The sequence below is a fragment of the Loxodonta africana genome, chromosome 10 (assembly GCF_030014295.1).
Source record: "Loxodonta africana isolate mLoxAfr1 chromosome 10, mLoxAfr1.hap2, whole genome shotgun sequence".
In the NCBI taxonomy this organism is placed as follows: Eukaryota; Metazoa; Chordata; class Mammalia; order Proboscidea; family Elephantidae; genus Loxodonta; species Loxodonta africana.
In genome coordinates, this window is record NC_087351.1 from 118,931,653 (window position 1) to 118,992,600 (window position 60,948).

Sequence of the window (60,948 nt, forward strand, 5' to 3'; positions counted from 1 at the left end):
GTAAAACTTTTGCAATTATATGCTGTCCCGTGACCCAGTGGTTCCACTCCTCAGAGATTCTTTTCCTCAGAGAATGAAAACATAATACCAACAACAAAGTGTACGAGAATGTTTACAGAAGCTTTATTTATAACAGCAAAAAAACTGAAACGAATCCAAACACGCTTCAGCAGGAGAATTGGTAAATGGTGATAGGTTCATACAATGGAACACGACTCAGCAATAACAAGCACGAACTGCTGATATATGCCACAACGTAGATAAGTATGAAAAACATTAGATTAAGTTTAAAAAGCCAGACACAAAATCATGTATACTTCATAATTCCATTCACATGAAATTCAAGAACAGGCAAAATGAACCTGTGGTGTTAGAAGTCATAACGCTTCTTGCCTGTGTGGGGCAGGGACGCTCTTGCAAGTGGCAAGGTAACTTTCTGTAGTGAAGGAAATGTTTTATATTTTGATTGGAGTACTGATTACAAGGGTGCGTATGCTTGTCAAATCTCATCAAATTGTGCACTTAAAATATGTGCATTGAAATACTGTTCTCCACTACGAGAGACCAAGGATTCATGGGGATATGACCAGTCACTATGTGGGGCCGGAGGAAGTCCTTGAGCATAGAACAGCTTGTTTGACACAGTAAAGAAGTGCTCACAGAATGAAGCAGACATGTCAAAAGGACACAGAAGCCGGTTGTCCCAGTGGCCAAATCTGGGACAATCTGAGCTACAAAACAAATAATGAAAGAAACAGTTATATATGCTGATATAAATAATAATGTTTTATAAGGAATGAAACATTTACATCATCTCAGTGTACCTTCCCACAAAATTCTTACTAATTACAAAGGGGGAAAGAGCAACTTTCACCCTAATAAAGTGACCAAAGTGCAGATCATCGGTAAAGGGACAAACTGAAGGCTCGTGTCCCCCGATGGGATAAGCCAAGAAGAACACAGTATCATTTCTATGATATTCCTAACAACGATGCATATTTTGAAGCTAATAATGAGAAAACACCAGATCCAAATTGAGAAACCAAAAAAAACAAACCCAGTGCCGTCGAGTCGATTCTGACTCATAGCAACCCTACAGGACAGAGTAGAACTGCCCCATACAGTTTCCAAGGAGTGCCTGGTGGATTCGAACCGCTCACCCTTTGGTTAGCAGATGTAGCACTTAACCACTATGCCACCAGGGTTGAGAAACATTCTATAAATGACTGGACTTTGATCTTCAAAAATGTTAAGGACATGAAAGTCAAGGAACTGGCCCAGACAGGAGACTAAAGAGATACATCAACTAATTGTAATGTGTAATTCTGGACTGGGTCATTCGGCTATAAAGGACAGAATTAGAACAACGGGCAAAACTTGAATGAGATCTGAGCATTGGATGGAAGTAACATATCACTGTTTGCAGCAACAACAACAAAAAAACACAGTTGCCACAGAGTCATCCCCTACTCATGGTGACCCCACGTGTGTCAGAGTAGAACTGTGCTCCACAGGGTTTTCAATGGCTGGTTTTTTGCAAGGAAATCACCAGGATTTTCTTCCGAGGCGCCTCAGGGTGGACTCAAACCTCCAACTTTTTGGTAAGCGGCAGAGCACATTAACCATTTACACCATCCAGGGACTGTTTCTCTATTTTATTATTATTTTGTTCCCAAGGAATTAGCTCTTAGGTTTATTTATTAGATCTTTTGGTTTTAAAATCTATTAATTTTTGCTTTCATCTTTACTATCTGACCCTTTTTAAAGAAGTGTGCCCCTCATCCCCATTGCAGCCTGGGAGCCCACTTCAGTATCAGCATCTCCCCGTGTCACTTGAGGACAGTGCCTTGCGGCCCCAGGGTGCCCACGCTCTCTTCACCTGTGTATTTCTCAAGGCTTGGGTGGGGGGAGCATCCTCAGGATCTTTTGGGGGGACAGAGTTAGGAGATGAGCGTTCTTATTTCCTTAGGTTTGTGGACTCTTGCCTCTACACCACACCAACACATTTCCAGCATCTCATGCTCGTGCATTGCTGGTGATCGCTGAGCTCAGGTTTCACCAACCAACCAAGGAAAGGGTTAGAAATGCTTTCAGTTTGTTGAGCTAAAAAGCTGAATTCAGGATCTCTGGCAAATATATACGTCTCAATAGATTCAGTCCGATCTAAAACTTGTTCTTCCTTCCCTGGTCTAACATTTGCAGAAACCACACACACACACACACACACACACACACAATGTTTTCTATTTTTCTACATCCCCCCACACACCCCAATCTTCTAACAATATAAATGACAAATCTTGCAAACCTTTTGATGTGTAAGCCTTCTTTTCCCAACTTAGGTTTTGTGCTCGTGCCCCTGGGACATGCTGGGATCTGATTCTAATTAAAGGTTTGGAAGAGATGAAGGGTAATGGTGGCGGCAGAGTATGAAGAAAGTCGGCATCTGCTTGCAAACTAACCACTTCAGGTGAGGTCACAGCAAGGTCTGCACACGAGGCAGGAGCAGACTCAGCACACAGGGGAGGAGGGGCTCTTTCTGCTTGGCACAAGCATTCAGATGATCTAAAATTACCCACATGTCTCCCTCCATCCCAGCTCTTGAGATCCAACTCTTTCCCCATCGATGCTCTAAGTTTCACATAAGAGAGCTGGAGAGCGTGTAAATCTAGTCTAGGCTGTAATTCAGCAACCCTCAGAGCAACACTCTAGATCTGATTTTTAGACTTATCAAATCAAGTCTTAAGAAATACTTCTAGTGATTATAGAAATATTCTTGCTCTCTGACCATGCACTGAGCCCATAATTCTAAAGCCCTGATCACTCTCCAGTGCCACTAAAAGCAGCCAACCCACCCCACAGTCCTTGTGGTCTTCATGCCCACATGCTGTGCTGTTTGTCACCCAAATCCTACCTTCCATAGCTTCACTATAGATGAGCACAGGTGATCATTTAAGTAACAGTTCCAAGACTATGTGCCAGTGGCCCCCCAAGTTCCATCATCTAATAATGGTGCCTGTGTCCTCATGACCTTCAGGAGGTGTCGTATGAACTATCCCAGATTCTCACCCTTGAAGCTCTGTTGTGTGCCATCCCTTCTGGTACCAAATAGTGTATCAGTCAGGATTCAGTTGTAGATAACAAAAACAACTATCCTGGCGAATTTAAGCACAAAGGGATTGAATGCAGTGAATGAAGAGCACTGTGAGGGTCACAGGGACAGGCATGTGGTTGAGCCTCAGAAATGACCCTCAAAACTTCACTGTAGAATTGGCCTGCTATGGTTGATTGGGAATGACTACAAACTCTTTGCAGCTCCTCTACTCAGGAAGTGGCATCTATTTCACTGCCCCTTGAATATGGACTGGCCTGGTGACCAGCTTTGATCAAAAGGGTGCATCAGAATGGAAGTTGTACATGTTCTGAGCCTGGGTCTCAAGGGACCATGTAGCTTCTGCTCTTGCCCTGGTGGAAAGCTGACACCATGTGAACAAGCCTAGGTTAGTCTTAAGACACTGGAGAATTGAGGCACCCCAGCTAGACATGTGAGTGAGGCCATCGGGAACCAGCCAGAACCCAGTGAACCCACCAACGGACTGCAGAACCATTAGCTGAACACAGACGCATGAGTAAGGCCACCTAAGACCTGCAGAAAATTGCCCAGCTGAGCCCAGCCCAAAATGTCAACCCACGGAATCATGACCTAAATGAATGGCTGTTGTCTTAAGTCACTGAGCTTTGGGGTAATTTATTATACAGCAAAAAGATAACTGATACACCTCTGAAGGAAGCTGCCACCCCTACCACAATCAGGAAGTTGGGGAAACCAGAAGATGCTGCCCCTGCATTTGGGTTCAGAACCACACTGCCTTTGGCTCACTTACTTTGGATATGTCATCAGGAAAGACCATCACTAGAACAGGACATCGTGGTTGGTAAAGTAGAGGGTCACTGAAAACGAAGAAAGCCCTCAGTGAGATGGGTTGGCACGACAGCTGCAACAATGGACTCAAACATACCAACGATCATGAGGACGGTGAGAAAGCGGGCAACACTTCGTTCTGTTACACATAAGGTCGCCATGAGACGGAGCAAACTCCACGGCAACTAGCAACAACAAATGACAGCAAATTTGTGTCTAGGGATGAGGCTCTGAGGCCGCTGTCATGGCTGCCACAAAAAAGCCACACATCTTCATACCTGGGCTTGTCACTGCAAAACAAAGAAGCAGCAAAAGGCAGGCACCACTGCACTGGCCCTTCCAGTTTTCACCGAGTGTCTGTTGGAAAGGCCAGCCCTGGGAAGCCCACTGAAGTGGCTTATCCAAGCCACCTCCTCCATGCAGCACTGATAGACGCTAAACTAGTGTTTTCATCTCCACCAGCTCGGCTTGCGGGTCTCACATCTCCATTGCTCCCAAACTTGGGAGGAAAAGAAAGGGCATGGTTTGTGGTTCCCCTAAACTCCCACACAAGGCAAGGCACAAAACCTGAAAGGTGCAGAGAGAAAGGCTGATGAGGATGATACACAAAAAAATTTTAAACTTTTGATCAGCAAACGACACCACAGCTAACAACAAATTGGGAACTGCCTCTTGTAACATATATCCCAAAATGATGGACAGATTTGACCATTAACAAATGTAACTTCTATACTTGCAGCATACATAATGGATGAAGTGACAGATTTCGCCCTGTAAAAATTAAAAATATCTTGTAGCAAAAGATACCACAGACAAAGATAACTGGTAGAACCTGTTCCACCAGCTTGGGGTACAAACAAGGTCACACGTTCCTGTTCATCATACCAGCCCCATGCATTCATATCACAGGGATGCTAGTCCCTCTCTGGGAGCTTTCCATGGGGGTGGCCTCCTTGCAGAGCTGCTTGGCTGCCCCACCAACATTTCAAGAGTATTTACTCTTGACACGGTACATCCACACTAATAAACCCACCCCTCAGAAACACAGCAGAATGCTCAAGATGGTCAGAGGCTATACATCGTCGTTGGGTGCCATCGAGTTGGCTCCAGCTCCTGGAGACCTTATGTCTAACAGAACAAAACGATGGCTAGTTCTGTGCCATCTTCATGACTGTTGCTATGTCTGAGTCCATTGTTTCAGCCCCTGTGTCAGCCCATCTCATTGAAAGCCTCCCTTGCCTTCACTGACCTTCCACTTTATCAACCATGATACCTTTTTCTAGCGACTGATCCTTCCTGATGACCTGTTCCCTCCAGTGCAGCCACTGCAGAGTCTCCAGTTATCTGCAGTTGCCAAGGCTGCCGTGGTCACCAATACAGGAGTCCATGGTGTCTGCTGTGGGTATTGTCAGAATCAAAAGCAGAATAGCTTCTATCTTACTCCTGTATTCTAATTGCACACAAGTGCCTCCTGGTTCCAGAACCTAACTGGAACTCATTTGGCAAGGGAGTAGGGGAATGTAGTTTTTAGGCTTCTAGCCCCAGTGAGACAGGGAGAGCGTACAAGGACTGATATGGGGCTGAGTGCCCATAGACAGCATCTGATGTGAATCCTATGGGCATCCAGGCAGGAAGATCCTGTTAACCACAAGGAGGATGAGAAAGGCTGACCCAGGCTTCCCCACAGTCACATTCAATGCTGAGGACAGTGGGTGTATGAGTCTCTTAGAGCTGCTGTAACAAAGTACTACAAGGTGGGTGGTTTATAAGAACAGAAGTTTATTTTCTCACAGTTCTGGAGGCCAGGAGTCTGAAGATGTCAGCAGGGCCATGCTCTCTCCAAAGGCTATCAGGAAGATCGTTTTTTCTCTCTCCTGGCTTCTGGTGGCCTAAGGCGTTCCCCATCTTGCAGCTGCAGCATCGCTCCGCCTTCACATGGCCATCTTACTTCTAACTCTCTGTGTCTCCTCTCCTCTGTTATAGGACACCACTCAGATAGGACTAGAACCCACCCTACTCTAGTATGACCTCATGTTAACTGGTAGCCTCTGGAAAGACCTTATTTCCAAGCAAGCTCACGTATCGTTTTGGGGGGACATAATTCAATCTACGACAGTGGTGATCCGAGAATTTTATACTACTCTTTCAAATATGTAAGAATTTAGGTGTCAGGGCACCCATTAGAACTTATTTTAAACACACACATGTACACAAAAACTTGCTATTGAAATCTAAGAACAACAACAAAAAAATCCAAGTAAACCAGGGACAAGAAATCCTGGATTGTCCAACAGTTTCACTATACGTACCCTTAGGGTACAAGCAGAACAGGGATAACAAAAATAAAACTTTCTTAAGCTCAATTTGATATTTGATATTCATCCATTCATCCAAGAAATACATATTGACTGTCTACAACATTTCAGGCCCTGGTTTACATCTGGGACCAGAGCACTGAGAAAACACTCTGAGTCCCTTCCTCTACGGAGACAGACAATAAAGATGTGGGGACACGTGCTGCGGAGAAAACAAAGGAGGGCCAGGGAGGAGGGGTGCAGGGTGAAGGGGTGCAGGAACGGTGAGAGAAGGCTTGAAGGATGTCAGAGAGTCGGCAGATGCAGAGGCCTTGAGGCAGGCCTGTGTGTGGCTGTTCAAGGGGCTGGCATGGTGCCGGCGAGGCTGCAGCGGAGAAAACCAAGGATAGCAGAAGGGTAATGGGGAGCCCAGTTGTGTAAGACCATTGAGCAGCATCTCGGGGAAGGTGTCTGACTTCACCTAACCCCACAAGCGGGAGGGAGAACCAAGATCAGGAGCCCAAGGCTGCTACCTGTGAGGCAAAGGTCAGACGCGTGCCTCCTCTCCACCACCTTTACCAACTCTAACACCAATGGTTGCTCCCACAGCACTCTCTACTTCTCTGCTGGGTCCGATTACTCATTGCAATGGCCACACAGAACTCGCCGACCACACTCACGATTATGGGGTTCATTGGGGAGGTGGCAGTTACAATTCAGGCCCAGGAATACTCTAGATACAGTTCTTCCACCAGGACAGACTCTCGCCAGCCGCGCTTGCAGGCACGCCTCTCCTTGGACTTTAGTCTCTGCCCAAAGGCACTCAGCTTCCTCTCTCCATGGGCTGGGAAGCCCACCACACCATTTCCTGCTGCCGGGTCTCTGCTGGTGGGTCTTCTGCAGGGCTCTCCTTCCTTGGTAATTGGCTCTCCTCCGCTCTGAAATCGGCTCTTTTAAGGCAAAACTGCCCGGTCACCTTGGTAGAACGCAATTACCCTATCACACAGTCACCTGGGTGGGAGTTACAAGACCATGGCTAGAGAGGCCACACACAAAAGTAATTACTCCACCACAACCATGTAAGGACTTTGGCTTTTTATCTGAATAAGATGGAAAACCGTCAGAGGGTTTTAGTATTTCCAGAAAGAAGAAGGAGAGGAAGAGGAGGAAGCTGAGGAGAAGAAGGAGGGATGGGGAGGAGTAGGAAGAGGAGACGCATCAAGAGAGTAGACATCATGGAAGGGTCAAGCCTTGTCCAACCTCCTAGCTCTCGTTTTCCAGATTAGAAAGGATTCGTTTCTGAAACGCCACCTGAGGGAGGCCATCGCTGTCTCGCGCCAGTGCCACTGGCCCTGGGAATCGGGAAGTTCTACTGGAGAAGATCTGTGTTGAGTACCAGCTGTACTTAAATCATGAGGTTGAACCTATGAAACTGCTGATACTTGGCTGTTTTGACCTTAAAAAGACCATTCCATATGCTTCAATCTCGTAGGAAAAAGGCCACTGATCCGGCTGCAGAGGGGTCAGTGACAGACCAGAATGTGAATGGAATCAAGCTGAAAGGGCAAGAACAACGTGGCTGACGTCAGGCGGCGATGAGGACCAGGTGGGCAAGAGCGATTTCCTCGGCTCTCACTAGTCACCACACTGTCCCGTCCAAAGGTGAACCACAAAACAGTCCTGACTGCTCATGTTTGGAAAACAGGACAAACATCCCCTTTTAGAATGATGTTCAGTACCTTATAGACCGGAACTCAACACAGGCACTTTTTGACTAGCTAATACTCTGAGAAGTTGCCCATGAGGCCACACAAAAAAGGGTGAGACTCCTATGCTATGGCACTAGCCACAGGATGGAGCTGTGACGAGGAGCTGAGCCGTTTAGCCAGGCTAACCTGTCCCTCTGCCCAGGATTTCCAGGCTGTGTCGGGCGGTGTGAGGAGAGAATGCCCCAGTGTGGGATACGTTAGCAACCTTTTTGGGGGAGCAATCTGACAGCACTTACGCATAATGCTGGGGCCCTGGTGGTTCCATATTAAAGTTCTTGTGTTCCATGTGGGAGAACCAGCTTCGACTCCCAGCCAATGCACCTCACGCACAACCACCACCCGTCTGTCAGTGGAGGCTCGCGTGTTGCTGTGATGCTGAACAGCTTTCAAAAGAGCTTCCAGGTTAAGATGGACTAGGATGAAAGGCCTGGCATCCTCCTTCTGCAAATCAGCCAATGAGAACTTTATGGATCACAACAGCCCAGTCCCATTGTTCATGGGGCTGCCAGGAACTGGGGACCAACTGGACAGCAGCTAACGACAACCTTCAAAATGTTCTTACCCTATGGCCCAGTAATGGAGCATCTGGGAAAGCAAAGAGCAGATCCGTTTGGTGATTCAATCGGCACCTCCATGGTCAATGGAGCTTTGCCAGTTCTGTGAAAAAACTCAACGGGAACAAATAAGTGAATTTAGCAAGTGTCTTAGTCTCCTGGGGCTGTTATGGATTGAATTGTGTCTCCCCAAAATATGTGTTGAATTCCTGGCCTCTGTACCTGTGGAAGTGACCCCGTTTGGAAATAGGATTTTCTTTTGTTATGTGCGTGAGGTCATGCCTGTGTAGATTGGATCTTAAACATAATCACTTCTGAGTTATAAAAGGGCCAGAATAGGCAAAGGCACATACACACCTGTGCACACACACACACACGGCGGGGTTGGGGAGACAGATGCTCTCTGATGGCTGAGGCAGATGCATCCAAAAGCCCAGAAGCTCCAAGGACTACTGCTATGAGAAACTGAAATAGACCAAGAAGGAACTCTCTCTAGAGGCACACACTGAATTTGGACTTCTAGCTTTCTGAACTGTGAGAAAATACACTTCTGTTCTTTAGAGACAACCACTTGTGGTATTTTTGTTACAGCAGCCCTAGGTAACTAAGCCTGCCTTCCATCACCAGATAGTGCAAAGTAAGTGACTTTAAAAGAGAGAAACTCATTGCCTCACAGTTGTGGAGACTAGAAGTCCAAATCAGGGTATCCGCCATCTTGGTTCCTTTTGAGGGCTCTAAAGAAGACTCTGTCCCAGGCCTTCTCCTAGTTTCTGGTGGCTTCCAGCAGCCAGTGGCTTCCTCTGCTGCCTCTAAACGCATCACATGGCGTCTGTCTGCCCCTGTGTGTGTCTCTCCTTCTATAGGACTCAGAAGGGACAAGATTAGGACCTATTCTACTCTGGTATAACCTCGTATGATTTGACTGCTAACAAAAGAAAAACTCTATTTCCAAACAAGGTCACATTCACAGGGACAGGGATTAGGATTTCAACATATGTTTGGGGGGCACAATTCAAGCCATAACAGCAAGTTTCAGGATACAAGGTCATTAGACAAAAATCTATTGTATTTTTATATACTAGCAACAAACAATTGGAAATAGAAATTTTAAAAATACCATTTACCGAGGCATCATGTAATATGAAATTCTTGAATCAGCCTGACAACTACAAAGCTTTACTGAAAGAAAATTTAGAAGACCTAAATACGTGGAAAGATATACCACATTCATGGGCCCAAAGACTTGATTCTCTCCCCATTTTTCTGTATCTTCAACACAATCCCAATCGAAATTCCAGCAGGAATGGTACAGCTAGTCTGGAAATCAGTCAGACAGTTTCTTAAAAAGTTAAACATACGCTCACCGTATGAACTCCTGGGCATTTATCCCAGAGAAATGAAAACTTACGTTCATTAAAAAAAAACCAATACATGAATGTCCAAAGTGACTTTATTTGTAACAGCCGAAAACTGGAAATAACCCAAATGTCCTTCAAAGGGTGAAAGGTCAAACTCTGGCGCACCCATACAAAGCAATGCTACTCAGCAATAAAAAGTAATGAACTATTGATACACACAGCAACTTGGATGGATCTCAAGGGAATTTTGCTGAGTGAAGAAAGGCAATCTCAAAAGGTTACAGACTGTATGATTAAATTGCTATAACATTCTAGAAATGACAAAATTATAGAGATGGAAACAGATTACTGGTTGTTGGGGGTTAGGGAGGGGAGACTGTAAAAGGAGAGAACGCTCAGATCTTTGTGATGACATAACTGTTCTCGATCTTGATTGTGGTGGTGGCAATACAAACTTACACATGCAATAGCCTGTCATAGGCTTACACGCACGCGCGCGCACGCACAACAAACCCTTTGCTGACCAGTTGATTCCCACTCATGGCAATCCCATATGTCAGAGTAGAACTGAACTCCACAGGGTTTTCTTGGCTGCAATCTTTATGGAAGCGGATTGCCAGACCTTTCTTCCATGTCACCACTGTATGGGCCTGAACCACCGACCTTTAGGTTAGTAGTCAAGGGTGAACTGTTTGTACCACCCGGAGGCTTGTACTTACCCACAAAGACACATAAAAAAGAGTGCCTGAGAAATTAGGGGACTCTGACTAAGGTCTGTCGTTGTTGTTAGTCGCTGCCGCGTTTTCTCTGACTCAGGGTGACCTTGTGTATAACAGGAAAAGCATTGCCCAGTCCTATGCCGTCTTCACAGTGGTCGGTGTGTTTGAGTCCGTTATTGTGGGGATTGTGTCAATCCATCCCATTGAAGGCATCATGCCAACCAATGTCCTGGTTTTGATGATGTAACACAGAATGTAAGATGTCACCACCAGGGGAAGCAGGTGATGGGTACACAGGCCCTCCTTGCACTGCTTTTGCAAATTCTCATGAATTTATAATTATTTCAAAATAAAAAGTTGAAAAAAAAAAAAAGTCCCAGCAAGTTTTCTTTTTGGTAGAAACTGACAAGCTAATTCTAAAATTCATATGGAACTGCAAAGGACCTAGAATGGCCAAGACAACTTTGGAAAACAACGAAGTTGGGGCACTAACACCAGCTGATAGCAAGACTTGCTATAAAACTACAGTAACCAAGACAACGTGATACTGGCATGAAGATTTTTGATAAAGGTGTCAAGTTAATTCAGGTAAGAAGGATAATCTTTTTAACAAATGGTGCTGGAGCAATTGGATAGCCAGAAAAAAAAAAATGATCTTCAATCCATACCACCCATCATATACAAAAATTAACTCAAAATGGATCACAAATGTAAGGATGAAACCTAAAACTATAACATTTCTATTCAAAAACATGAGGAAATCTTTGTGACTTTGGGTTAGGCAAAGATTTTTTAGCTACCATATCAAAAGCATGATCCATAGACAAAAAAGTTAAATTGGACTGTATTAAAATGAAGAACTTCGACTCTTCAGAAGGCTGTTGAAAGAGTGAGAAGGCTATCCACAGGCTGGGAGAAAATATTTGCTAATCAAAGAACTTGTACCCAGAATATATTTTTAAAAATTTCTCAAAACTTAATAATAAGAAAGCAAACAACCCAATAAAAAATGGGCAAAAGGTTTGAACAGAAACTTCACTGAAGAAAATATAAAACCTCTGCTCCCATCAAGTCAATTCCAACTCACTGCAACCCTATAGGACAGAGTAGAACTGCCCCGGTGGGGTTTCCAAGGAGCACCTGGTGGATTCTAACTGCCGACTTTTTGGTTAGCAGCTGTAGCTCTTAACCACTGTGCCGCCAGGGTTTTATGGAGGGCAAATAAGCACATAAAAAGATGATCAACATCACTGGTCATTGTCGTTGTTGTTAGGTGCTGTCAAGTTGGCTCCAACTCATAGTGACCCCATGTGCAACAGAACGAAATACTGCCCAGTCCCGTGCCGTCATCATGATTGTTGTTATGCTTGAGCCCATTGTTTCAGCCCCTGTGTCAGTCCATCTCATGGAGGGTCTTCCTCTTTTTCACTGACCCTCTACTTTACCAAGCATGATGTCCTTCTCCAGGGACTGAGCCCTCCTGACAACATGTCCAAAATATATGAGACAGTCATTAGGAAAATATTAATTAAAATCACAATGAGCTATACCATTACACACCTAGTAGAATGTCTAAAATGTAAAAACCCGACTAGAACAAGGGCTGGAGAGGACATGGAGCAGCTGAAACCCTCAGGCTGCTAGGCACCGTTGTAGGCAAGTGTCGTCAATGGCGGAGCCTCATTGGAAGACAGCTGGGCAGGTTTTTTTTTTTTTTTTGCCCTAAGTGAAAGTTTACAGTTCAAGTTAGTTTCTTATACAAAAATTTATACACACATTGTTATGTGACCCTATAATGCAACAGCATGCCCCTCCTTCCCACCCCGAATTTCCTGTGTTCTTTTAGCCATCTCCTGTCCCCCTCTGTCCTCTCATCTCACCTCAGATAGGAGCTGCAGTTGGGCAGTTTTTAAAAGTTAACATAGAGTTCACGTGACTCAGCAATTATACTCCTAGTTATATATCCAAAAGAGAACTGAAAATATATGTCCACATAAATAGTTGAACATGAATGTTCATAGCACCTTTATTTGTAATAGCCAAAAACTGGAAACAATCTAAAGGTCCACCAACAAGCATGAATGGATAAACAAAACGCAGTATATCCATACAATGCACTACAACAGGGGTCAAGCTCAAGATGATGATGCCGAGTGAAAGAGGTCAAGCTGAAAGAGTATATATTGTAGGATTCCATTTATAATAAATTATAGATAATGTAAACTAATCTATGCAGGCAGAAAGCCAATCAGAGATTACCTGGGGACCAGGGTGAAGAACAGAGGAAGTGAGGGCAGGGATGATAGAGGGGCATGAGGAAGTTTTGAGGGTAACCAATATGGTCACTACCTCAATTTTTCTGATCATTTTCAAGTGTGTACATACATCAAAGGAGCCCTGGTGGTGCAGTGGCTAAGCGCTCAGCTGCCCACAGAAACGTCGGCAGTTCGAACCCACCAGCCGCTCTCTTCGGGAGAATAATGTGGAAAACCTATGGGGCAGTTCTACTCTGTCCTGTAGGGTCGCTTGAGTCAGAACCAGCTGGAAAGCAGTGGGTTATACATACATCAAAACACATCATATTGTATATTTTAAACAAATGCATGTACTGTTTGTCAAGGATCAGAATCAACCTGTGTGCAAAAAGCAAGGAACGTGCAAAGGCAACTAAACATTTATCCACGAGTGTACACATATTCTGCTCCTTAGGAGAAAACGCAGTTCTTAGGCAGAGACGTGAAGTGGAAACACCCGGGGCACTGGGGCACCTGCCCCTCAGAGGATAGCCACCGGTTTGAACACAGCTGTGTCCCAGCGCATCTCTGTGAATGTGACCATGAAGGAAATGGGTTTGTCTGCGTCCAAAAAGGTCTGCTTGAGCACAGAGTTGTCATCGAAGTCATCTGAAGACAGGGTATAAGGGTGGGACACCAGGCCTTGCAAAGTCACCGAGGGCCCAGATGAATCCCAGGTCATTTGAGAGAAGAAAGTAACTCGACAGTTTTAACATGGTTTTCTGCATTCCAGGTTTCATCGTCATATAAAAGCCTATCATGATCAAATATCCTCAGATGAAAAGCTACTTCAGTGAGTCTTTGGGTGGTTGTAAGAGCTTTATTGCTATATAATTCGCATACCATACAACTCACCATATTAATGTGTACAATTAATTGGTTTTTAGGATAGCCACAGAGTTGTTCCATTATCAGTACAATCAATTTTAGAACATTTTTATCACCCCAAAGAGAAATCCTGTGGCCATTAGCTGCCCCTCCCCTTCCCCCAGCCCCTAGTAACCACCAACCTGCTTTCTTGATGTTGTTAGCTGCTGTTGTGTTGATCCTCAACTCATGGTGACCTCATGCGTAGAGGAGCGAAACACTACCAGGTCCTGTGCCATCCCCCTGATGGGTTGTGCTCCATAGCGCTTTCATTGGCTGATCAGTAAGACAGGAACAGGCCTGCTGTCGGGTACCTGTCTCTCAAATGTGGGGAAACTGAGAGCCCACTGTCCTCAGCTCTGGGGCTTCAGCAAGATGGGCAGTCGCACCCCATCCCTGTCCCAGCGGTCACCTCTTTTCTGTCTAGGAGGACAGGTTGCAGAGACACAGGCAGAGCACACTCCCAGCTCTCTGCTCTCTCACCTCTTCAGCTCCTGCATCTCAAGGGCTCTGTCCTGGTCTCTTCTGTTTGCTCCGAGTCTTTTCTTGGCTGTTTTCCTCAGCTGGAGTGGGTGAGTGGCATACTCTCCAGACTCTCACACATCCTCAGACATCCCTCTTTCACTCTGCTGGGAACAGGGCTCCTGGATGCTGCTCTTTCTCTCTCAGAAGTCTGCAGCCACTCCTCTGTTGTCAAGAGCTTCTGGTGCTGTTGGTGAGAAGTCCAGCAACCGTGGGCCTTGGTCAGCATAGGACAAGGTGTGGGGCTTGTAGGGGTTTTAAAACACATTCATGAAAACTCCTCCTCCTGGAGGCAGAGCTTAGCTTCCTCCCCTCTTGAGTATGGGAAGTATATAGTGACTTGCTTCTAACAGAGCAGTGGAAGTGACGGAATGTGACTTCCAAGTGTAGGTCATAAAAGGTGTTGCGGCTTCGTGCTCTCTCATGGATCACTTGCTCTGGGGGAAGCCAGCCGCCGTGTTGTGAGGACACTCAAGCAGCCCCACGGAGAGGCCCACCCTGTGAGGAACTGAGGCCTCCTGCCAACAGCCATGTGAGTGAGCTTAGAAGTGGACACTCCGGTCCCATTAAGTCTTTAGATGATGCAGCCCTGGCAGATACCTTGACTGTAACCCCATGAGAGGCCCTGAGCCAGAATCACCCAGCTAAACTGCTCCTGAATTCCTGACCCTCAGAAACTGTGAAATGATAAATGCTTGTCATTTAAAGTCACTAATCTTGGAGTAAGGAGCCCTGGTGGCACAGTGGTTACATGCTCAGCTGTTAACTGAAAGGTCAGCATTTTGAACCCACCACCCACTCCATAGGAGAAAGATGTGGCAGTCTGCTTCTGTGAATATTACAACCTTGGAAGCCCTATGGGGCAATTCTACTCTGTCCTATAATGTCAGAGAGAGTTGAATTGACTCAACGGCAACGTTGTTTGTTTTTAAGCTTGTAGTAAATTGTTACATAGCCATAGATGACTATGCTAAATACTAATAAGAAGTCCAATGACCAATGTATTAGTCAGGATAGGAGAAGGTAGGCAGCAGTAACAAGCATCCCTATAATCTTCATGCTTTAACCCACAAAAAACGTTGACTTCTTGCTCACACCGAAGTCCACTGTGGGTTCAGGTGAATTTCCCAGATGCTGGCCTCCACGGGGTGCTCAGCTCCCCCAGGCCACCTCCATCTGGTGGCAGCCCAGCTCTCCACGTGCCCTAGCAAGGAAGAGAGTGGAGACCTGCACACTGGCTCTCTGATGCTTCCATCCATCATTCCTCCAGACCTCTCATTCTCAATTCGCCTGGCAAGTCTCCTTTCCTTCCATTTGCCTGGAAACATAAAATGGCCAGAAATAGCATCAGGCACCAGACAGGGCTCCCACATAAGCTGGTGCTTCCTTTAGAGAATAGGCTTTTCTACAAGCATTTTTGTAGGGCTTTCCCTTGTGCAAGAGCCCCAGGGCTCCTCCAGGACTCACTGGGGGAGGCGGGTTTCTCACCGTCCAGTGGGGGCTTGGTGTGCCTCTCAGACAGCAGCTGGGTCCTCACTGGGCCCAAGACAAGTTTCCTTCATTGTAAACTAGAGCTTCTCCTCCATCTGCTCCTTGTTCCCCTTCAGGTGGAATGTTCCCTCGGCCTCTACTCTTCCTCGTGACCGCCAAGGCACTAGCCTGGGCTTCTGCATGGCTACCTGTCCCTCCCATTCTGCTGCTGGATTGCTTGGCAGGGCATCAAGGTTTTGGCTACAGAAAGCCGTTCTGTCCCACACTTCCACTTCCTCCAGCGCCCTTTTCCTTAATTATTCTCTTTGTGGCCCACGGGGTGGGTGCCCTGGGGTCCTGACTGTGCCTCTCTCTGACTATCACCCCCCTTGCAGGGCTCCCTGTCCTGGGGGAGGGGGAGATGGTGGGAAGGAGCACTTCTTTGAGGGATTTGCCTTAAGGGAAAGGAGAGAAAGGGACAGCAGCTGGAGGAGGACGTATGGTCAGGAGAGGACCTTCTCTCTAGTTCTGTCCCTTCCGCCCATCTGTCTCTGTCTCTCCTCTGTTTATCTCTCCACACCCATCTGTGTGTCTGTCTCTCTCCTCTGTGTTTATTTATCTCTCCACCCCTGTCTCTCTATCTCTCCATGCCCCATCTGTCTATCTGTCTCTCTGTCTCTCCCCTCCCCCCTCTCACCTGGGAGAAAGAGAAGCAGCAGCTTGGAGGCTGATAGAAAAGTGGGTAACTCAGGTAAGGGCCATGGGACTGATGGCCGGTGGTCCCGAGTAACCGAGAGGACGTGGTCCTTTTGTGGAGGCTGGTCAGCCTTGCCAGAAGGGAGGGTGGGGGGATGTAGATCAGGTGGAGTCAGCATGGGGTTGGGGTAGAGGAATGTGGGCTCTCCTCTGGGTATGTCCGTTTTCTCGGGGAAGAGAAGGTCCTCAACTGGGGGAGACAGGAGGGGGGCTAGCCGGGGGTGGGCGGCTGACAACTGTCAGAGCCACTGTCTGCCGTGGTCCCAGAAGTGAAGTGTGATCATAACCGTGGTCATCCCACAGACTGGCACAGATGTGTGGGGGGTGAACGTAACCAAAGGAGAGGGTGGGGTGGAAGTGTAAGAGGGTCCTGGGGAGGCTCCAGGCGGCTATGGACAGGGGAGGCCATCTCTGCCAAGGAAGACTCCTCCCTGAGGTGAACCCCCCCTACACTGTCCTCCCACCCAGAGTTGGCTCCTGCCCAAGTCCTGAGCATCCTGAGAGGTAGCTGGACTCCATGCTCAGGCCCCTCACCCATCCGACACTGTCCACAGGGGCAGGAAGCAGCTGGCCCATCCCTCAGAGTGAGCTCACATGGCCCAGGGCTGCCCGAAGCGCAGACCTACCAGGGCTCCCAGCTCTGCTCACCTCACCTCCTCATGCAGGCCTCTTTCTTCCGAGAAATGCCCTCAACAAGCGCTGCACTCCCGAATCAACACCCTGCTAAACACTGTACCAGAACAAGTGGCCTACAGCACTGGGTCCTCCAACCCAGATGAGCCCCCCAGCAGCCATCTGCATTTCCAGGTTCCCCCACTGCTCCTCAGTGCCACTGGTTGTGTGTAGACCTCACTCCCACCTGCCTGGGGCCCCTCCCAGAAACGCCACCTCTTTGGTCATCATCTCCTGAGACCCGAATCTTCAACCCCTCCTTTGAGGGCTTCCAGGAGACCACCGAGAATATTGCAGGGCAGGTCTTGTCCTCCTTGGCCTGTTTCCCTGTATGTGTGGTGGTCTCCAAGCCCCTCGCAGCCAGATGCTTGGAGCCACAGCCCCACCCAGGGTCATCTTTACGGCCCCTGCCAGCCCAGCTCTTTGGAAGACGCAGGCCCAGGGCCTGGTGAGGAAGGGGCCAATCCAGCCAAGTTGCGGCAGCTGGAATGGGGCCTGCGGCTGCTGAGAAACCAACTTTGCCCACCTGCCACCCGGCCTGCAGGGGTTAATGGGCTGGCTGCTGCTGCTGAGCTCCTGTGGGGACTCTCCTCCCAGCTCCCCGGGGCCTGGTTTCTTCGGAGACACGGCAGGCAGAGCTGTCACCAAGCAGAGCAGCTGGCGCGGTCCCCGGGGCCAGCGCTGAGGAAGCAGTGAGCAGGATCTGGCAGGCAAACCAGTGAATCTGCCTGGTGGTCTCTGAGCTGCTCCCAAGCCCACAGCCCCCGTCCATCCAGGACACGGTCACAGGCCGGGTCAGCTCAGCCAACCTCAGTGCAGCCTCCATCCAGCCTCAGTCACTGCTCCCTGCCCAGACAACAAGGGTCACACCGGGAGCCAGAGGGGAGGGGAGCCGTCTCCCAGGGGGCGTGTACCTGCCCTGACTGTACCCGGCAGTGCTGTGGTCAGGTCCCTCTGCACCAGGCAGGAAAGCAGGTCATTGCTGGTCCTGGTTCACTCTCAGGGCCACATCAGCCTCACTCCCCTCCCAGTACACCCCGGCCAGACACCCACCTAGGGCCTCAGTGGTCTCCGAAGTTCCCTCTGCACTCAGATTCCCATCCCCAGAGCCACCCGGCCAACACCTGTTGGCCCCTCTAGCCGTCCCTTGCCAAACCGCCTCAACCCAAGCACGCCAGCCCTGCACTCCACCTCCATGGCAGCCCCTGCCCATGCCCTGACCACCTGCAGCACATCTGAAGCCCCCCAGCCCGCCCTGATAGCTGCAGGCCCCAAGCACCATCTTTTCTCACCTGAAGAGCATTCGGGTCCTAAACCCAACAAGGCGCCCTGAGACACTGCAGGCCCATAGGCCTCACCTGGCCTGCCCTAAGCCCACAGCTTGAAGCCTCTGTTCCCCCACCATCACACTCAGGGAGCGCAGGCTTGCTTGATGCTTTCCCAGGACTGTGGTGCAGCCCCCAACCTGCCATAGACCAGGCCCCACCGCACTCCTCGAGAGCCCCTAAACAGGAGGAAGAGACAAGCAGAGGGGCAGAGGTGGTGGCAGGGTTGTGGGGTGGGACAGGCTATCGGGAGGAGGCGCCTGCTGCCTTGCAGAGAGCAGGTGGGCTGGTGGGCATATGGCCAACGGGGGCCAAGGGCAGTGTCTGGTGGGCTGGCTGGTCAAGTGCCCAGATGCCAGGGTCTTGTGTCATTTTATGTCTGGGCACCAGCATGGATTCTTGCTGTACTCCACACAGCAAAAGGCAATGCAACATGTTTTGCCACCCAGGCCAGTGGCGTGGGTAGCAGTGGGTCACCCTCGCCTCATCTCGCCAGGACCTCTAAGAGCCCAGCAACCTCAGCAGGCGCCACCCGCTGGGGCACCGCAAGTGTCTTTTCCTTTTGCTGAACTTCCTAACTAAGCAGCTGCCCCTCTCCGGGGGCTAATTACCTGCCCACCCACCCAGGGGAGAACAGGCACTGTTGGGGGCAGGGTGGCAGGATGGCTCCTGGGGCCTGACCCTCGCCCAGGGCCCCCACAGTCAGTGGCCAGCAGGGTGAGTCCAGTCTGCAGGGCCTGAGCTGGTGTACTTGGCCACACTGAGCGTGCTGGTTGGGTCAGCAACTCTGGACCTGGGGAGGAGTCCCCTTGCCCAGGAGGGACGTGAGCAGGAGATGGGAGCCCAGAACGTGCCAGGCCCAGTCTTGACCACACACCTGGCTGTGAACACCAGCACCAGGCTGTCACTGAGAAGGTGTGGACAGCCCACCCCCCAGTTGGACACCAGGTTCAGGCAGTAATTCCCCCCTCAGCTGGGCCTGAGTCAGGGGCCCAGACTGCAGAAGGGAAGGTTGTGACTCTCGTGAGGCTGGACAGTAGGCTTAGGGGGAGCAGCCACACAGGTACACATCCATGTATACTCAGATATGTACACATTGTTCACATGCATGCATGCATGTGCACACACATCACACACATATACACAGACAACTGCACACTTGGTGCAAGGTACACACTGCAGGTGCCACTTGCTCCCACCTCCAACACTGGCCTCCCCTCTAAGCAAGGGCAGAGGCCCAGTTGTGTCCTGTGAGCCCCCAAAACCCCAGCCCCCCTGCGGGTAACAGATCTCTGGGGCTTTCCCCAGAATCTGGGAGACACGCTGGCATCCCCCAAGGGCAGGCAGGGGCAAGCGGTATCACACTTTCTACAGAATAGACTTAAGCATCTCGAGTCCTGCTTGCTGCACCTGCTTTCTCTGCTCCCCCCAAGCCTGACCCCGCTCTGATCAGCCTCAGGGCAGTCCTCATCAGGGCCACCGCCCCAGTCAGCTGCTGCCCTCTTCTATTTTTTCCTTCTTTTTGTCTCCCTGGGCTGCATTCTGGGTAATTTCTCCTGACCTTTCTTCTAGTTCACTAATTCTCTCTTCAGCAGTGTCTTCAAGAAGCTGCTAAACTTTTCCTTGAGTTTTTAGTTTATGGATTGTATGTTTTTCATTTCTAGAAGGTCTGCTTGGTTCTTTTTCAAATCTGCTAGGTTGTTATTAAAGTTTTCTATGGACCTGTCAGTATTTGCAAACCTGTCTTTTCCTTCTTGAAGTACAACAAGCAAACTGTGTCTGATAATTCCAGTGTAGATCTGATGCCTGTTCGGGTCCTTTTCTGAAGGTTCTTGCTCACGGTGCTCGTTTCCCTGTGTGCATGGTTGTTTTGGCTATGGTCTGCTCACTGACAAATTATTTCTGAGGATTATAGAGGCCTGGAATGAAAGCGATTTGCATTCTACCAGGCACTCACAGCCCCACGTGTTAGGCAAACACTATTTAAAAGTAAATTCAAGGCTTCAGGTTTTTATGGCCAACCCCATGGTGGGGGTGTAGCTGTGTGTCCACACAAATCTGGTGCAAACCATAACTTCTCAAGGGCAGACTTTTCCAGCTGATCTGCCTGGTGCAACCCCTGAGGGGCAAGGAGGGAGGAGAGTTTGCCTCTGGTTTCCCCCTACCTTGAGGTCACACACCTTTGGGGTCCAGCTAATTGTGTGAGGATCTGCTCTCAGCTCCTGCTTCTTTCTGTCCTCTCCATGATGGCGGAGCCGATGGGGGACACAGGCAGGCTTCCCCAAGATGGCTTGATAGGTGTTGCTGCAGTTGCAGCTCTCTCACACAGCTTTCTAGAGAATTGTAACAACAGAAATCGCTTCCTCCAACACCTCCGTCAGCACCCTCAAGGTAAGTGGTCCAGAATAGCCTCTTTGCTGTGACCAGCTGGTCAGCTCACCCAACTTTGCAAACTCACAGACCCAGTCACCGTGCCCAGGCTGCATGCATGTCTTTCTTCTCCTTTTCCTTAGAGATCCTGTTCTTGGCTTTGTTCCTCGACTCGGTCCACTGCCTGACCCCCTCGAATGAAGTGACAAGCTGCCTTAGAGTTCACCTTCAACACCTCAGCCCCAGAGGCCACCAAGCCAACAGGCCAGTTTGCCCCATCAGTAAGATGCAAAAGCGGCTCCCCCAGCGGCTTCCGGGGGCTGCTTGCCTCCATGCCTCTTCATTCACTCATGCTTTGGCCTGCTAATTCCTTAAAACTTTTGATATCTCATGGCTAAGCCCTGTTAATCTATTTTATACAGCTTTTTTTTAGGTGGTTTTAGTGGGAGGGTTGATGCACAGCACCCCCGCGCTCCCAGGAAAGCTTTTCCCGAGCTTCATCAGCCCCCACAAAACGGCCATGTGCTCGCCGACTCCGGTGTCAGCATGACCGCCCCACCCTCTCAGCACCTGGGCGTGGCTCAGCACTCCAGCACCACCCCGCCCCTACCGCAATTCCCAAGAAAAAGGAGCAGTGTCCAAGCAACGAGGGAGGCCAAAACATTTAAGTTATTAAATCAAATATACAGAGTGATTCATTTAATATGTACATATTTACAAAAATGCACTTTCACGAAGAGGGGTGGCCGGGGGCCGGCAGGTGGGCAGCGGCCTGGTGCCCGCGGCAGACGCTGACAGTCGCAAGGGAGAGTCTGTGTGAAGGCACTTGTCAGGAGCTTCAGTACTGCCGCTGCCCCGCAGGGGACAGAGCAGCAGGAAGGGCACTTCTGGAAGCACAGTTGAGGGGCCTCTGGAGCCAGCGTGCCTGGAGGAGGAAGCCACAGCAGCAGGCTCCAGGGCTCTGGCCGGAGAGGCGGCCGCACTGACCGCCACAGTGCCATGGACCGCCACAGGACCACCAACTGCCGCGGGACCACTGACCGACTGCCATGGGTCCCGCCAACCGCCACAGGGCCATGGCCCACCACAGGACCACCAACTGCCACGGGACCACTGACCGACTGCCATGGGTCCCGCCAACCGCCACAGGGCCATGGACCGCCACAGGACCACCAACTGCCACGGGACCACTGACGACTGCCATGGGTCCCGCCAACCGCCACAGGGCCACTGATGGCCACGGACCTCACCGGCTGCCACAGGCCTCACTGACAGCCGCGGACCTGGTCAACTGCCATGGGCCGCACTGGCCTTTTAGCCTGGAGCCACTGAGAAACCCAACTGAGGAATAAAAAGGAAGATTCTGTAAACAGTGTACAACCTCTGGTAGCAAACGTTATACGATTTGGTGAGAACACAGCCGCCCCCCCTGTGCTGCCACCCAGTGAGGGCAACACAGGGGAACTTTACAAAAATAGCAACTCTCCGAGAATACTCCGTTGCTTGCCACCCGACCATTACGAATAATTTATACAAGGTTAAAGAAACGTAGAAAATAAACATTTGTTTTTTGCTTTTTTTTTTTTTTTTTTTACACAAAATAAAGACGCTATGCGCACAGCCTCGCCTCCACGGCGCCTGGTGGCAGTGGTGGCCCTACTCCTTGTTGGCGAAGCGGGTATCATTGATGCTCCTGACTGCGCGGTTGTCCACTTTGGGGCCCGAGGCCCAGAGCACTGGCCGCCCTGGCGCTTGGCCTGGGTCTTTGGTGCATTTGTGTGAAAGGAACTTCTCTGCCTCCAGGGAGTCCTCCTCGCCTCGGCCCAGCTCCTCATCCTCCTCGTCCTCACCGCCCCCACGGCCTGCTGGCCCGGGCAGCGCCTCACCTGCCCTGCGCGACGGTGGCGTGAAGTTCTTGCACTGGTAAAGCACGTCCTTGTGGCCCCCACCGCCACCCAGGCCCCCACTGCCCGGCCGCTCGATAGGGTTGCGGATGGGGTTGAGTGGCGCCCACTGGTTGTTGGAGCTCTCCTCGCGCGGTAGGCGGCTCCTCTCCCGCTCTTTCCTGCGCTTTCGGGTCCACCACACACAGATGGTGATGCAGGCCAGCCACAGCACACTGAACACACTGCACAGCACAGGCACCAGCAGGTCTGCAGACAGGAAGGTGCGACTGAGGATGTGGCCTGGGTACCTGTGGCCCAGCACGTCCCCACGGCAGAGGCTGGGGCCTGGCTGGCTGTCAATGCCCCCTGGGGGAGTCCTGGCTTGTGGGGAGGCCTGGGAGGGACCCTTTACCAGCAGTACGGCAGGGTTCAGTGCCCCCAGCAGGATCCCAGCCCCAGCCAGGGTCCCAGGCCCCGCCTCGCTGGTGTACCTGTGGAGGAGCCGCCCACAATAGCTGTCTCCACCTTGACCTCAGTGACGGCCAGCAGCAGCGAGCTGTTCCCCCGATGCGTGATGGCAGCCACAATGGCGTGGGCTGCGCTCTGGATCAGGCTGCTGTCGGCCAGGTCCCGAGCTGGGCTGAAGGACTGCGGTAGGGCACAGTGCTGAGGGCTGCCACTGGCCACACCCAAGGCAGCCTGGTACCCGTGCTCACCCCGCACCCTGCTCGAGCACACCGTGCCCCCTGAGAGACTGCACTGGAGTTTGGTGGGGCTTGGGAGGAGCCTGGGGTCCAGCGGATGTCACCCCTCTTCGCCTCCTGCAGCACCTGCCTTCTGGGCCTCCTACTGCCTGCTCCATACCCCCCATCATGGCAGACAGGGATGGGATGACCCCCCACATGTTGGTTCCCCCACCCAAATGCAAGCCCAGTATTCTTCCCATCTGGCTATGTGGGCTGGTGTCAGTGAATGGACGCCTGCTGGGTACAGCCTGGGGCCTTGACTCTCACTGCCCCTCCTCCCCACTCCATCTGCCCGCATCATGCCACCACTGGGCACTCAATGCCCTGGAAACCCTGCCCAGCAGTACCACATGGAGAATGGACACCTATGTCTCCCTGGCTATGCCACTCCACCTCCCTAGAAGTACATAGAACAGGGCCCCAGGGACCACACAAGGCGCCACCCCAGGCACTGCCCCATCCACCTCAGCACTCACCATAGCCACCTCCACGGCGCTGGACCCCGAGGACTCCCGCTCACACAGCAGCACCAGCAGGCGGTCCCGGGCCACGGCTCTGGTGGCTGGCAGCGAGCGGATCCCGGCACAGATGGCACCCACAGTGGTACCCTGGGCAGAACCAGCAGGCCATGGAGAGTCCCGGGGACTCCACCCACAGCCAGCACCCACAGCCCACATGGCCTTGAACCCCAGAGGGCAGCGGCCAGGTGGGCCTGAGGTGCCGGACAGCCCCTCCTGCCCATGACGTCCTGGGCAGCGGCAGCACCAAGGCACCCAACCACAGGCATACGGCTGACTGGGCATGTGGGGGCAGGCAGGGGCCTCACTGTATCCTAAGCCCCGGGGGGTTGGAGGAATGTTTGACCCTGAAAGGAGTATCCAGGGTAGCAGAGCTGCAGGTCCACAGCCACCTCCAGCCCAGGACTGGCCAGGCAAACGGGAATCGTGGCCTGGGCCCTGCCACCCTCCTGGTGCCCTCTGCTGCCCCCACCCAGCACACTGGGTGACCCCACGTGCCCCTCACCTGCCCACCCACAAGCATCCCCCGACCTGGCCTGGTCTGACCCCCCAGTGTTGAGCCACCACCTAGCTGGCTGGGGGCAGCTGGAACCAGGTCTCAGGCAGCCTGAGAAGCTGTCCCAGAAAGGCCAGGAACCTCAGGACTCACCTGGGGCACCTGGTTGTGGTCGAAGTGAAGCGTGAGGCGGGCGCAGTTGTTGTCCAGGTGGCCAGAGCGCGGCAGGCAGAGCGTGCTGGGTGAGAGGGGCTCCTCAGTGCCACACTCCCCCCAGGCCGCGCAGGGTGGCTGTAGGCACTGGCCTGGGGCCTTCTGGCACTGCTGCCCTGGTGGGCACTGGGCACTCAGTGTATCGGGCTGGCTGGCCAACAGGCAGGGCTTCCACCCACACCACACCTGGAGCAGATGTGGCACACGAGGACATAGTACAAATACATGAACCACAAACACACACAGAGACACACATGCCATCAGGGTCAGTGATAGAGTCCTGTCCGCCTCTCCTCTCCCAGGGCCCCAGGGAGGCAGGCTGAACTTTCCACCTGAGCAGGGATGTCCCCCAGGAGGGTGCGAGGGAGTGGGAGAGCCAGAAAGGCCAGGCAGGAACCTCTGGAGTTTGAGCTGCCATCTGTCTGGCTGAGCCTTAGTTTCCCCACCCACAAACGAGGGTCAGGATTACGGATGACCAATGGACCTGTTGTCAGGGTTACCATAGGGTCAGGCTCAGGTTGAGGAGGCTCTCGCCAGGGCACCTGCCCTCCTGGGATCCAGAGTGGGTGGGGTGAGGGCAGAAGCCCCTCGCACCTTGCTGCAGTCCCGGTGGCCGTCCAGGCAGCGGCAGCTGTTACAGTCCTCCAGCCAGGAGCTCCCATGAGGGAAGGGTGTGCCCCGGGACCAGCAGGACCGCCCGAACCCGATCACTGCGAGAGGAACCCCGGGGGTGGGTGCCGACCCTGAAGACCAGGTCCCCACCCTGCACAGCCCTTGCCGGATGCAGCACCAGCACGGCCTCACCCGGCACAGCCCCCATCACCTGATGCGCATCCCCCCACCTGGCATGCGCCCCGCTGCTCTGCATGCCCTCCACCTAGCACACCCCACCACCTAACGCTCACCCCCCCCACCTGGCATGCGTCCCGCTGCTCTGCATGCTCTCCACCCAGCACACCCCCTCCCCAGCACAGCCCCCAACAGCCTACCTTCCTGGCACCGCAGGCCGGACCGGCCGGGTGGGCAGCTGCAGCGGTAGCCATTGATCTCATCCACACAAGTGGCCCCGTAGGCGCAGGGCGAGGACTGGCACTCATCGATATCTGTGGGAAAGCCTGGTACTCAGCAGCCCGCAAAGAGGCGGGGCCGCGCGCAGACCCAGGAAATGGATGGGGGCAGCAGGTGAGCCTGGTACAAGCCAGAGACCACTCGTGCCTTAGTCTACCAGGAGCCTGCCAGGCTGCGACTACCAGTCCATCTGCCCAAGCAGCTGAGCAGAGCCCTACAGTCCTGCACCTAAGGCCCTGGAGCGGGGCGGGCATTGGGCAGAGGCCTCAAGTGGCATCCCAGCTGTGGGATGAGGGGAGAAAAGGGCCCTGTTAGCTGGACAAACTGTAGGCTGACACCCTGCCCACCAGCTCTACAGCCATGGATGGGCCACAGCAGGCTGTATGCTCTAGCCCCTGTTGGCAGGACCCCCTTCTTCACTGCAGCAGACTGTGCTCTGGGGCCTGGCAGGGCAGACACGTGGGGAAACTGAGGCTTGGAAATCAAAGGGACCAGCCTGTGGCTGCACTGCTCCTCAGGAATGTGGACAGCGAGGCCCCCCAACCACGGAAGACCTGTCCACTCACTGATACGGCAATCAGGCCCCGCAAAGCCTGGTGCACACTCGCAGCGGAACCAGTTGATGCCATCAACGCAGATGCCGCCGTTGTAGCTGCCGGCGAGAGTATGGGTGTCAGTGGGGGCCGCTGTGCAGCCAGGCCCCTGGCCCCCCCAGCCTCCGGCAGCCACTCACCAAGGCAGTGGGTTGCAGTCATTGGTGTCTGGGTTCGAGAAGGGAGCAATAGAGAGCAGTCATTAAAGCCACCACCTGACCAGGCCCCATGGTGCCCAGGCCTGGGGGCCAGCACCCCTCAAAGAGTCCCAGACTCCTGTACCATCAATGCAAGCCTGGCGCAACCAGGCTATAGGGTCAGGAGAGGCAGAAAAGAACAGGGAGGGCTTCCTGGAGAAAGGGGCCCTGACCAGTGTGGAAAGGAGAGGAGAGGTAGTACTGAGTCTGGAAGGGAGTTGGGCTCTATCTGCGGAAGGGCCTTTAGTTGGGGTGAGGGGCTGGCAGTGGTTGGCACGAGTCCCCACCCCTACACCCCACCCCCAGGCCTCCCCTGCCTCAAGCCTCACTGTGCGTGCAGGTCCGGCCCTCCCAGCCATCCCGGCAGATGCAGGAGAAGGAGTCCCCGCTGCCCACACAGGTGCCGCCATTCACGCAGGGGTTAGGAAGGCAGCTGCTGTTTTCAGCTTGGAGGAAGCAGGAAGGAGAGAAGGCTGTTCAACTGGCCCTGGGCAGACCCCAACCCAGACAAGCCCAGGGCATGGAGGGGTGGGGTGGGTGTGGCCCAAAGCCAGCTTGTCCACAGGAGGGGCAGCTGGGTGGAGTGGGTAGGGACCATCCGGCACCCCTCACCAATGTTGCAGGTGCTACCCTTCCAGCCTTGGGGACAGGCACAGCGGAAGGTGTCACCACTGTCATAGCAGGTGCCCCCGTTGCTGCAGGTGTAGGCATCACATTGGAACTCACCTGTGGGCACATGGGTGGCTCAGTGGGTGGGCCTGAGCAGGCAGACTGCACCGTGCCCCCACAGCAATGGCAGAAGGTGCAGGACGGAGGGCTGGGGGCAGAGGGTGCAGGGCAGAGGGTTCAGGGTGCAGCAGCAGCACTCACGTGAGTGGCAGGTCTTGCCCTTCCAGCCGTCATCACAAGCACAGTAGAAATCATTGACCAGGTCGTAGCAGCGGCCACGGCTGTGGCAGGGGTCAGGAAGGCAGTCGTTGAGATCTGGGGGTGAGCACGCTGGTCAGCAGGGATTGTGGAGCTTGGGGAGGGCTGCCAGAGGAGGAGGCAGGGAATGCGGGTGACGGGAGTGGGGCTGGTGGGGGCGTGGGGGCTCGATTCCACTTGGGGTGAGGGGTGACACCCCGGCACACAGGGGTGGAAGGCAGCAGGCACACACCTCCCTGGCCCCCAGCACAGGACCGGGGGTCCCGGGGGTGCTGCCCACTCACTGGTGTCACAGAGCTCGCCCTCCCAGCCACTGGGGCAGAAACAGCGGAAGGCATCCACCTCATCAATGCATGTGCCCCCATTGCGGCAGGGCCGGCCCAGACAGTCATCGATGTCTACAAAGAGGCGGTGCATGAGCGGGGGTCCTGGCCAGCCCCATCCTGTCCAAGGCTCCCCGTCCAGGCCCCACCCACAGCCCCATTAACAGCCCCCACCCACAGCCCCATCCACGGCCCCCACCCACGGCCCCATCCACGGCCCCCATCCACGGCCCCACCCACGGCCCCACCCACGGCCCCACCCACGGCCCCCAGCCACGGCCCCATCCACGGCCCCCAGCCACGGCCCCAGCCACGGCCCCAGCCACGGCCCCACCCACGGCCCCAGCCACGGCCCCACCCACAGCCCCAGCCACGGCCCACTCACTCTCGTGGCAGTAGGTGCCTGTGAAACCGCTGTCACAGATGCAGGAGAAGTTGCCATCAGGCTGGCTGACACAGTGCCCGTGGGGGCCACACACACCGGAGGGCACAGTGCCAGGCACCCGGGGTCCTGCCTCCAACCCACAGCCGTCGACCACTGCCGCAGATGGACGAGCAGGGTAAGGACCACCCTGCCCCGCCAGCCCCGCCAGCCCCCCGCACCCTGCCCGGCCTCCATGCCCACCTCGGCAGGCCCCACCGGGGCACGGCTCCCTGGGGGCAGAGCAGTTCTTGCCACCAAAGTCATCAGGACAGGCGCAGTAATAGTCACCCTCCAGGCTGTAGCAACGGGCGCTGTTCTGGCAGGGGCTGGGATCACACAGGTCTATGTCCACCTGTGGGTTGCAGAGTCCATGAGGACTCAGCCTGGGAGTCCGAAGATGGGCCAGTCTCCATGCCAGGCAAGGGCACGTCCTTAGGAACCCCAAGGCCTGGCCCCGGCCAGCCTGGCCCCTCGGACCTATCCACCCAAGACAGCCGGGCAAGGTCAGCAGGCCGGAAACACCTGCAGGCCCCCAGGCCTCCTCCCACCGTCCACGCCTCCAGGGCAGTCATGCTTCCTCTGCCTCAGCAGGCGGCATCTGGCCCTCGTCCCCTGCAGGCAGGAAGGCCAGCTCCCAATGATCCCTCCACCACAGAATCACTCAGAGCCAGCCAAAGGCTCCAAGACCTGAGACTGGACTCTGCCCCAGAGTGCCAGGAAGCTAGGGGGCAGTAGCCCCCCTCCCACCCAACCCACCCACAGGCCCCCTGGCCCTCCCTGTACAGCAGGATACAACCCAGCCCTCTCCAGGCCTCCACAGGCCTTGCCCCTTGGGCCTGCCCTCTAGGGCCTGGGGGTTAGGAGTGGACAAGTGCCCACCTGGAAGAAGTGAGACTTCGGGGCCCCTGGGCAGCCGGCAGACTCCTCAAGAGTCCTGGCCAGCCCGTGAGGAATGGGTCTGTCATAACAAACAATAAGAGGACCCTGGCCTTGGGGACACTGACTTGTGCCTCCCAGCCCTGCCCAGCCAGACACAAAGACTCAGGCCCTTTCCCAGTCCTGGACAGGAGCACCCCACCCCCAGCCCCCCAGTGCCCCCACACAGCCTGTCTCTTTGTTCTGGTGTCCCTCACCTCGCAGAGGCGCCCAGAGAGGCCCTTGGGGCAGTGGCAGCGGAAGCCATCCACCAGGTCCTCACAGAGGCCACCACCATGACATGGGCCGCTAGCACACTCATCGTGTTCCAGCTCACAGTGCCGACCGCCAAAGCCCCGAGGGCACATGCACTGGTACCCGCTCACTAGGTCCTGTGGTAGACAGGAATGATGAGGCTCACGTACCTGCCAGACCCCACCTGCCTCTGGCCAGCTGGCCTTGCCTCACCTTGCAGGTTCCACCATGCTGACACTGCCCACGACAATCGTTGATGTCTGGGGACAGAGAAATGGGGTCAAGCAGAGGATCCTGGTGCCCCGGCCCTGCCCCCTGCGCCCCACCCCATACTGACTGATGTGGCAGTTGGCGCCCTTCCAGCCCGGGATGCAATCACAGTAATAGCCACCAATCAGGTTTTTGCAAGAAAAAGCATTAAGGCACGGCTTTCCTTCACACTCATTGGCGTCTGCGGACAAGACAAGGGAGAGAGGCTGGGCCGGCCTGCCCGTGGCACCCCGACACCGCAGCCCAGCACCCCGACACCGCAGCAGCACCAGCAGCACCAGCAGCCTTGCATGCTCACAGCGCACACACGCAAGGATCCCCGGGGGTCCTTACCCAGCTGGCACGTGGTCCCCACCCACTGCTCAGGACAGATGCACTCGAAGCCGTTGACCCGGTCCACGCAGGTGCCGCCAGCCGCACATGGGTTCGAGGCGCACTCGTCAATATCTGCAGAAGAGGAAGACAGAGGTGTGCGGGCACCGGCGTGGAGGCGCAGGCAAGGGCTCAGGGAGGTGGGCCCTCCTGGCCGCATGTGGGGGCGGGGCCCGTGTGGGAGGCGGGGCCGTGAGCGGAGGCGGGGCCACGAGGGGAGGCGCGGCCGTCGGGGAGGCGGGGCCACGGGGAGCTGGAGGCCAACGAGGAAGGACTGCATGCAGAGGAGGGGCCGCGAGGGAGGCGGGGCCGCGAGGGAGGCGGGGCCGCGAGGGAGGCGGGGCCGCGAGGGAGGCGGGGCCGCGAGGGAGGCGGGGCCGCGAGGGGAGGCTGATGCGGGGTTGGGGGGTCTAGCTGCTGAGACAGGGCTCAGCACGGTGACTGTGCGGGGAGGAGGAGTGAAGCGGGGGAGGCTCTCCTAGGGGCGGGACCACTCAGCGGGCCAAGCCCCGGAGCAAGCCTAAGAAAGGTCCCTAGGTTCTCTGGGTGGGGGCAAGGGGAGGCAGGCCCGGCAGCCTCGTAGGGCAAAGGTCCAGATTCCTGTGGCACTTGTAGGGAAGGGTGTGGGTACTGAGGGTCTTTGTGTCTTCTGCCACTCACCCCTTGGCCCAGGACAATGTTCCCAGAATCCTCTCCTCCGAGACACTCCACTCCCCCCTACACGGCCCTTCCTGGCTACCCGCCTCCCTCGAAGGCACCCGCAGGGCACTCACCCAGTGCACAGGTGGGCCCGCTCCAGCCCGAGGGGCAATGGCACTCGAAGCCGGACGGCACCTCATGGCAAGAGCCCCCATTGGCACAGGGGTTGGAGGCACAGGCATGCTCAGCTAGAGGACGGGAGCAGAGTGGTGGGTGGGAGGACCAAGGAGGGGGCGCAGGTGGCTGCAGCACCACCCAGGGCCCAAGCCCCCCAGCCCCCCGAGTCGTGCCTGGCTTAGCCCAGTGGCGCAGACCCCCCCACCCGCCTAGTGCTTACTGCGCTCGCAGTTCTTGCCGGAGTACCCATCAGGGCAGGCGCAGTGGTACTGGTCCGGCTCCACGTTGATACAGGTGCCTCCGTTGGTGCAGGGGTGGTGGCTGCCGCAGTAGTTGAGATCTGGGGGCGGAGGGCAGTCAGGTTCGTGCCCTGCTACATCTCACCTATTCCCCCCCACCCGTCCTGTCACCCACCTTTGTCACAGAGCAGGCCGCCCCAGTTGGTCTCACAGGTGCACTGCCAGGGTTCCACACAGCTGCCGTGCACGCAGCCGGGGTAGGGCACACAGTCATCGCAGAACTTACCCTGCCAGCCGTAGTTGCACCTGGGTAAGGAGAGGCAGTGAGGCCCAGGGGTGCAAGGGGACACCACGGGAGCCAGGCTGGCGGCCTGGGCCTTTGAACTGGATGGGCCCCGGGCCAGGCTGGGTGATGGCCCCGCTGGGCAGCCGCACTGTCACGGGCATTTCCCGGCCTCTGGCCGCAGGACGGTCAATCCCAGCTGTCCCGTCAGTCTTCCCTGCACTATTTTGGGACTCAACCCTGAGCTGGGGCCCCAAGAGCAGGCGCCGGGAAAGGAAGGTCTTGCCGGGACCCCAGGGAGGAGCTCATCAGCTTGGACAGGACAAGTACTGCCAGTGCCAGGCGACACTGGGGTCTGGGCAGGCCACAGGGTGTCTGTAGAGGAATCTCGGCCCTGCCCTGGCCTTGTGGCCTTAGGCATGGCGTGTGACCTCGTCCATAACTCAAGGGCAGTAACGTCTCTCTCTCTTAACAAAGCCCTGTAATTGACCCATTTCACAGATGTGGATACCAAGGCCTACAGGCTGCCCCAGGCCAGTTCTGCCTGAGACCAGACACAGGGCTGTTCTGGACTGAGGGGGCGCTCCAGCCGCACCCTGAGAGGCCTCTCTGCTCCAGGCACCAGGATCCTCTGGGCCAGCCTGCACCCCCCACCCAGGTCCAGCCCTGCCCCAGGCTGTTTGCATTGTCCCTCCTAGGAAGTCTTTCAGGAGGAGCGGCAGGCAGCTGGGCAGACAGGTCCACATTGTGTGCCTGCCCCCTCCCACCCTTGCCTGCACCCACGCAGTGAGCAGGAGGCTAGCTGCCCCCACCAAAAGGGTGCAGGGCTGGCCGACTCAAGGCACTGCCATTTGTGGGAGAGAGGCTGGTGTCCCAGCAGGCTCCCCCAGGCCTGGACAGGATCCCAGGACCCCTTGCTCAGAACACACAGGTCCTGTGGGATGGAATGACGTCCAGACAACCGTCACTTCCACGCCAGCCTCTGCCACGTGAATTTATTTTTGTCAAAGGAAAAAGCCACGGCCCTTCCTGAGCCGCCTTCCAGGCCCACGGCCGGCACTGAGGGGACGTCGGCCCGGTTCATCGGGCCTGGTCATGGGGAAACCAAGGCTGGTGAGATGGCCCTCTGATGCCCAGCCCGACCTACAGGGTGGCTCATGCTTTGAGGGCCACGTGTCTCCCTTGGCATCCTGCCTCCAGGTGACAGGTGGGGCGACGGAGGCACAGGGAGGGGCCGTGACACACCTCGGGTCACCCAGCAATGGAGCCCAGGCCCCTAGGGTCCCAAGGGCGTGCTCACAACCCGGGGTGGGGCAGCCAAGCCGGCTCATTTCCCCGACTTCCCCGCCAGCGGCTCCAGCAGCAGGAAGGCAGGGCCATCTCCTCGGCATCCGGTGGCGCTGAAACCAGAGCCCAGCAGCAGCTGGGCCTCGCCCACTGGGCCAGGGAGATGGTGGGCGGGGGCTCACCTACACTCTGAAATCCCCCTCCTCATCAGGCCTAGCCTCCCAGGCTCCTGCCCTCGTCTCCCTGCCCAGCCAGCAAGGAGCAGGGCAGGGGGGCTGAATCCCCCCGCCCCAGATGGTGCAGGGGCGCCAGGCATTCCTGCTCCCATTGCCATAGGCCAGCCACTGAAGTGGCACACTGCACACGGGGCCAGGGGGTTGCAGTGGGCCAAGCCTCATCCCACCGTGTTCACTGAAGGGGCCAAGCCCTGCCCCACTGTGCTCACTGAGGGGGGCTCGCAGTGTCTGCCCAGAGTTGCAATGGTCACCCCATGGCACATGCCAAAGGGCAGCTAGAGGGGAAGGCCTCCCTAGCAGAGAGCCAGCCCCAGGGACCAGGGCCCTGCCCAGATCACACCCACCTCTCTCCCCTCAGGGTATGGGTGCCTGTCCCCCAAAACATAAGCCCAGCTTAGGCCAGATCTCCCCGCGTGGGGTCCTCTCACCCTCTGCTGAGGAGTCGGCCTGCCAGGCCTGCCCACTGCCAGCCTGCCCGCCTCCCTGCCCTGGGGGGTGGCCCGCCCAGGCCCCTGGTGTCCTCCCCCTCCCCGGCTATTTCTCCGCCCACCCCCAGCTCCCTAGCCCTGCCTGCAATCTTGGGCAAGCTGCTTGATCTCTGCCTCAGTGTCCGAAAATCCAACCCCACCCTAAAGGGAGTTCCTGGGTTCTGCCCACACCCACCTCGCCCGGTCTCCCAGGGCACCCTCTACGCCCGCCCTGCCTCAGCTCTACAGCCTTCCCCCAAGCCCTCCAGCTGCCTCCCACCACTTATCAAACATGACACTGCCTCCTCCCCCTCCCCTCCTTGCCCCACCCTCCACCAAAACACGTCAAGGTCTCCGATGATGAGAAGATACAGGTGTCTACCCAGACCCAGCGCCGTAGAGTCAATTCCTACTCATAATGACCCTATAGGACAGAGTAGAACTGCCCCGTGTCTAGAGGACCCCAAACCTTTCAGCCAGAGCCACGGAAGAGCGGAGTTGCTGGGAACGAGGCACCGGCTGCAGGACCGCTTGCTCACTCCCCTGCTTCTCTTCCAGCCCTGTAGCCCTTCGCCATTTGCACACATTTACCAGCCCGAGAAGGCCAGGCATGCTTCCTGGCTTCCCCTCTCCGTCTGCCCCAGCAACGGGGCTTCAACACCACTGCACGCCAAAGGTGCCCAGTGTGTCCAGGGCCAGCCTCTCCTCATAACCCACCCCTTTCTCAGCGTCTCCCAGGGTGCCAAAGAGGCTGTGCAGACGTCACTTCCAAAATTAACTCTTTCTCCTCTCCTAGCCTGCCCCTCCCATGGCCTTCTCACTCAGTCATGGCAGCTCCTCTCGTCAGCAGCTCTGACTAAAAGGCTGGGGGTCCTCCTTGACCCCTGCCTCTTTCTCTCATCCCTACATCAAATCCTGTTGCCATTGAATTGATTCTCACAGTGGCCCTATAGTGTCACAGTGGTCAAGCACTTGACTGCTAAACAAAAGGTCCACGGTTCAAACCCACCAAGTTCTCTGCAGGAAAAAGACGTGGCAGTCTGCTTCCATAAAGACGACAGCCTTGGAAACCCCATGGGGCAATTCTACTCTGTCCTATAGAATGGCTGTGAGTCAGAATTGATTTGACAGCACACAACATCGAATCCATCCCCAAATCCCTCAGCTCCACCCCAGAATGCAGGACCCGCCCAACCTTCCACCTTCCACTGGTTCAGCTCACTGGACCCTCACAGCAGCGCCCTCCTCTCTGCCTCTAAGCCCTCCAGCACACCCCTTCTCTCACTTGAACAGAGTATGTCCCGGAGCTCTGGTCTTGCACATGCCTCCAGGGGTCTCTGCAGCCCCCTCCTTGCTGGGATGCCCTGTACGTCCTTTGGGGCCTCAAGGCCTCCCAGTCTCTGCCAAACGTCCTGGAGTGGTGTGACCCTCCCTGAATCCTCCACGCCCCTGCCTGGCTGTTCTTTTCGCTATCACCATTAGACACACTCACGATGATGACTATAAACCTCCGGGCTCCCAAACTGAGCACCCGCTCCTGTGCAGCACCCGTGAGTGGACCTCATGGCACCATTAAGTGCAGGTCCCACTGGGATTCAAGGGCATGGGGGGTATGGACGCCAGCACCCACCTGCACTCCCCCGGCAGGCTACATCCCCCGTGGAGCAGGTTGCATCCTTGCCTGCACACAGCTGTGAACAGAGAGAGGAACTGCTGCAGCCGAGGGCCACAGTATGCCCCAGTGGACCAGGCGTGGATGCTGCCACGGGCCGTGAGCCACTGCGGAGCAAGCCCGGCATGGGCACTGCCACCATGGCCCCTCACCTTCCTCACACTCCTTGCCCATCCATCCATCCATGCAGGCCTTGTTGCCATACTGGTCGCAGGTATAATGACCAAAGAAGTCATTGCGGGGCCGACAGAACTTGTTGCAGGTGGCACTGTAGTAGTTCTCATCACAGCGGACCCGAATCTGCAGCTCCAGGTGGGCCACGTGGCCGCTGAAGTGCAGGCTCTTCCAGCGGTCCTCAGGGTTGATCATGCCCGCGTGTGACACCCGCTCAATCAGCAGCTCCTCTTGGGGGGCAGGAGAGTCAGCCTGCCAGGCCTGCCCACTCCAGGCCCACCCTGAGCCCACCGGGCCGGCTCCACTGGGCACCCACAGGCCCAAGGAGCCCAGCCATGGAGCCTCCAGGGACAGCAGGAGCAGGCAGCCTGGGACACTAGCAAGGCAGCTGCAGGGTCTAGGGGTGCCCAGCTGTCCAGGCCCCAATCACAATGCAGATGGGGGGGCCTGGGTGGCCTGCAAGCAGGGGCCGCTGGGAGAGCAGAGCTGAGCCACAGTGGGGGCTGGAGGAGCCAGAAGGGCCTGGGGGGACAAGGTGGGGGAGACAGTGCCAAGCTCTCCTAATTGGGGTTAGGGGCCCCTTGGGCCAAGACCGCCACCCCTCTCCCCATCTGGATACAGTCCCAGAGCTGACCATCTTTTCTAGCACCCCCGCAGCCTCAGTCGTTCTTCCCTGTGCCCACTGAGGCCCACTCACCGCTCTGAGTGCCAGGCTGGGGCTGGCGCAGGTACCACCACCCACACGAATTCTTCCCAGCCCCCACAGCACCCCCACAGAGCCAGACTAAGGGTACAGAAGCCCTCCCTACCCCCCACTCATGGGTGGGACAAGGGGTCCCAGTGGGGCTGACAGCAGAAGGGAGGCCCACCCTGGAGCCAGCCAGACGGAGCAGCCGAGGCCTACCACCTGTGCGTTCTCCACCCTCCCAGCCTCCCTGACTGCAGGCAGCCTGGGCTGTCTGTCCTCTCTTGCCTCTGTGCTCTGCAGCCACCAAGGCCATAGAGACAGCACTATAAAGCTGGGCCACCTCAGATCTCTACATAAGCAGCCATGGTGACACCAGGCAATCGCGGGGCACCCATCATGTCCTCGCCCTCTGCTGCATCTCCCTTACCCTCCACCAAGACTGCTTCCCCCTTCAGCGAGCTCCTGGGCCCACCACTGCCCCCCACTTGGGCACCACGCACACCTCTCGCCTGCATGGGGCTGTCACTCCAGTTGCCCATTCCCCCACACTGCAACTCCCTGTCTATGTGGTCACCCCAGCAGTGCCCATCCGCTACCGCCCCATCTGAAACAGGCCCCTTGCACCCCAGGACAGCCTTGGATCCGAGATAGGACAGGTAGGGCTCTCCGCGAAGTGACCTGCTACTGGGCCGTGGGGGCCATGACACCCTCCCCACCTTTGTATAGGCCTGGAGTTTTCCTTAATAAAAGGCTGGTGGACTCTCAGGAGCAGGCCTCCTCCCCTTCCCGGTTTCCTGCCCACTCCCCTCGATCCCCTGGCCTTGGCAACCCTGTCCTCGTCCAGGCCCTCAGTGACCTTGATGAGTGCCAGGGACACTTCTCCAGCGCCGGCCTGCCCGTCCTGTCCCCAGCACCCCCTCCCAGGAACATCTCCTGCCTTGGGCACCTCTCCTGGCCCCCAGCCACTCCTTCCTACCTGGCCCCCCCGTGCCTCCCCAGCCAGAACACTGGTGGGCCCCAGGGCTCGGCCTGACTCAGTGCCCGTCTATCCATGGGTGGCTTGCGGGCATCTCCAGTGCTGCATGGCCAAACCTGTGCCCCTACCCTGTCTCCATCCTGCTGGGCACCCAGGCCATCCCTGACCACTCTCTATCACCAACACACTGTCCCTCTACCCTGAGGAACAGCCAGAATCCGGGCCCCTCTCACCTCCTCCAGAGCCCTCCTCAGGTCTAGGCCCCTGCTCATCTGCGTTCACAGGGGCCTCCTCACCACTCCCACCCTGGCCCTAAGGTCTACTCTCCACATGGTGGCTCAGGCAACCCCACCCCAGAGAAAAGGCCAGCATCCTCACGGTGGCCCCAAGGCCTCTGGGATCTGACCACTACCACATAGGCCCTGTGATGCTCCCCAAACAGACAAGGCTCACTTTTGCCTCAGGACCTTTGCCTATGCTGGTCCCTCTGCCTGCAGTCATCTTCCCAGGTATCCCTGAGGCCCCCAAACCTCCAGAACATCCCCTTGGCCCTACTCTCTGAACTTCCCCTGTGCACAGGCATGCCAGACAGCCTCAAGGAGTGGTCCACCAGGGCCCATATTTCAGGACAGGGGGCCGAGAGGGGGGCCACAAAGCCAGAGAGAGCCCCTCAAGAGGGCCCCACTACATTGTGGCACTGACACGGGTCCAAAAGAACATACCCGACAAGAGAATGGAAACGCTGGTGGCATAGTGGTTAAGATCTACAGCTGCGAACCAAAAGTTGGAATCCACCAGGCGCTCCTTGGAAACTCTATAGGGCAGTTCTACTCTGTTCTATAGGATCTATAGGCTGCCTATGAGTCGGAATTGGCTCATCAACAGTAGGTGACGAGACAACAACACAAACGAACACAGGACCAGGAGGATGGTACATGCACAGCTCTGCAACACTCAAATGTGGCACAGCTTCCTGGCAGCCAGGGCGAAAAGGGAAAGAGCGCTCAAGCTCCCCAGGTAAAGGAAGTTTCATAGCACAGGGGCCTTTGTCCTCCCAGCGGACCAGGAGCCCAGCAACATGAGTCCCTGAGGCCGAGGCCAAGGTGAGTCAGCCTCCCTGTGCCCTGAGGGAGGCCCTGCTGGCACCTCCCAACCCCCTCAGGCTTTACTCACCATCCGGGTTGGTGTCATTGTCCCAGTCCCAGGCCTCCACAATGAGGGTGAAGGAGCGCTGTGGACACAGTGAGGGGGCCAATCAGATGCCCAAGGCCCTCACCTGCCTGCCAGAACTATGGAGGGCAGGCACTCAGTGGAGCACTACCATATCCCTGGACCCAGCTTCCCCCTCCCCAGTGGTTCCAACTCTGTTCCCTGAGTCTGTCAGCGCTCAGGTCCCTCTTACCAGCCAAGGACCCCGTTCTCATCCCCTCAGACCAAGTCTCCTTGGAGAACCCACCAATGGTAGCAGCTAATGAGCCCTCAGCACAGAGGAGGGAGGCCACATCCCCAGGCCTTGTGGGCTCAGGGGGCCTACTCTCCCTTGGGGCCCAGCACCCTAGGCAGGCCAGCCATGAGCCAGAGAGAGAACCAGGCAGAGAAGTGGGCAGGTAGAGGCAGGCACGGGTGCAGCCAGGGTCAGGTGGAAGGCCTGGGACCAGAGGGTGCCACGTGGGAACCCCCACAGCCTGGCTGGGGTCTGATTCCTGGTGGGCAACACCAGGTCCTGCTCCCAGCCCCAGAGAGAGACAAATGCCCCAGCACACTCCAGCTGCCCCTTGGCCCCGAGAACAGGAAAGAGGCAGGGAGGGGCCTGTGTGGTATACATGGGGAAACTAAGGCCAGGACAGGCCACCCCTCCCTCCCAGGACCATATGGCTCTTGTGTCCCGGGTGGCTGTGATGTGGTGATGCTGTCAGCCTGTCGCCTGAGCAACCGCAGGGCCCGCCTGTCCGCCAGCAAGGTAACCTGAGCCTGCTGGCCTTGGAGCCCCCGTTTCTCACAGACGCACACGGATGGCAGGAGGGGCAGCAGCCTGGGGCTGAGCCACCACCCATGGCTGGGGGTCATGCGCAGGGCTGGTTTGGGCCACCTCGAGGGCTGGCAGCCTGGCCAGCCCAGGGGGACGATGCCTTAGGGGCATCTGGGCGAGGCCAGACCCCCCCGCCGCATGCCCCCGTCATTTCAGCCCCTGAAGCCATGGCCGTTGCCTAGAAACCACACCATTCTCCCTAGCCAGGGCTGCGCCCCTGCTAGCCCCCAGCCCACTCACTGCCTGCCAGCAGTCCCCCTGCCCAGCCACCACCAGCCTGAGGACAGGTGGGCTCCTGCACCACAGCCCCTACTCCCACCCAAACCACTGTCCTGCTACCCCTACAGGCTCTGACCTCAGACCCAGCCCTTAGGGACCCTGACCCCCAACCCCCACCTCCAGATGCACCTCCTCCCTCAGGCCCACAACAGGCCTCCTCGGCTTCACTCACCACCATATCTACACTGGCGACCCAGGGGCCACCCCACACCTCCTCTGAGCTCAGCCCCTGCAGATGACCCACAGACCCCCACCCACCAGTCCCACCACTCACGCAGAAAACAGGCTGGACTTGGGCGCCATTCTCTACCCCCTTCTCTCTCCAGGCCTCTCAACCCACTCCTTTAAATTCACTCCCCTGTCCCATATTCACTACTGCCCCCGACTAGGCCACCAATGTGCGCCAGGCACTGCTCAGTCACTGAAGACAGCCTCTGCCTCACGGCACTCAGGGTAAGTGAGGAGGGGGCTGTGGAGTGTCCTGAGTCAGCAGGGTTCAATGGAGAGCCCAAGGTGGAGGCCATTCTGATGAGGAGCAGGGGGGCCTAAGGATAGGCTGGTAGACGTAAGGCTGCAGAGGGTGGAGGAAGCAGCGTGGCTTCCAGGGGCCCCAACCAGGAGGAGTGGCATTGCCAAGGCCCGGAGATGGCGATGAGGAACAGTGAGGGGGCCCACATGGCTGGGGGTGTGTGGGACACAGGGCAGAAGAATTGGGTCAGCTCCTGGAGGGCCAAGGGCTGCTGCATGGGTGGGAAAAGGCTCCGAGGGGGTAGGGCATGTGGGGAGGGGGCCGGGGGCATGGCTTCAGGTGGCGCCCACTGCCAGGGCCTGGCCACACCAGGCACAGGCAGCTCCAGCCCAGGGTCCCAGCCTACAGGGCAGCACAGGCCACATCACCCTGTACGGCCACTCCTGGGCTCTGGGGCCAGCAGGGAGTGCCTCCCGGCTCCCAGGAAACCCCACGCCAGCCTCACAGGTAGGATTACCACCACCTTCATCAGAGCACGGGGCTCCGGTTACCTGCTCCCGCAGGGACATGCACCTCCCACCCACCCACAAGAGCTCCACCGCCCACCAGCTGGGCTCCTCACACCTGGACGGTAGGAAGTCATCCAGAGAGAACCTGAGCCAGCAGGCGGGCGGCACTGTACCCCAACTGTGTCTGCCCGCTGCCACCAGGTGCCCTGGTCTCCCTCCCTCCCCCAGTCCTGGGCCAGCACTATCCCTGGGGCCTGCCACCCCCTCTCCAGGACACAGGCTGTTCCTCTGCAAGTGGCTGCTTCTCCCCCCGCCCTTCCAGCTTTCAGAGTCCTGGGCCAGACGGAAAAAAAAAGAACCAAACCCACTGCCATCAAGTCAATTCCGACTCATAGCGGCTCTATAGGATAGACTAGAACTGCCCCATAGAGTTTCCAAGGAACGCCTGGTGGATTCGAACTGCCAGCCTTTGGTTAGCAATCGTAGTACTTAACCACTATACCACCAGGGTTTCCAGGTCAGGGAAAAGCTTCCTCAATTCAAATCCCTACAAGACTGGAGGGCTGGGAGGCTATTCTGCCACTCCAAGACAGGGCTGGGGGCCTGTGGGGGTGATAGGGGCAGGAGGTCTCAGGGCCACAGGAGCAATGGGGGTGATAAGGGTGGCGGACTGGGGGCAGCTCAGGCACCTCCATGCACAATTGGGTTCCCTAGCAAGCAAGAGGCAAGAACTCCGATTCCTCCCAGGCCAGCCTCTGGGCTGTCCAACCGCCAGCCAGCCCTGCCTCAGAAGGCCCCGTCCAGCTGCAAGGCCTCAGTCCCTGGAGGCCAAGCCCACCCTCCTCCAGTAAGCTGCCTGGACCCACTCCTATCTCAGCCGACTCCCACTCTGACCCCTCCGCCTCCTCCCCAGCCTAGACCCCCGATGCCGGGTGTAAAACCTCTCCTCTGAGGATAATGGGGGCAGCAGCTCAAACACGTGGAAATGACATGGGGACCAGCTGTGCCACCCCCACAGCCTCAGACTCCTCGGACACCTCGGGGCCCAGGAGAGCCTGCTGCCCAAGGACCACGAGCTCCGGCCTTCCTCTGCTGCCGCATCCCTGACAAGCCACCGGCCCCCCATGGAGCGCAGGGCTGGTGCCAGCGCCAGATCCAAGTCCAGATACATTTCCTGAAATTCGAGCCTCGGAGGCCCAGGCCTCTGTTGCCATTGTCACCAAGGGGGTGGGGGCGCCCCCCAGGTGCTGGGCCCAGGGACACAGCAAGAGGAGCCAACCGCAGGCACAGCCCACACAGGCACCCAGATGCCTGCACTCAGGACCACGGACAAGCCAGCGCCTCGTCTGCCCCTCCTCTCGCCCACCACCCTCTCCACTACAGCTAGCCCACTATGGAGAAAGCTCAGCCCAGGGTCCCCAATACCTGCACACACAGTGCCTCCAGGATCGCTGCAGCAAAGCCCAGGACTCATTCATTTGTCAAGCCCAGCTCAGCCTAGCTCATGGGATAGGGACCCTGGCTCAAAGGATAGGGACTCCAGCTCAGGGGATAGGGACCCTAGCTGGGAGAGGGTGTGTATAGGGACACTGCCTTGGGGAATAGAGCCTGCAGCTCGGGGGATAGGGACCCTTGGCTTGGCAGATAGGCACCCAGCCTCAGGAGTTAAGGACCTACTTTGGACCTGGAGTTGGAGGTTAGGGACTCAGGCTCAGGGGATAGTGGTCCATTTTGGGCCTGGAATCAGAGGATAGGGTCCCCGGCTAAGGCTTGGGGGACAGGGACCCCCAGCTTGGACACGGAGATAGGAACCCAGGCTTGGGCCTGGGGTTTGGGGACAGAGATCCTGGTTCAGATCTAGGGTCTGGGGATAAGGATCCAGGCTCAGGTCTGAGATCTGGGGAGTAGCGATCCTGCTTCCCCCCAAACCCAGCAATATCATACTGGTACCTCCAGGTCAGGCCCCCAACCTGGCCCACCCAGCCTCCCCCCATCATTGGCCTAGTCTGCCCCCATCCAGCCAGCCCAGAGAGGCCCCAGCTGGTTTCTGAGAGCCACTACCCCTTCCCACTGGCCCCTGCTGCAAACCTTCCATCAACCCCCCTCCCTGTCACCTCACTGCCCCAACCCACCCCTACAAGGCCCAGGACAAAGCCCTCTCAGCCCATTTCCAAACCCTCCACTGGCCACATATGGCTTCTCCCCCCGCTCCCAGGATTCCTACTTTGCGTGGCATCAATGACCCCACCTCACCCCCACACCAAAATCTTCAGCAAGGCTACCATGTTTGGGCAGGTGGAGGGGTGCAGAGGGGGCTCAGGGTGGGGCACACAGTGGGATACAGAGTGGGGCTCAGGGTGGGGCACAGAGTGGGATACAGAGCGGGGCTCAGGGTGGGGCACACAGTGGGATACAGAGCGGGGCTCAGGGTGGGGCACAGAGTGGGATACAGAGCGGGGCTCAGGGTGGGGCATAGAGTGGGATACGGAGTGGGGCTCAGGGTGGGGCACACAGTGGGATACGGAGCGGGGCTCAGGGTGGGGCACACAGTGGGATACGGAGCGGGGCTCAGGGTGGGGCACACAGTGGGATATGGAGTGGGGATCAGGGTTGGGCACACAGTGGGATACGGAGTGGGGCTCAGGGTGGGGCACACAGTGGGATACAGAGTGGGGCTCATGGTGGGGCACACAGTGGGAAACAGAGTGGGGCTCAGGGTGGGGCACACGGTGGGATATAGAGTGGGGCTCAGGGTGGGGCACACGGTGGAATACAGAGTGGTGCTCAGGGTGGGGCACACAGTGGAATACAGAGTGGGGCTCAAGGTGGGGCACACAGTGGAATGCAGTATGGGGTTCAGGATAGGGCACATAGTGGAATACAGAGTGGGGCTCAGGATGGGGCACACAGTGGGATACAGAGTGGGGCACAGGGTGGGGCACACAGTGGGGTACAGATTGGGGCACACAGTGGGATACAGATCAGGGCTCAGGGTGGGGCACACAGTGAAATACAGAGTGGGGCTCAGGGTGGTACACACAGTGGGGTACAGATTGGGGCACACAGTGGGATACACAGTGGGATCAGTGTGGGGCACACAGTGGGATACAGAGTGGGGATCAGGGTGGGGCACACAGTGGGATACAGAGTGGGGCTCAGGGTGGGGCACATAGTGGAATACAGAGTGGGTCTCAGGGTGGGGCACACAGTGGAATACAGAGTGGGGCTCAGGGTGGGGGACACAGTGGGATACAGAGTGGGGATCAGTGTGGGGCACACAGAGGGGTACACAGTGGGGATCAGTGTGGGGCACACAGTGGGATACAGAGTGGGGATCAGTGTGGGGCACACAGTGGGATACAGAGCGGGGCTCAGAGTGGGCCACACAGTAGGATACAGTGTGGGGCTCAGGGTGGGGCACACAGTGGGATGCAGAGTGGGGCTCAGGGTGGGGCACACAGTGAGATACAGAGTGGGGCTCAGGGTGGGGCACACAGTGGGATACAGAGTGGGGCACAGGGTGGGGCACACAGTGGGATACAGAGTGGGGCACTACCTACCCTAAGACCCAGCTGCTGGACTCCTGGCCAGGGCTGGGGAGGTGGGAACAGGCAGCATCAGTGAACTCACACGCAGACCTGTCTACACCCACCCCCCTCCTTGACTCCTTCAACAAGACCCCCTCGCAGGGTGGGGGCCACAGGTCATAGTCCTCTCCTAGAATCTCATCAGGCCAACTGGAGCCCCTTAGGGCTGACGGGAGTTGCAGCCAGCCGAGAAACACAGTCCATCCCAAGAAGACAAGAGAGAGAGTCGGGGAGATGTTCTAGAAGCAAGGGGTGGCCCTGCAGGGTGGGGAAGGCCCTGGAACTAGGGATGAGGGTAGGGCGGGGGACAGGGATGCCCATACCACAGCTCCCTTTTGGAGGGCGGGAAGCAGAGGGGGTGGTACCTCACAACCCAGCCCCTGGGCACTCAGGTGGCCCTCACCGGCCATAGGCACCCCAGCCACCCCGGTGCCTTGTTCCCTCAGTGGGCTGTCCTGCCCCCAGCCTTCTCCCAGCCCCTTTAATCCCTCAGGGACTTTGGTAGCTGGTGGGGGAGGAGAAGTGATGGGGGAAAGCCAAGCTGAGACTCCAGATCAGCAGACCTCAAGCATTGCATCAGCTCCCACCCCTGCTTCCCACCCTGCTCCACAGACCCCAAAGAAGGTACCCAGGATCTCAGTCCCGGGAGCTGTCCGGAAGAGGGTCTGCCCAGGTTCTCCAGACCCATCTCCAAAAATGTGATCCCCCGGCCTCATCCCACCTTAGAACCACACCCTGTCCACACCAAGGGAGAGTTCAGGCCGAACTTCAGTTCCCCTGACTCCCAGGGCCCACACCCTCCCATCACCAGCACCTTCAAGGCCTTCCTCCCGCCTCTCCCTGTATGGTGCTCCAAGGATCCCAGCTAGTCCTGGACAGGAGCCCACCCACCCTACCTACTGAGGGGCACAGTGCCTGCTCCTCCAGGTGGGCCCAATTCTGAGCACACCCCTGCTCACAGCACGGAGCTGGGCTGTGGGGGTGCTGGCATCTCCACACGAGCTCCACCCTCGAGGCCAGCCAGCAGGAGAGAGATCAAGCTGCCCTCAACACCGCTGTCCTGGGGGCCCTGGCCCGCCACGTGGGGGGCAGCCACCTGCCCCCCCCCCGGCCGTGGCATTGGAAGTCCCCAGTCAGGAACAGGGGGAAGGAGGGAAGTTGGCTGGGACCCGGCACCCCAAGGCTCACGGGAAGGCAGGGCCTGCCCTGTCCCGCCCGCCGACAGCCGGCCAGTGGGGCGAGGGCCACAAGGGACACGCGCCGGCCCGCCGCATTCCTCCGGGCTGCCCTGCCCCCACGCCCACGGCTGCCAACTTGAGCAGAAAACACACCCTCAGGTAGCGATTTGGAGCCTCGCTGGCACAGGCCCAATCACAGATGACAGGCTGAGAGCCCTGCACAGACCTGCCCGCTCTGCCGGCTGTAGGAGTGCGGGGGCTGGGACGAAACAACCACCTGGGGCCAGCCTCCCATGCCTGCTCTGTCCCAAGCTGGGACGCTTTCCCCACTGGGAGGCCCAAATTCACCGGGACATGAGGACAGGGGGCAGGGGGGACAGGAGGGCGAGTATGGGCCATCAAGGGAGGCCCAGCCCAGGCCTGGGAGAAGCTGCCAGCCCAGGGCTTGGAGCAAGGGCGGGGCAGGGGCAGCCCCCAACAGGGCAGGTCCTACTGGCCCAACTCTGAGCCAGACGCCAAACCCTCAGCTCCTTCAGGACCAGAACACCAGGTGGACAGGCTCCTGGTGCAGCCTGCAGCCTGGACCAGCCAGAAGCTGCAGGTCAGAAGGCCAGTCCCCTGGATCACTGCGGAGTACCTTGGTCTAGCCACTTCTACTCACAGTTCTGACTCACAACTACAGAAGCCCATCACCAGTGCCCTTGGCCACTCCCCAGGCCTGTCCAGCATCCTGAGCTGTTCCTCCACACTGGGGTCCCACTTCCTGGGGTTGCCTCACACTCCTACCGCCCAGTCCAGTCCTACAGTCCACCCTGCCACACAGTGAGGGAGTGCCCCGCCCAGGCCCCACTTCAGAACAGAACCAAGTCAGGCACCAGGTCTTGGTCCCCTGTCTGCTGGCCAAGGCAGCCCCCTCTTTCTGAGGGTGCATCGTCCCAGCACGCCCAGGCCCAGGGCTCCTGCCCGAGTGGCCATCTCTCTTCCCTACCTAGGGAGATGGCAGACCCCTTGACTTAGCCACCTCCCTAAAAGGAACAAACCAACCAAAAAGCCAACAAGCAACACAGAGATGTCACAGAGCGATGACAGAGCCATGGCCTGCTCCCAACATCAGGGCCCAGCATCTCTTCCCCTGGGGGTTCCTGAGTGGCCTGTGGCTTCTGCCAGCACACACACCAGGCCCTCCTGAGCCCAGAATTCACAGAGCCCGCCGGCCCCCCCATCCCCCGGGCATCCAGGAAGCGGCGGGCGGGCTCAGACTGGCCGCGGGCACTGGGCGGCTCCGCCAGGGCCTGCCCTGGACCAGCCCCAGCACGAGCAGCGCACATGCCTGCGCCGCTTGCCCGCGCCCCAGGCGCCCGGCCGCGCCTCCCCGCCCAGATAGACACGCGCGGGGCGGCGCAGGCACACTCCGCGGCCGTCACCTGAGGCCCCGCGAGGGCCCCCAGCGCCGGGTCCCCACCGCGGCACACGCGCGCCCACGTGGCCTTGGCGCAGAGGGGGCCCACAAAGCACACGCTCGGGGTCTGCCGCCGCGCGGCGCCCTCTGCCGGCCCCGCCCCGCCTGGAGAGCGCGCTCCGCACGCAGGGGCCGCGGCCGCAGAGCCGGTCCCGACCCGGGCGGCCACGGAGGAAACGGGCAGGCGCGGGGCGCGGGACCCATCCCGGCGGGCCTGCGGAGCCCCGGGAGGCCCCGAGGCTTGGGGAGGGGTGGGGGCGGCGGAGGGAGGCGCACACGTACCGGCCAGGCGAACTGGAAGGGGATGACAACGAGGCCCGGGTCGCGGTCGCCGCCGGCTCTGGCCCGCGCCCGCGCCCGGTCCCCCGCTGGGGGCAGGTAGAAGGAGTTGCCGCCCAGCACGGGCGTGGCGCCGTGGCCGTAGCTGCAGGGCCCCGTGGGCGTCACCTTGGCCTGGTACTCCTTCAGGCACACGCGCACGTACGTGTCGCACTCGTCGTGGCCGCAGCTCCCCGCGCGCGTCGTCCGGCCGTCGCCGTCACAGCAGGCGCCGTTCAGCAGCTCCCCGTTCACGTTCCGCAGCGCGCTCAGCTGCAGCTCGAAATAGCCCATGGGCCGCGCCGCCTAAAAATAAGGCAGCGCGGAGCAGCGGGAGGCGCGGGCCGGGGTCGCGGCGGGAGCGGGCCCGCCCGGCCCGGAAACGCCGCCCCACCCCGCCGGCCCCAGCCCCGCCGGCCCGAGCCCCCCCGGCCCCAGCCCCGCGGCTCCAGCCTCGAGGGCTCTGCAGCGCTGCCCGCCGGGCCCGCGACGCACCACCGCCCCGAGGGGCTGCCGCGCGCCCCGTCCCGCCGCCCTCGCCGCTGCGCCCTCCTCACCTGCACCCACAGCGCCAGCAGCAGCAGCAGCCACCCGGGCAGACGCCCCCGGCCCGGAGCCCGCATCGCCGCCTCGGCCCGCCCGGCCCGCCCAGCCCGCCGCCCGCCGGCCCCGCCGCCGCCGCCCGGCCCCGGCCGCCCGCGCCCGGCCTCCGCTGCGCCCGCCTGCCCGCCCTCCGAGCGCCGGCAGCGGCAGAGGCGGCGGCGGCGGGCGGGGTCTGAGCGCAGCCGGGAGAGCGGCCCGGCGGGCGGGCGGGCGTGCAGCGCGGCGCGGCTCTGGCCGAGGTGCCCGGCTCTCCGGCGGCGGCGGCGGCGGCGGCGGCAGCGGCGGCGGCGGCGGCGGGTCCCGGCCTCGGCTCTGCGCGCCCGCGCTCCCGGCTCCCGCAGCCAACAAGTTCGGGACGAGACTGACAGCTCGCTCGCCCATTCGTCACCCGCGGACCTGCATATGCATGAGGGGGCGGGGCCTCGCCGCGGGGGGGGGGGGGTGCCGCGGCTCCCGGGCTTTAAAGGCGGCGGAGGGCGCCGCCTCTCCGCGCCCGGCCCCGCGCGCACCGCCCGCGCCTCCTCCCAGGGATCCGGCGGGCGGGCGGCTCTCGGCACCTCTGCTGCCGGTGTCCGGGAGCCGGGGTGGGGCGCCCGCTGAGGTTGCCGCCCCGCTCCCCTCCATCCGTGCGCCACCAGCGCACCCCCGCTGTCCCAGAGAGGATGTCGCCTCCCTCGCAAGTCAGGGCCCGGGTCCCCAGGCGGGGCGGCGCGGCGCGGCCAGGGACCCGAGCTGGGCCCAGCCCCCATGCGCGCCCCCTTCCCTCCGCCCTTGCCGCCACCACATCGGCCGCAGGGGGCGCTGCTCGCCTCTGACGCCCCTTCCCTCCCGCCCACACCGGCGCCTGTGGAGAGGCGAGTCAACAAATGCTCCTGGGCTCAGGTTGTGCGCCTGGCTGGGCGCTGGCGCGGGGGTGGCCAGGCCAGGCCCTCGAGGGACGCCCAGGCTGGAGCCCGGGCTGGGGAGGTGGGGAGGACAGCGGGGGATAAAGGCCGGCGGTGGGTCCCTTGGTGGCCAAACTGCCCTGGCCCGTTCGGGGGTGGGGGGGGACTCCTGCCTGGTAGCCAGGTCCCCACACGCCACCTCTGTGCCGCTGCTGCTACCTGGTCGCCCTCCTTGTCCCCAGACATCGCCTCCCTCCACTGGGCGGGGTCCCTAGCCAGGGATGTCAGTGAGCCCACCCGGCTTACCTGCCCCCTCTTTAGCAGCCCCATGCAGGATCCAGGCCTTTAGGAGCAGCTAGAGCCCCTGAAGGTGTGGGCCAGTGTCCCCATCCCACCTCGGGCTGGCTCTGTTCCCTCAGGGAGAGCGCCCACCCCCACCTGAGCCCCACAAGCTGAGAGATGCGTGTGCTGGGTGGGGGCAGGATATGAGCCAGGCATGCCACACACAGGGACCCCCACCAAATAAGGGCACATCAGCCTGTGCTGAGGTGTCTGTTCCCTGTCCTGCAGGCGGCTGGGGCTACCGCCTGGGGTGGGGCTCGCTGAGAAGCCACCTCCCCTTTGCTCTGGGCTGCAGGTTCTTAGGGAGGCCCTAAGGGAAGAGAGGAGCTCCGCCATTCCCTGCTCCAGAGCCCAGTCCGTCCCTACCCACCCTCACTGTGGCAGCTCTGAAGCCCACCCTCCAGGAGGCCCTGGGTGACTCTGCCGGGCACTCAGCCAAGCAGTGAACATGCAGACGCAGCCCCTGCCCACCCACCCAGGGGTGGACAGAGTACCTGGACAATGAATGAGGCAGAAACGAGACTCGAGGTGTGGAGGCCTGTCTGCTGAGACTCCGAGGGCAGCAAGAGTTGGCCCAGAGAGGCAAGTCCTTGCAGCAGAGACAGCCTGTGCAGAAGCCCTGGGGCCTGTGAGAGGACCCAGTGGCCAGAGGAAGTGAGGGGCACAGGTGAGACGACGCTGGGCCTCGTGGACCAGTCTCACACATCGTGGCTGCTTGGGGAGGAGGAACAGGAGGGGCAAGGTCTGCAGCTACTGCTGTAGTGCAGGTGAGAGGGGCCCTGGCTGGGGAGGCAGTGAGGAGGGGTAACTCCACATGAAAGATGGAATTCTCAGAACAACACCCTGCTCCATCTGCCCCTCCTTCATTCAGCTCCCAGCTCCTGGGTCTCTGGAGAAGAGGACCAAGCAGACTAGTTCATACCGAAGAGTAACCGACTGAGAAGGGCAGACTGAGGCTCCTGCTCAGAATTGTCTCGACTTTCAGGTGCCTGGCAAGATGCTCACCCTATCTTGAGACTGCCTGCTCGACCTGCCATCCCTCCCTGCGGGCCTGCCCAGAGCAGCTGGGTGGGCATCAGGGCAGGGACCAGCAGATCCAGCATGGTTTGTACTCACTAGATGGGGTCCCTGCCTCCCTGTCCAGGATGTCACTTGCAGGGCACAGATGCCCCCCTCACAGGCCTCTCCCCCTCCTGTCTGTTAGGGCCACGCCCCAGACCTAATGGTGCCGGTTGAGGCTTAGGTCAGAAAGACAGCCATGCCCACCCTGGGGAGTGCCTTGTCCCTCCTGGGGAGGGCCTTCTTGGGCCAGAAATGCCAGGGGTGACGGCACCCTGTGTGTGACTCTCTTCACAGCTCCTCTGCCAGGCTGGGGGGCTCCCTCTCTGATCTTTCCAGGGCCAGGGGGTGGGGTAAGCTCTGAGGTGGGTGCTCAGCTCTTGCTGGACAAGGTACAGGGTGGGGCCACCCTGCCTGGCCAGGGGGCTTCAGCCTCACCAGGGACTTCTAGGGACCAGCCTGTGGAGCAACCTGTCCGGGGTTTGGACAGAGACAGCTAAGCGCCAGAGTGAGTGGTGCTTCCGCCCTGTCCTGTGGGGCTAAATATAGCGGCCAGGGAGGGGAGTTTCCGGTTACAGCCCCCCCTAAGTGCCAGGAAATCGATGCCAGCTCCATTAGGCCGGGCGGCGTTGGTGCCTGCTGACCTTCCCTATCCGCTGCAGAGCAGTGAGGCGGGCTGGACTGGACCCAGGTCCAGGTGCCCTGTCCAACCCCGCCAGTCTACAGCCAGCACCCGCACCCTCCCCAGGGCACCTCAGAGCTCCCCACCCCCAGGGGCAGCGGGCTTCCAATGGGGCATCAGGCAGGCTGGCATGTGAGGGAGGCAAGGTGGATGTCCCTGGTCTGTAACTCATTCCTCAAATGTGTGGGGGTCTCCTTTGTCTGGGGTCCTCCTCAGGCCCCCAACTCGGCCCAGCCCTGCCTGCCCCCTGGACACACACCGCCACCCTACCCCCGAGGGCCCCTCTCCCCAGCATTCATGTCCCTCTCCTGGCTGGGCTCCCAGAAGGCCCCACCTGGGTCCCAGCCGGCATTTGCATACAGGTGGTGCTACTCGAGTGGGCCAATCCACCCGCTCGGACACCTATGGCCCTGCCTGTGCATCTGGCACCAGGGTCTCCTGGGACCCCAAGTGCCCGAGGGTCGTGCAGACAGCCCCAGCCTCTAGAGAGGTCAGGGAGCAGGGTTGTGGTGCACACAGGCCAGGGAACCCTGGTGCTGGGGCCCAATAGTCCCTGCCCACAGCCCTGGGCTGGCCAGGGAATCAGGAGAGCACCTGGGCCATGGCCTGGGCTGTCACCAAGATCCCTGCCATCAAGGGGACACTCTTTGGAACCCCCACCCTGGCCCTGGAACTTGCACTGCCATGGCCTCTCCTCTCAAAACACACCTGCCAAGACATTTCTGCCAGTGGAGTGGGGCCCATCTCAACCCCCTTGGGAGATCCAGGGGGCAGGGAGGGGCTACTCAGCCCCAGCCAAGGTGGGTGGAACATGTGGCCTGAATTTCTGTCCTCACCTCCCAGCATCCCTCCCTTCCCGTTAGCTGGCTCAGCCACTGCTCCGTGGCCACAGCTCATTCTGTGGTCCAGTGACCAGCGGGCCCTCCTTGGGCACCTGGCCTGGCCGAGCCACAGTCCCTGCCTCTCCCTGCCCCAAAAGGAGGCCCAGCTGCCCCTGCCTCCAGCTGCAATCCCAAGACCGGTCCCCAGTTCTCCCCGGGCTGCCCCAGCAAGACCTGCTCCCTCCGCCAGCTGTCCTAAAGCTTCTGCTCCATGGAGCTGGGGGGTTTTCAAGGAGATCCTGTCACTCCCCCAGCATATCTCAGAAAGACTCGCTGTTGCCCATCCCCCCGACATCTCCCCCACCAAGTCACAGAGCTCAGGCCAGTGGTCAGAGGCTGGGGCTGCATGGCCTTTATTGGGTCTGCAGGACAGCAACCCCTGGAGTCTCACTGGGCCCCCAGGCCAGGTGCCACACGGCTGAGGAACCAGAAGATACCAAAGATGACGCCAAGGGTCTTAGAGACATCTGGGTCGTCCGCAAAGGCCTGGGCGCCGTCCAGGGGCAGGTGCACGACCTCTATAAGCTCACCTTCTTCCACCAGGCCCCCACCTGGGCCACCACGCTGGGCGTCGGTCACCTCCGTGTAGAACATGGTCTGGTTGGAGCTGGTCAGCCCCACACCAGACCTACAGGACAAGACAGCGTCTGCTCAGCCACCCATGGTGGCCCCAACCCCCAATCCCTTCCACAGCCCTCCCAACCCATCCTCTCCCTTCCACTCCTCTTAGCCCTGTGGTAGGCAGGATTCTGATACCACCCCCAGCTTCCCACCCCTGGGGTACATGCTCTGTATAATCCCCCACCCCTCCAATGTGGGCGAAACCTGGGGAGGCGGTGGGTATCATCCCGCAATCAAGTTATGTTATATGACAAAGGTGAAAGCGTTTTGCAGATGTACTTAAGGACCCTAATCAGTTGATTTTGAGTTAATGAAAAGAAAGATTACTCTGGGTGGGCCTGACATAATCAAATGGGCTTTAAAAGAGGAGTACGGATGGAGGGAGTCAGAGAGATTCTTACGCTGGCCTGGAAGAGAAAGCAAACAGCCATGTTGTGGGGGGACCTGTGAGGAGACCCCATGGGAAAGACTCAAGGGCGGCCTCAAGGAGCTAGGAGGGTCCCCAGCTAACAGCCAGCAAGGAAACAAGGACCTGTCACACAGCCACTAGGAACTGAATTCCATCACAACTGCCTGAGTTTGGAAAAGAACCTCGAGCCTCAGATGAGATTGCAGCCAAAACAATGATCATGGCCTGAGCAGGCCCCAGCGGGCCTGTGCCAGACTCCTGATGCACAGAGACAGACAATAAACGCACGTGGTCTTAAGCTGCCAAGTTTGTGGCAATCTGTTGTGTGGGTCAGCTGGCTGATACAGGCCCTGTACCTTTGCTCAGGCTGTGCTCTCGGCCAGGTCTCCCTTTCCTCAGCAGGGCCTTTCACCTGCACCCAGGGCTCCCAGGCTAGCTGGGAAGAGGGACAAACCTGGAGGCCTGGCGTACCTGGGCCAGTGGGAACTCTGCACACAGGCCCCGCAGGTGCAAGTTCCAGGCCAGGGAAGGGCGTGTGCTCAGGTAGTCATGCCTGCAGACTGGGGTAGGGTGATATCGGCAGGAGTGGGTGATGGTGAGGGCAGCTGAACTAAGCACGTGCAGGCCCGAGGGCCAGGCTGGGTGCCCACTGGTTCTAGGCTGAAGAGAGGTGTGAGGGAGTCCTCTCCTTCAGTGGGTAGTAGCCACAGGTGGGGCAGAGGGAGGGCAGACACCAGCCAGAGGTCAGTGGCCCAGACTGGCATGGGCAGAGAGGAGGAGCAGGCAGCCAAGGTGATTGTGGGCCGCTGGGGTGGGGGCAGCGGAGGTGCCAGGTGTGGGTTTAGGAAAAGGTGGAAATGAGAGGAGCACCATGGGTTGATGCCCAGGTGTGGGAGGCTGGGGTCACCCCAGGAGGGAAGCCGGCTAGAGTGAGTCCAGGCCAGTGAGAGGCCTGGGGGTGGAGAAGACGTGCCGGGCACACAGAGGCATAGAGCAGAACTGGCCACCTTCCACCCCTACTCCTCAGGCCTCCCCGCACCAGCCCTCTTGGGGAGGAGTCCCACCCCAGGCCAACCTTGCCCCAGCTGCTTCCTCTGCCACCTCCAGCCCCTTATCTCCTGCTGACCCCTTCCTGATGGCCCATTTCCGGCGGCGACCCTGGCCTGTGCCTTTGATGGCTGCGGCAGTCTATGGGGCTTCCAGGCCCGGTTTCCGCTGCCTGGTGAAGGAGAGGCCTGGCCTTCGGCCCAGGTCAAGAAGGCCGGGCAGTGGGTACTGCCCTCTCCCCGGGTCTCGTCCCAACCTCAGCTAAAGCACACGCTCTGCTGCCAGCTCTCCGATGACACCCTCAGCCTCCCTGGGTCTTATCACCTGGGAATAGCAGATAAGTAACCTGGACTATATGAAGAAGATCCGGCCATCAGGACTGGAGAAGGACTCATTAACAACCTGCATTATGCAGATGACACAACCTTGCTTGCTGAAAGTGAAGAGGACTTGAAGTACTTACTAATGAAGATCAAAGACCACAGCCTTCAGTATGGATTACGCCTCAACATAAAGAAAACAAAAATCCTCACAACTGGACCAATGAGCAACATCATGATAAACGGAGAAAAGATTGAAGTTGCCAACGATTTCATTTTACTTGGATCCACAATCAACAGCCATGGAAGCAGCAGTCAAGAAATCAAAAGACGCATTGCATTGTGCAAATCTGCTGCAAAGGACCTCTTTAAAGTGTTGAAGAGCAAAGACGTCACCCAGAAGACTAAGGTGCACCTGACCCAAAACATGGTATTTTCAATGGCCTCATATGCATGTGAAAGCTGGACGATGAATAAGGAAGACCAAAGAAGAATTGACGCCTCTGAATAGTGGTGCTGGCGAAGAATATTGAATATACCATGGACTGCCAAAAGAATGAACAAATCTGTCTTAGAAGAAGTACAACCAGGATGCTCCTTAGAGGCAAGGATGGCGAGACTGCCTCTTACATACTGTGGACATGTTGTCAGGAGGGATCAGTCCCTGGAGAAGGACATCATGCTTGGCAGAGTACAGGGTCAGCGGAGAAGAGGAAGACCCTCAACGAGGTGGATTGACACAGTGGCTGCCAACAATGAGCTCAACCATAACAACGATTGTAAGGATGGCGCAGGACCAGGCAGTGTTTCGTTCTGTTGTGCACGGGGTCACTATGAGTCGGAACCGATTCAACGGCACCTAACGACAACAACCTGGCTCACCTCCCAGGCCACCTGTCAGACCCTGCAGGGCCTGCTATCCTGACCTCCACTCCGCCCCCTCCAGTCACACCTTCCTCTTCAACATGCAAGACGGAGCAGGCTGCTCAGAGTCCTCCATGGCTCGTCAGTGCCCTCAGACTGGGCAACAGCCCACAGGCCTTGCCTGCACAGCCACCCTACCTCAGGGCTGCTAGGCCACTTGCCCGGGAGCCTCTGCCCCACAAGTCCCTCTGTCAGGACTCAGCCCAGTCCCACCACCTCCAGAAGGATACCAGCCTCCTCCCAAGCCAGCCTGCTTCCATACTTGCCCTCCCCGTGGCCTACCACCAGTCAGGCCCCTCGGACCTCTTCCTGCCCCACCTCCCCCCCCGCCCCCACCCCGTTGCTCAGGGAAATGCTAGAAAACCACTGAGGCCTGCCCTCCACACACCCAGGACACTCAGCCCTCTGGGATGAAAAGTCTGCCTTCTAAATGGGACTCTGAGGACTCTGCAGGCCTGGGTACACTCTGGCGAGGCCCTTGGGGCTGCTGGGGCAGGAGGGTCAGTGCCCAACAATGAGAGGCTCCCACGCTGGGCGGTGAGAGGTGGCAGAAGTACCCGACCTCACCTGGGGCCAGGGACCCATCATAGCAGCCCTGGGCAGGGGATGGCATCACTGAGAGCCAGGTGTGGCCAGGGCCCGGCCTCACCTGGGGCCAGGGACTCATCATAGCAGCCCTGGGCAGGGGATGGCATCACTGAGAGCCAGGTGTGCCCAGGGCCTGACCTCACCTGGGGCTAGGGACCCATCATAGCAGCCCTGGGCAGGGGATGGGATCAGAGAACCAGGTGTGCCCAGAGTCTAGTCACTAGCCCCATACCCTCTGTTCTGGGAAGGCAGCCCAGCCGGTGGGTCACAAGGGGGCAAAACCTGGGCTCTGGTGAGGCAACCCCAAAAACCTGGCTCTCACCCTCCAACAGACCTGGAGCCTCCCACCCCACCCAATCCAGGGCTTAGCCCCTTTCCACTGCTCCTGAGCCACTGCCATCTGAGACCAGATCTGACTCACCCCCACCCCCAGCCCGGGTGCTTAATCCTTCAGGAAGTGGAGGCATCTGTCGGCAGCACCTGCCACCCGGAGCCTGGCCCCACGTGGCTGGGGGCCACAGGGAGGGGGGCACGGGGCCCAGCATGCTCTAGAAGGAGTCCCAGAGGCCCCAGTTCCGGCCTGGCTTATGATCGGTGGTGCCTGCCACCATCCAACTCTCTCAAGCCCACAGTCGAGAAGCAATCTGCCTGCTTGCACATCCCGAGGGACGAGGCGCTCCCTCCCTTACCAGCAGCCCGTTCTGTCCCCTGGGCCATGCTGAATGGCCCCTGTGCCTCCAACTGCAAGCCTGAACACCCAGCCCCGACTCACTTGTACACGGCAACTCGGCGCAGGTCAGAGGGGGCCAGCCGGTAGCCGCACTCCTCCCAGGCTTCCTTGCAGGCCACCTCCTCCAGCGACAGCCCCGACTGGTCCACAAGGCCTGCACACAGCTCGTACGTCACCCCCACAGAGCCGGGCAGAGGGGGCAGCAGCCCCTTGGGCGCGTCCTGGTCTATGGCTGCCAGGGACCCTGGGAAGCGGCGTTCCACCTCGCCTGCGTACACAGCTGGATGGGGGAGGGAGAGCACCCCTATGTGATCCACCCTTACTGGCTGGCCTGGGCCAGACCCCCTTTTGGAGCCCCCCCTGGTGCCCCCTCCCCACGTTTGCACTCAGACCCTGGGGACCAAAGGAGCCAGGCAGGTGGTGTGGGGGTGATGGCCCTGCAGATGGTCTCATTCTGCACCCCAGGCAGCCTCACCCGGCCGGAACTGCTTCACCAACACCAGGCACCTCCTGGACGAGTTGAATATGAGGATGGCCACGCTGCGGGGGGTGGGGGCAGGTGTCTGCTCAGCACAGACACAACCCCCTTCCTCCCGGAGCCCTGGTTCCCATCCTGTTCTCGGCCTCGTCTCCCCTCTCCAACAGCCTGGAAAAGGTGGGCCCCTTGCTCTGATGGGGAAACTGAGTCCCAGGCAGGGCCAGAGCTTGCCAGGCTCATGGTCAGAGCCAGGACCCAGCTGGCTGGGGTGAGGTGGGGAGAAGGACACGTGGGGCAGCTGGACAGGTCAGGAGTGGCATGTCGGCAGCTGAGGCCAGTTGACTGACAAGACACGTGGCCTCTGCAGCCAGCTGCTCACCGGCCACACTCCTGGAGCCACGGCCCATCTAGCCAGACCCATGATGCTGTGGGCAAGGGTACCAGGACAGCTAGCTCCAAAGGGCCTGCCCACCGCCATAGCTCAGACACAGCCTCCATGGCCTCAGAGCTGACCCTTCAGGGACAGGAAAGCTGTGGAGGTCCAGAGACATGAGGGACCCAGAAAGGCTGGGGCAGGGACGGGACTTCCTCCTCCAGGCCCCATTGTGCCCCTGGGCAGCCAGGCCAGGCTGGGCTCTCACCTGTCATGCGTCTTCATGAAGTCCCACGACTTCTGGGTGCCATTCTGAAAGAGGCGGAGCAGCAGTCAGGGCCAGCCACCAGGCAGCAGTCAAAGCAGGTGCCGGACAGGCACAGGGTGGGCCGCAGGGCAGGCAGCACAGTGCAGAGGATGCTCCTGGGAGCTGGGAAGACTGAACGGATCAAGCTGCAGTGGCTCCTAACCAGGGAGACCCACTCACAGGCTGGGCCCATCAGGAACTGGGAGATGCAGTGGGTAGGAGGGGGGAAACAGTCTGGGCTGAGCGGGGAGGTCAAGGATGGCCTGACCCCAGGAGGGATAAGGCAGAAAACCAGGGCAAAGGGCAGAAAAGGCATCCCAGACACAACATGAACCACTGCCCAGTGCCCCAGTGCAGGACGTGGGGCTGAGCACATGGGGCTGCAGAGAGGTGTATGCTATCACCAAATGTGGTAAGCACCAGACATGGTAAGCTAAAACCTGCTGCCATCGAGTCGATTCCGACTCATAGCGACCCCATAGGGCAGGGTAGAACTGCCCCATAGAGTTTCCAAGGAGCACCCTTAAAAGGGTACCACCCCCAGGATCGGCTGGGGTGGTGGAACCCAAGCAGATGAAGATCGTACTGCAGTGCTAGGTGGTTCAATGCTGTGACTGGACACTGAGAGTCTGGGGGCCAGAGGCGAGGGATCGCCACTTGGTTTCTGTCTTGGGCCATCTCTTGTGTGTCCCTGTCCTATGCTGAACTCCACGCAGCCTGACCTGGCCAGACCCACTTCCCTCTACCAAGCCACACCCCCCCACCCTGGGCCCCATACGTTGGCAGGGCTCCCAGGACCCAGACTGCATCCAGGGAGCAAAGAGGACAGTACAGGGCAGGGGCCTGGGCCTGGGCCGGGCCCACTGTGGGCAGCCAGGACAGACACGAACAGGGCTGCTGCAAGCAGAGACATGAGGGGCCCAGAACCCGCCAGCTGGGTGGGCATGGGGTCACTGAGGCCAGGCTTGGGGCTGCAGCAAGGAGGGGCCATTCTACCCAGCCCCGACCCCTTCCCCAAGGGATCTCTGCTGATAGGGTTGGGCCTGGGCTCCCTGAGGTCCCGCCCTGTGGAGGCCCACCTCCAGTGTCCAGTGGCCCATCTACCACCCAGTCACTTGGGCAGCCTCCAGGCCCTGGCGAGCAGCTGGCCCTACCCTGGGCTCTGTCCAGGTGGAGGAGGGGCCAGGCCGTGAAAGGTACCTGGACCTGAGCAGGACATACAGGAAATACAGCCAGGCTCAGAAAAGGGAGGATGCTAAAGGGACAGGAGCTTGGTGAGGGCTTCCTGGAGGAGGTGGCTGCCAAGACTTGCAGGTGGGGCAGTATATAGGCAGGGCCCAGAAGCAGCTCCAGGGCAGGTGGGAAGGCTGGTCTGAGCTTGGCCAGGAGGCAGCAGATGAGGAGGTGCGGCGGCCTCGGTTTCCATGGGGTTGGGTGTCCTGTGGCACACAAGTCAGGCTGCCCACAGGCCATTGTGAGGTGCCACCTAGCAGGCGAGCCCAGGCCTGCCCAGCATCCACTATGGGGCCAGCCACCCCAGGACGGGTCCAGGGAAGCTGGCCCCCATTCACACCCCCTCACACCCCTCATCCTGCTCCCCCACCCCTTGACATCTGCTGGTCATCAAGATCTGTTCGTAAGTGCCGCCAAGGTGGGGTGCAGGGGAAGGTCCCGGGGCCTGGCTCCCACAGGACCCCCAGCCCAGTAATCAGGCTCTCTGGGGCAGCAGGAGCAGAATGGGGCAGAGCTGGGGTATGATCACAGCCGTGTCCCCCTCAGAGACTTGGTAGGTCCCCTGCCATTGTCTGATAGGGGCTGATGCGCCCTTGCCCCAGCCCAGGTCCCCAGCCCACACCCACCACAGCCTGCCACCTGCTCAGTGACAGATGAGCCCCCTTCCGGGGCTGTGCAGCTAAAGCCGGAATTCCCACATCCATCAGCTTCCCGGCCCTGGGCCAGCACCAGGGAAATGAGTAGTGAGCCCTCTCAGTCTCACGACTGGCCCTGTATTGCCCTTGACAGCCACCAACCTGGGCTCATCCCAGGGTTTGACTTCCCAGTCATCCTGTGGTCTCCAGGAGGACGACCACCAGAGGGGAGATGAGGGGCTGCTTGGCCTCTCTGGGGTGGGGGGGGGGGAACGGGGAAGGGGCACTTCAGCAGAAGCTGTCCAAAGGAAGGGAAGGGGCCTGGAGAGGAGGAAAGGGACGGGGCACTCTAGGCACAGGGCAGGGTGACCACAGCCAGGAGGGCAGGCTCCCCTGACCGCGACAAGGAACCCCAGCAGGAAGCGCTGGCTGGGGGCAGGTGAAGCTGCGCACGGAGCAGAAACAGCAGGGGGCAGGCAGCGCAGGTGCGAGGCCGAGCACAAAGCCCCCCTGCAGAAGCTCAGGGGGAGGGGGCCAGGCTCGCTGGCCTGGGTGGGGAGAGGGAGACGGCAGCTCGGTGTACGCCCACCAGGCGCTCCTGGCCCTGCTCTCAAGGCCCTCAGCATGGGGGGGAAACGGGGTGCGGAGGGACGAGACGCCCGCCCGGCGGAAGGGCTGCACTTGGACAGCCTTCGACAGGTAAGGGGAGACCCCATATCCCCAGGAAGAAGCCCACCTTACTGGCCCGCAGCCAGGACCCCCGCGGGCGGCCCTCCGGTCCCCACCCAGCTCTCTCTCCTGCCTCCTCCCTCGCGGCCTCCTAGAACTCGTCCTCCGCCGCCCATCTATCTCCTCCTTCAAGTCGCAGCAACGAGGCCACCACCTCCGAGAAGCCTTCCTTGATCCCCAGGGCGCCGGCTAAGTTCCACTGCACCAGGGAGGGCCGGGCTCGGCAAACCCGCTTGGAGGACGGGCAGTGCTCCGTCTTTTGGGCCCTCCCGGCCTGGGCGCTCAACCTGTCCGCGAACCCGCGACCCAGAGGCCAGAGGCGGGGCAGCTCGCAGAGACCCACGCTCGCGGGGGCCGGTGGGGGCCGGGGCGACGGGGCCGTGGGCGGGGCGGGGCGGGCGGGGCCGTGGGCGGGGCGGGGCGGGCGGGGCCGTGGGCGGGGCTGCCGGGGCAGCGGCTGGGGGCGGGGCGGGGGCGGGGCGGGGGCGGGGGCGCCGGCGGGGCGGGGCGGTGGGCGGGGCGACGCTGGGGAGGGCGGGGACGCGGAAGGAGCGCGCCGTGGGCGATTTCGCGGGCTCACCTGGCGGTAGTGCAGCGTGAGCGGCCGCAGGTAAGGCGAGTCGGCGCAGCGGCTCACGGCCGCCCCCTCGATCCTCTCCATGGCGGCGAGCCCTGGGCAGGGCCTGGCCGGGCCGACGCGGGGCCGAGGCGTGAACGAGCCGGCTGGCGGACGCGCGGGACCGGTGGCCTCTGGGCATGCGCGGCGGGGGCGGGGCGCCCGGGAGGCGGGGCGCTGCGCGCGCAGGCCGGTGCCTCGGGGAGCCGCGCAGGTGAGGGCGCAGGTGAGGGCGCCCCGTGGTCCTCTGGGCCGCCGCCCCGGGGAGTCGCGCCCAGTGGCGTGGGCGTCGCGCGGAGGGCGGAGTAGGGGTCCCCTCAGATGGCCTTCGGCTGCGGGTCGTGGGACCGGACCGGCGTCTGCGGGGCTGCGGGCGAGCCCACGTCGGTGGCGGCGGGCGGGCAAGCGAGAGAGGGGGCGGGGTCGGAGGAGCGATCGGGCCATATTTGGGTGGGACTTGGAATTTCTTGGGTGGGAAGGAGAGGGCTTCGTGGTGTGGAGGGTTGGAGGTTCGGCAGCTGGGGGGTGGCAGGGAGGGGGTGTCACCTTTGTCTTCCCAAAAAGAACTCACTGCCGTCTACAACCCCAACTCATAGCGACCGTGTAGGACAGAGTAGAACTGCCCCCATAGAGTTCCCAAGGAGCCCCTAGTGGATTCGAACTGCAGACTCTTTGGTTAGCAGCTGTAGCTGTTAACCACCGACCACCACGGTTTCCTTGTCTCCC

General features: G+C 58.7%; 2 protein-coding genes across 3 annotated transcripts; both read right to left on the reverse strand.

Moving 5' to 3' along the window:
* Window positions 1-21,552: 21,552 nt before the first annotated feature.
* Window positions 21,553-47,056, reverse strand: JAG2 (jagged canonical Notch ligand 2). 2 transcript variants are annotated; one of them, XM_064293086.1, is made up of 25 exons: window positions 46,726-47,056; window positions 38,107-38,164; window positions 35,248-35,499; window positions 35,054-35,114; window positions 31,326-31,456; window positions 31,132-31,251; window positions 30,869-30,982; window positions 30,057-30,170; window positions 29,791-29,904; window positions 29,667-29,713; window positions 29,417-29,590; window positions 28,485-28,635; window positions 28,245-28,397; window positions 27,821-27,934; window positions 27,480-27,593; window positions 27,222-27,335; window positions 26,939-27,055; window positions 26,553-26,580; window positions 26,386-26,471; window positions 25,741-25,854; window positions 25,346-25,461; window positions 24,692-24,937; window positions 24,001-24,132; window positions 23,270-23,426; window positions 21,553-23,045 (listed from the first exon to the last, which is right to left on the reverse strand). In XM_064293086.1, exons 1-25 carry the CDS (start codon window positions 47,053-47,055, stop codon window positions 22,549-22,551), a joined length of 3,654 nt encoding a protein of 1,217 aa, XP_064149156.1. In that variant the 5' UTR covers window position 47,056; the 3' UTR covers window positions 21,553-22,548. The 2 variants fall into 2 exon arrangements, with proteins under 2 accessions (XP_064149156.1, XP_064149157.1); XM_064293087.1 differs by lacking the exon at window positions 29,791-29,904.
* Window positions 47,057-50,621: 3,565 nt separating this feature from the next.
* NUDT14 (nudix hydrolase 14) lies at window positions 50,622-60,336 on the reverse strand. Its single transcript, XM_064293088.1, has 5 exons — window positions 60,187-60,336; window positions 56,971-57,014; window positions 56,327-56,391; window positions 55,894-56,131; window positions 50,622-51,840 (listed from the first exon to the last, which is right to left on the reverse strand). Exons 1-5 carry the CDS (start codon window positions 60,265-60,267, stop codon window positions 51,600-51,602), a joined length of 669 nt encoding a protein of 222 aa, XP_064149158.1. The 5' UTR covers window positions 60,268-60,336; the 3' UTR covers window positions 50,622-51,599.
* Between the last annotated feature and the right edge of the window lie 612 nt (window positions 60,337-60,948).

What these genes read in the sequence shown, in the direction of transcription:
- JAG2 (XM_064293086.1), bottom strand. Translation starts at nt 47,055, where the DNA reads ATGGGCTATTTCGAGCTGCAGCTGAGCGCGCTGCGGAACGTGAACGGG. An exon ending in GGGCAAGACCTGCCACTCAC is followed by an intron (nt 27,336 to 27,479) that starts GTGAGTGCTGCT and finishes ATGTGCCCACAG; the next exon opens with GTGAGTTCCAATGTGATGCC. An exon ending in GCCACCGGGACTGCAGCAAG is followed by an intron (nt 24,938 to 25,345) that starts GTGCGAGGGGCT and finishes CATCTGCTCCAG; the next exon opens with GTGTGGTGTGGGTGGAAGCC.
- NUDT14 (XM_064293088.1), bottom strand. Translation starts at nt 60,267, where the DNA reads ATGGAGAGGATCGAGGGGGCGGCCGTGAGCCGCTGCGCCGACTCGCCT. An exon ending in TTCATGAAGACGCATGACAG is followed by an intron (nt 56,392 to 56,970) that starts GTGAGAGCCCAG and finishes CACCCCCCGCAG; the next exon opens with CGTGGCCATCCTCATATTCA. An exon ending in CGCCGAGTTGCCGTGTACAA is followed by an intron (nt 51,841 to 55,893) that starts GTGAGTCGGGGC and finishes CTTGTCCTGTAG; the next exon opens with GTCTGGTGTGGGGCTGACCA.